The following is a 60,948-nucleotide window of genomic DNA, read 5'->3' as shown; positions in this document are numbered from 1 at the left end:
GACTCAATTCATAGTATTGCACAAAATTATACATACGGAAAAGGTATATGAATGAATAGGAAAGTTTATTGATCTTAGTCGTAGAAAAAAAACTGAACATCTAAATGTGATTGCCAAAAAGAATTGTTTTAACGATTTTGATCTATTTGCTAATATTATTTTATTTTTTTCAGGTGAGTGGCACAAACGAGTACCAAAGAGTTTCATCCTCCTCAGACTACCAAAGTGGCCCAGTTGAGTACCAGAGTACTCCTTCATCTGAGTATCAGCATCCAACCCAAGAGTATCACACAGGTCAACAAGAGTACCAAGAATATCAGAGTGCTACAGAGTATCAAGCATCACATCAGGAGTATCAGTCAATACAACCTGAGTACCACCCTCTCCCTCTCCAACCCCCACCACCCCCTCGATCACCTGCTTATGGGTCCCCGACAAGAGGTGTACCTCTGAGGAGGTCTGAAAGTCGAACCTTTGTCCCCGCACCTCCTCAACAAAGACCAGGCTCGCCATTAAACTTTCAGCCTCAGAACTTTCAAAGGCCTCCTCCAAACAACTACAGACCCAGTGGTCCTCAGCCTCCAAATCAACCTCAACACTTCCGACCTCAACTACAAAGGAGAGCTGAGTCGCCCACACAAAATCAAGATTATCAAAGGGTCTACATAAATCAACCGGATAAGAAGCCTTTGAACTTCAACCCGGTCCCTAGAGATTCTCAAGCCCTCCCATCTCAGCCACAGTCTCCTAAAACCCCTCAGCCTCCTCCTATACCGAGACAAGCTCCTCCTCAAAATATCGTGAGGAGACCGAACCCTTGGGTCTTGCTCAAGCAGAAACTACCTGCTGACGTTAGACAGCAATTTGTACCAATAAGACGGCCTCAGTTTGAAGGCAGGCCGATGCAGCCCTCAGATCAAAATGTCATGCAAAGACCTCCAGGAGATGGGCAGACAGTCAACACAGGATTGGGTAGAGGGAGCCCTAATCCGGGTATGCAAAGTCCCAACCCAGGAATGCAAAGCCCTCCAAATATGATGTATAATGGAAGGCCACCCTCTGGAAACAATCCCCAAAAATTTGGGACACCTATGCAAAGACCGATGCCACAAGAAGGGAGGGAAAGCCCTTCACCTCTTCCTCCACAAGGAGTACAGAGAGTGATGAGTGGTGGCGATAGGAGACAGCCTTTTGACATGCAGAGAAATGATTCCGTAAGAAGTATGGAGCCCAGAGGTATGAATCCTCAGTCAGGTATGTTCTCCCCCAATCCTCCTCGTCCGATGGGAGAAAGAGGCAGAGAGACTCCACCGGGTCCTCCACGAACTCCTAAAGATGATGATGACGATGTAGTTTACAGTTCTGTAAATGATCCGCGAATGAACAGAGTTCATACACCTACGATGAGACCCCCCAGTGGTCCTAGGCCGGGTTTGCCTCCTGATTTGAATAGTTCTCCCAGACCACTTTCTCGAACAGAGAGTAGACAAAGCTTTGAGGTTAGGGCTCCCTCAGGACTAGACAACAGAGGAGAACCGAAACTTATTCCTAGAGAGAGTCCTCTCGCGAGGCCTTTGAGCTCAGACATGGTAAAAACACCATTTCAGTACAGGCCCGACAGCCAAAGTACTCCACCACTCTCTCCCAAGCCCGACTTTCAAAGTCCAAGGCCACAGAGTATTTCTCCACAGGACAGTTTGGATCGGCAAAGAATTGAAAGCAGAAGCATAACTCCAAATAACTCACCAATGACACCAAAGCCGACACCAGATTTAAGACAAACCTCTAGAAGTGATGATTCTAAATCAGATTCTGGTAAGTTAACTCCATCTAATGGGGAGGACAACAGAACATCTCCTGCGCCCCCAGCGGATCAGACAAACAAAACAGGACCCTCCGGTGTTGGCCCAGAGAAACCACCCTCTGTTCTGAGTGGTTCTGTTTCACCTATCCCTAAATCCAATGATCAGTCTCGCATAACAACTCCCCTTCCGGTTGGGAAAGATAATCAGCAAAGCGATCAATTGAATTCAAAAAGTCCAGATATTTCACAGAACAGTACTCCTATATCAGTAAAAGGGAATGAATCAACTGCAGGGACCCCATTACCTGAAAAAGACAGTGGGTCTCATTCACGTGAGGATACACCAAGCAAAACCCCTGATATTAGTGAGAATTTCGATCATTCAAATAAAACTGAGAGACCAAAATCATTAAAGAGATCCCCATCTTTGAAACAAGATCTTGGTAATAGCTCTGACAACGAAGGGAGGAAGACTCCTTTGGTAAGGACACCTTCACGGACGTCCTCTGCAGGAAAAGGAAATGACCCCAGGTCCCCTTTACAGAGGAAACCAAGTGGGAAAAGACCAAAAACTCCCAAAACTCCAGGTAAATTGTATCCAGGTAATGTAGATACAACTAGTCAATTCGCTACTAACTGCTCGGACAGTAGTCGAGTAACATTTAACCAGGTTTAAGCAAATGTATCGGCGTTTGTTTAAGGATATTTTTTTGAAAGTCTATTAAATTTCTAGCGGAAAGAGTTTCTCCAGACCCTTTTATCAACATCTGAAATATAGGTAAAATATCGGGAAACTTTTCGTGTTTTATTTTATTTGGAGATGCTTCTAATGGGAATAGCGTGTAAACATGTAAAATAAAAGAACATGGATTATATGATACATACCACTAAGTTAAAATCAGGTACATATTCGTTTAATTGATTGCCAATGTCTCCATTATTTTAAATCAGTTACTTTAAATACAAATGTCTTACATAACCTTACAAAAATGTCTTACTATTTCCAAAAGTTAAAAAATTAAATCCTCTTTGACCAAAATTTGAGTTTCTACTATCATAATGACATTTAAAAATAACTCGTCTAGGAGATCAATAATTGAGTAGGTCAGAGTAAGTATTTCAACACACTTCTACAATAAATATTTACTATCTCAAAAATCAATAACATTTTCTAATTATAATTTGATCGTTATAATTATAACAAAATGTGGTGGGACGCATCTAAGGTGAACATGTAAAGAAGGTAAAAGCTATATTTGAAAATAATATTAATATCGATTTGACACCTTTCATCGGGCTATTCAAACTAGTTTTTTTCAAGCCATTTTAGCTGGAGAGGTTATTAATAAACATGTTTGTTTTGCCTTTAAAATAAACAAACTATGAAATTAAAATCTGCGAATGGTGTGTGTAGTCTGGAAACAACTTTACCCTGCATTTTTGTATATTTCACCCGTGTCAAAACCGAGGCCCAAGAGTGTAAAAGATCCGGTAAGACATCTTCAAGTTTGGATATTTTAATGTAAACATTTTTATCAATAACAATCCTGGACGAATTGCAACTAGTTATACTGTATATCCAAACTTAAAAACAGTAAATAAAGTTCTTAAAACTATCATACAAATCAGTTATTTAAAAAATATAACTTTGTTGTGATATGTAGTTGAATTGAAATCCATCAATCCAATTTAACTATCGTTCCAAATACCCAACAATCGATAACTAAGACCGAAGTTGTATGAAATAACATTACAAAGGTTAAAAGACCCATAGTTTTTGTATGATACGGAAAAATCTACAGTAGTGAATGCATTTTTCCTTTCTAGATCGCTTAAAGAATTCAATATTGTTGTATAATGTGATACAATTACTAAATTAAAATTGTATATCAAATCTCTGACATACCTGTTACAAAACGGTGGGGGTAGTGCATATTGTTTACCTACGTACTCTTGCGATTTTAGGAATGAAATTTTATATTACCAAAATACGCTTTTATAACCTAGAACGTTATACTAAAAAAATATAAAAACTAGGACAGTGACGACTCAATTCAGTTGTAGACCAGTATATTCTAAAAACACTTCACACAACGATTTGTAGAGAAAACAAAACAGCTTATACATAACGTGAGATTTATAGTTCCTTATACATATGCATTGTTAATTATACATGTAAAGATTACCTACGTATACCTTTTAATTCCATACACTGTTTGAAATTACAAGTTTTACAAAATTACTTTTTACTTTAAAAGCACATAGGAGAAAAAAGCTATATTTTATTAATATTCTTGTTTACAAATACCATGAACCTTACAGTCTTTTTCCGAGTCCATAAAGTTTTAACTATACAATAAAAAATTTAAAATTCGTAATTTGATTTAGATAGTAAGATAATTTGATCAAACAGTTTTAAAATATTCAGTGCTTATTTACGTCAAACACGGCCTCATGAAAAGTCGTAATTTACGCGATGGTGCAGGAATAAAAATAAAATTCGTGTATCTAGACACATGAATTTGATAAGGTATTCTATAAAGAAAAAAATTTGTGTTGCGAATAAAGTCCTTAAGTATTGAAACAATTTATGAACACAGTGATATATTTTCGGTTTTTATGACTTACCGAATTCGAATATACCCTTTTACTCTACTTTTAGCGAATTTCCCATATAGGGAATAAGCTATTACCGTAGGTCTCATGGTAAGACCTAGACCAGGGACCGATTTACTTTTTCATTTAGAGGTCCCCATAGGCCAAAAACACCATCCGTTCAAATTCATATATGTGTCCGTTAGCGCGATAACTCAAGCAAAAATGATCCAATTTTGATGACATTTGGTACAAAAGTGTAAACCTACGTTTATTCGAACGAGTTCGCGAACCAGCATAATCGGACTATGGCAACAGAGGTTTATGGGGGTTTTGTGGGGTAAAAATGGGTTTTTCTAATTTTGACCCTAAAAACATAACATTTCTAAATTTCTCTCTAGACCATTTTGAAAAAACAAATAATTTAGTATATTGAAGTGTTTTTGAATATTCATTGACCACGGAGAAAATTTAAAAAAACTGTAAATTTAAAATTCCCATGTTATTCTTATGGAGAATAAATAAACTGTTGTAGTTTGCTTGTTTATAGATATATTTTAATCAAATTTGGCAATTTGGTTTATTTCATACTAAGCTATCAATATTTCAATAATAAAAAAACACAACTCAATATCTTCCCCGTAGCAGCAAACCTAACTAATCACTAAAATTAATGTTATTTAAATAGGAAAATAGGGTTATTAAACAGGAAATAGGGAAATAGGAGGTTATTAGGGATCTGAAATTTTTTTGGGAATATTTTAGTAGAAATCAAGCCGGGTAAACGGAAATTCGCTTAGTATGCAGGTTTGCTGTGACGGGGGTATTTATATCTACAATGAAATACATTCTGAATACCCTTTTAGAAAACAATGTATTCCAAGTACAATATCAACATCAGCAACTGTGCAATATGTTGAGAATCTATTTTTGTTCCGCATCATTTAAATGCAGTCAGATATTCCACCAGAGACTATGTGAAATATGGGTTAGTTGACCCAGAGTTTGGTTGGATCCACAACATTTAAGTATCTTTTATAGGAGAGGAATGTTCATTGCATGTCGGACTATTGATTTTCTATCAGAGACAAATGCTTCGCTATCTGGTACCTTGCTCCACAGATATATATCCTAAACGGAATAAAACAAATGAATCGAAAACACTTGATAAATGTGCATTTGATTGATAGATTACGTCTAATCAAACAACACCATCATACATTTGATCAAATCAAACTTTGCTTATTAGATTATAAGATATACTATAACGCATAAACTCAAGTTCTTGATAAGTGGCGGCTTTTTGTATCTTAGATTGAAGTAATACATTTTATAGAAATCAACATGAGTTACCTTAACTAAAATAAACAAGGTGAATCTCCTGAAAGTCGACTTCACTATTGATTTCAACCAACTGTTGGTCCCCCAATAATGAAATGGAATTTTTTCTCACAAACCCTGTCCCAAAAGATATTTTTTAGAATATTTCAATATTTTTCGAATACAGAATGTACCAAAACTAAAGGTTCACTATTTCAAATCTCACAACTAATTTTAATTGTCTAGTACAAACATATATCTTATTATACATAATTTTTAAAATATTGTAAAAAAATATATTTGTGGAGTCTGAACTTTTTATAAGTTTAAAAATACCGGCTCTTGATCAATATTCAATGTGCATTAACATATACTTACATTTAAGATTTTCTTCTGACTCCTACCGGGCCCCCCTTGGAATGTAGCACATCATTGACAATTATGTTTTTGATCAGTAACTTTGTACCAAATTTAGTAGGTCTATTTGTATTAGTTTTTGAACTGTTTAACTGTCACGGGACTTTTATCTAGAATATATAATTAATCTTACATTTTATTGCCTAACGCTACACGAGTACATGTATGCTTATTTACTATTGGGTGTTTAGTGTCAAATTTTCTAGCCAATCGTATTGTATTTATAATTTTACTTCTAAATCTTCTATCCAAATAACATTCACTGCTGCTATGTTTTACAATAAATCTCTCTTTTTAAACCTAGATTGACAAACTATTTCATAAAATTTAACCAATGTATGGTTAAGTGACCGAATATTCAATTTGTGAATATTTTGGAAGTTATAGTAATAATTTATAACAGTCAACAACATCTTACAGTTTAGTATGTTTACAAAATAAAAATACATTTCCTACATTTTGTGGTTATCCAAAATCAGTTATATTGTTTACAGTTTTAAAAAGAGTACAGATTTGTTGACAATTTTCAAAATTTCAAGGAACACAACAACTATGTGTATCTAATTATAAATTCATATGTTTTAAACACCAATGAGTGCCAACATTTGGAACAGAAAGTTATATACTCAACAGCAGTTTTATCTGAAAATGGTATAACATAATCATCTTATGTTTTCATAGGGAAGTTGTCTCCAAAAGATAGTTCAGTAATATCTTTCACTGTGGTAGCATGTTAACTTCTGCTACAGTTTTGAAACTTTAAATGTTATGTATCTCTAGCATGACATGTCATGATTCTGTCACATATATATCAAGTAGCAGCTGGGTTATATATCTAATATATGTTGACGGTTTGGACTTTCCAGAGTACAGTGCTATCGTGATTTGTTGTTAATATTTTTAGTATAATAGTCTGGATTAATAGGGTAAGTGTTCGACTGTTGACTTTATGCCTTTGAGTATCAGGCCATAAATCTGTAAAGAAATAAAAATAAATCAAGTGGGGCAGAAACAAATTGTAAATGTTGTTACAATTCGTTTACCCTTTTATAACAAGAGTTCAGAATAAGTACACTTTTATTGTTTATGAATGTTTTTATTCACAAACTATGAATACATTATGATTAAACCATAAGGTAGAATGAACCCTACCTTAAGCACTTAAGAACTTTCAGCTTACGTTTTTTCATTATTCATATTCTTGAAAATTATTCAATCACGAAAAAAAGATACAAGGAACTAATAACTTTATTAGTCAGGGTTTTTTAACAACACCCAAGTAGCATTTCAACTATATCAAAGCAATTTCAAAACAGTTTTTTTAAACTTGTTTTAAAATTGAATACAAGTAATATTTGGAATTTTTTCAGTATCGAAACAGTTTTAAACTTGAAAACAGTTTATACTTCTTCTAAAACAATTTGTAACTTGTTTCAAAACATTGAATTATATAAACTATGTATTAAAAAACAATAAAAATTAAAAAGTGAAATATTTAATAAAATTAACATAATTCCGGTCGGAATTTGAACCCACTTACCCACTACACCACGGCCGCTTCATATTTATTGGTGTAACGAAAGCCATAACGAATACGATAAGCTGTATTAGGTGTCGTAATTAAACTTGGACAAGATTTTTCTTACATTGTGTCATTTGAAGAATGTAATTAATAACGCCCAATTACGTGACATTGATATTTGTGGCTGTTTGATAGCAAAGGTACAGTTAATTAATAATTAGTTTAATATTCTCCTTATTTACACTTGGTACCATTTGAAAATTAGCCACCACTTTGAAGATTTTGTTGTATTTAAAATTGTACAAAATATGTGTATGAGTAGTAATATTTGATTGTTTAGTCACCTGGGTCCAGATCTGGGTACTTGATTTTAAAGAACCTACATTTTTTGGTTCAATAGAAGAGTTCCAAGTTTATGTTAAAATTAAGGAAAAAATTTTTATTAACTACACATTTTTAAAACCAATATTTTTTAATATATATATAAATTTGCTATATATATATATATATACACGCAAATTAATCAAATTGTATTTATTGTAATATAAGTATAAAATGGTGTACATTTTCAAACATTTTTCACTCAAAAGTGGTATAATGACAATTTTTATAAGTAAGGAATTAAATAGCAACCTAACCTTTTGTTTTCGGTTGCACTGTTTTTTTTTTTTTTTTTTTTTTATTTCAATATTTAAATGTTCTCCATAGCATTAATTGTTTGTCACTTTAAATTGGAATGCATTTTCATTCACAAATAACTTGTAAAAATAAATTAAAAATCAGAAGTGTTGCAGTTACCAGTAATGGTTTGGGGCTATATATTTAAAAGGTAGTTCTCAGATCTGGCCATATATGGACTACTGGAATGAGTCCAGATCAGGCATCCCAGATTGAAAAACTAGTCAATCAACTTTTGACTAATTGTAATTAATTGACTGTATAAAAATTTATAAAAAAATAATATATTGTATACAAATTTTTTCAAACTTGTATCAAAACAATTTAATATAAGTTTTTTGACTGGTTTAAAAATTGTTTTAAACTACTTGTATCAACATTTTTTCAAACTCATATCAAAACTGTTTTAATACAAGTTTTGTGACCGGTTTTAAAATTGTTTTAAACTTGTATCAAAATTGTTCCAAACAAATATCAAATCAGTTTTAATACAAGTTTCGTGACTGGTTTTAAAATTGGTTTAAACCAGTATCAAAATTGTTTAAAACTTGTATCAAAACAATTTTAAACTTGTTTACAGCTTATATCAAAACAGTTTCAATACCAAACTTATATTAAACGTGTTTTAAAATTGATTGATTACCAGTTCAAACAGTTTTCATGCTACTTGGTATACAAGAAACATTAGTGGGGTGCGAGCTTGTGATCTTTGATCAAGCCAAGATTTTGTTAATGTTTTTGCTCAGCTAAAGTTTAGCACTTCTAATAAAGACTAAAATAATTTTCTGGTGAGGAAATAAATGTCCAGAAACTCATAAAACTTTGATCTTAACAATTGTTTTTGGAAACTTTTCTACTTGTTAACTACACTATGTATTTCCTTGTATTGATTTGTTGTCTGAAACTATGTTATTATGTTTACGTTATTATTTTTTTCAGATGGTGATCATGACAGTGGTGTTGATGAGAGTACGCAGAGAAAAGTAAGTAACTTTATGAATCAGCAACTGCAACGGATTAAAATAAAAACTAACATTTTACGTCATTTGAAACAAAGATAAGATTGAATCATTTTTTACAAAAAAATATTCTTTAAAGGATAAATATCCTAAACGATTCTAATGTAGAACTGTTGTGATAATAAGTGTACTGTGTGATATTGAAAATAATCTTACCGTACATTCATAGGCTAGGCTTATAATAAAATGTATTTGATCAATTTATAAACATGTTACAACATGGTTTATTACATTCTCGTATTTCTAAATTTCAGGTTTTATGAGGGGGTGGACAAAATTGGAAAACTTATTAGATACTAGTGGGTTTCAATTTTGAAATTTTATTTTTGTCAGTGTCAATGATTTACACTCTTACTAATATTTTTTTATATAACTAAATTGACAAATTGTAAGAAAATTGAAAAATAATAGTCTAAGTAACGCTTTTAATTATAGTTATATCTTATTTAAATTTTTTAATTTTTAGGATGGACCAACAACTAATGGGCTCTCATCCCCATCAAAGTCACCATCAAAAATCCCTGCCCCAAAGAAACTTTCTACATTGCCCTCACCGACGAAATCATCTAAGAATTCTCCAAAAACCCCAGAAGCTCCACCAACAGCTGAGAAAAAGAGTAAGTAGATAAGTAATATATAGCAAATTTGAAGTATATTAAGAAGTAGAGAAATATTAATAAAGGTCTTAACTTTATTTAAAAAGAAAAACGATAGATTCGGTCAGGGGATGTTTTCCTTGAATTTGAAAAAATCACGCTTAAAAAATTACCTTAAACAACTTACGGTTAGTTAAATCTGTTATAACCTCAAAATATTAATAGGCCGCTACAAATAAAACAAATAGAAATGATCTTATTCTGAGATTTATAAATCCAAGCGTTGTAAATCTACCAGTTGTTAGCAACTCTAAAACACCCGACAAGGCTCTATAGTTTAGAGAAGATTAATATGGAGTAAACACTAGACCTTCATTAAAATCAACTTTTTAAACAAAGTTTCACTTCTTCATGGCATTAGTTCTGCATATATAGAACATCTTAAATATTAGAATTTTTAAAATTATATATATATATCACTAAAAATTAAATTACTCACAGTTATACATTTTGTATAGTATAAAGGCTCATTACCTTATGTTCATAACCTAACTTTTTCTTGTACAATCATCATATCGGATAACAGTTGGTTACAACTAGTCAATTATTCTAGAGGAGAGGAGGGGTGGTATGTTTAACATAATTGTTCTTTAAACAGTAACAGCATTGTTACATTTAACTTGTTGAAATTTTTCTGTTATATTACGAATGCATAGCTTACACTATAAAATATTTTATACATTCAGTTAAAAATAAAAAAATAAAAATATTTCATATGTGTTAAATAAAATCCTAATTATAGATGCAGCGCCTTTAAGCCTCCCAAAGGATTTTTTTTTAATTTCCTAGTCAGATGTTAATGAAATAGATAATGAAAAAAATACTTTTTATTTGTTTGGAAAATAACTAAACATATTATCTTGAATTATTCTTTACATAAAACAGATAAAACATGATTCAAGTGTTGAATTATTTTTCTCTAAATTTGCTAGCATTTGTTATGCTTGAACATAATCTGATGACAATTAATTACTGTATTATCTCATTGGTGTAGTTTAGTTTAAATTGAGATCAAGACTCTGGAATGGGATATGTTTGCTTAGGTAAAGTTTATTTTGCTAGCCTATTTGTATTTATTTTATTTAATGTAATTTTTTAAATAGGACTAAGGTTTAGGACGTACTAAGTTAGTTAGTTAGGAATATTGCTTAGGCACAACTACTTTGGGGATCATGGAGGGATTCAGCCCCGCATATTTGGCATTACCCCCCAAAAGTCGCATACCTTTGAAAAATTCTACCCAAACTCAGACAGCCATTGGTGAGTCCAAAATAGACCCCTAGCATCGACCTTTGGCTTCATGTTTTCACTACTGAGTAATAACAATCGTTTAACAAATGTATTTTCACAGATTTGTGTTTGTAAAATGTATTTAAAACTAAATAAATTCTAAAGAAAAATAGGCAACGGTACTTAAAATCTGCTTAAGTATCAGTTAGGAGAGGTTATTATCAAGACTTTCAGAGGATTATCTTAGACTCAGTTATTATTTCCAGAGTATCCCTAAACTAAAAATAATAACTTGTAATAAATTATTTTCAAATGTATCACAGGAAATAGTTCAAATTCACCTTAACATAATATTTGTTTTTTTTCTATTTCGGATTTAGCTATTATATCTACATTGTATGGTTCAAGTAAATGAAGATGAATCCTTATTGTTTTAATATGTAATGGCTTCTTAACGTAATTAGAAATTTGTGTTGTATTTTCTTGTATTTATTTATACTTCACTCTTCACAATACTCTCTTTCCTCACTCTTCAGTTTTTTTTTAAATATATAATTTTGATATACCAAAAAGGAATCATCCATATTTTAAGAGGCAATTTACTATCGTGGCTATCAATTGTAGAAGGTCTACGCTTTCCAAACATGATACAGGCCTACACACATGTGGTTTGATCTAATTCTTGTTTTTGTGTGTTGTTGTAAATTACATGAAATTGTCTGCATGTTTTATATGATTTGATTTAGAGTGTTTTCTTTGGCCTAGTAAATTCTCCTTTAGCTGGGGCGGTTTGTAAAATAAACTATTTTAATTGTTATCTACTGAAAGTTTTAATTGTCGATGTTAGTTAAAAGTTATTATGGGGCCCAAACAGTTAAACCAATAAACTATTTACATTCTATTGTACTTATTTTTCCTCATGGGGAAATTTGTAATAAGAAGAACAAGTGGTTAATGGTTTTCTGATCTTGTAGCCAAAATGATAAACGTTGTTAAGTTTTTGTATTTTAATAAATTATTATTGGGATGGGGTGCATTTGTTGCACTAGTTGCTAAAGAGCAGGGTTCTATGCCTATGATAAAATCCCACCAAATCAATCTAATGAAATAAGATAATCCTTTATTCGTTCTGTACTCAATATACATGAATAGTGAATAATCACAATTATCACACTAACAGTTACAGAAAAAAAAAATAATACTGCAAAATAATTAGCGGAAACATTATTTATCTAATAATAGCATTTGTTCCATAAACACTTGAATACCTACTTTTTAAATGACTAGAGAGAAACTGCAGATTTAATTGAATAAAGAGAAAATAACAACGGTTTATTTGTGATAAGCAGGGATCCAGTGGATGGGAACTTACTTACAACTGTAAGTTAGAGTTAGCTTCACCTATGGTGTTGAGAGGATTCACGTTGATGAAAAGAAATTTAATCTGTTATCGGACATAAAATCTGTTATGTGGATCTACATTGATAACGCTTGGAGCATTTTTAGCTATGTAAGGGGTAGGGTTGTTAATACATACTTCCCAAACCCCATCAGTTCTATTATATCACTAAGGGGAGCAAGCTGGTCTAGTGGCAGAGTGTGGGGCTTCGCTCCATGAGATCCCGAGATTAAATCGCAACAATTACAAATAGTTTTAGCTATGTCACAATTCTGCAACTCTCTAGGCCTATAAGCTTGAAGTATTGTGTAAACTGGTTCTCGGCTAGAGCCTGAAGCAAGGACATTAAATAAGTAAAACGTTATCACTAAAAAGATTTTAGTGTCTCACAAACATTTTAAACTTAGTATTGCATTTAACTTAAAACCATAATATTTCTAAAACAATTTTTGTTTCAGAAGTTCCTATGAATAAAATTCAAGTGGGTGCAGCTCCATCACCAAACCTTAAAACAGTCAAGTCGAAAATCGGTTCCCTGCAAAATGCAACTCATAAACCTGGTGGTGGAAATGTAAAAATTGAGCATCGGAAGCTGGACTGGAAAGCTGAGCCCAGGATAGCAGCAAAGAACGACGCATATCAGCCTGGTGGTGGGGATAAGAAGGTAACAATGCTTAGCAACCAATTGGTAGTGGATAGTAAGGTATTGGCACAGTATATTTCACTATATAGGCCAGCTATTTTATCAGCTGGCCAGCTTTAAAGTTTGCCCAAAGTTCTCCTGACTCAGGCTCTCGAAGTATCAGAACCTTTTTAGGTAGAGGAGGGAAAATGCTTTTACCCACACATGTGGCCAGCCTTTAGGGTAAAACTCCTGAATTGATCAGACTACTCACTCAAAAAACCCTCTACTCTGTTGGAAACAAACATGTGATTGATTGTCATATTGCTTTAGGGCATCTCATCATTGACCTAAGCTCTCAGGGCTCACACAGTTTCTGGTATACAATTTGTTTATGACTTAGCCTTAATCCTGGTCCAGGTCGAGTATCTTGGCACAGAGAATACATTGACTAAATGTAGCATAGTGGTTCAATTATCCTTATGCTTCATCATCGGGATGACTTAGTCCACCGACAGCAGGCCTTCATGGTAATGAGCCCCCAGGTGGGGATTTATTTAACGTGGGAAGTGGACGAAAGTGTGTTCTGCATCGTCAGGAGTACCCGGGAAGTAAATTCAATCGGGTGACACGGCTTTACCCATCCTGAACAGGTACAACGGGGAAAAGCCATAACCTGTCAGAAACTGGGTCAGGTAATAATCCACCTCTTTGCACTACCGATCAACCCAAGGTTGGACTTGCTTAATTAGTCTTCCTCTGAATATTTGGAGATAACATAGTTTAGGGGTTCTCTAACTAAGTAAAACTTTAGTTTTTGAAAGTATTCCAGATAATTCAAATCCCTTAAAAATTTTAACTGATTCTACTTACTAATTAATGAAGAGAATACAATCAGCATCCTCTTTGTCTTGAATTTGTCCGTTTCTGTCTTTCTTGGGTTTATTTATGGTTAATACATAATAAAGCTCACTACTTCTAGGGTACATCATATTACTTCTCTGTGGGTACATATTATATTTTAACGTTCTCCCTCACAGTGTTAGCATCATGTCGGGAATAGCTTGGAGGTAAAAAAAACCTCCAACCACCTTCTTCTTGCTTCATAAAGAAGGTTGTATCCACTTACTTATGCCTTTCCAAGCTTGTTGATTAAGTGGTTCAGAATCCATGCCAGCAATGTTGTGGGACCCGCCCTAAAGGATATCAGTACATTTTACTCTTGTACTGTACCCGCTCTTGTTTTGATGGCCACGTTTTGCACGCAGTCTCGAGGCCAATATAAATTCAAGGTTAAAGAGGAATTTCTTAAAAATATGATTAAAACAATCTATTCTTTGTTTATCAAAGTAATCTGAGTGAATTACCACTGCAGCTTCTGTAGATTAATAATAACAACTGAATTAATTCCCAATGATGATCCAAAAATACACCTACCGGGGGATTCCATTGTAACTATCACAGTGTTAAGGTAGCCTACTTACAAGGCTAAGAGCCATTGACGTTCATTCATCAACTTGAAAGCTTGTTGATTCCCATTCATAAGAGATTTACGAGTAATCAACTCTTATCTCTGAGCTTGGTTTAAAAGATTGTAAACCTTTAATCTTTGGTTGTAGCGCTTAACATGACGACTGGCTGGACAGATAATTCAATTGAAGTGTACTTTCGATTTGATGAATATTTTATCTTTACTGCAGATACCTCAAGTAAAACTGAAGTGGGAGGCTAAACCTAAAGTGGGTTCTCTGGACAATGCAACACACAAGCCTGGCGGTGGCGAGAAGAAGATTGAAAGTGTCAAACTGGACTTCAAAGATAAAGCAAAACCAAAAGTAGGATCTAAGGATAACCTCAAACATACTCCAGGAGGAGGAAATGTCAAGGTATGTGGGAAACGGTGATTTTACCAAATTACGACTACAACGTTAACGAATCTCTTATTTTGATTCTTCCTAATCCGTTTTACACTAATTAAAAATTTATGATTATCTAATAAAGTGTTAAAGAATTATGCATGAATACCTTCACCATAAGGTACAATTTTCTTTTTAATTAGACTAACTGGGAGTTTTATTCGGTTGAAATTCAATAAAAATTTTTAGTATATCTTGATTATTCTTTTATTTGAATACTTACAGTAAACATGCTTTTATGTTTCATATAAAATTGATCAACATTGGTTAACATTTTAAATTCTATCTTGAAAGTGCTTTAAATATTCGAATGCATAGTTTGTATTGAAAGTAGTTGATCATAATGGAATTTTGAATCATATAGGTAACTAAAGTGTCACAGCCAACTACATTGAATGGTTCATAGTTGGTTTTTAAAACAAAGTAGAGAGAATCGTACTTTCCATGTTTCATCTCAGTGCAGGACAATAATTTTAACATTTAAAAATATTACATACTACCAAACTAATTTCGAAGACATTTATTACTCTCCATCTTTCTCCTTCTGACAAATTCTAAGAATGGGCCAGGGCTGAAGGGTCTTTTCGAAATTCATAACAGTATTGAATGAAATCACATTATATTCTTGTTAAACAATTACCTAAGTTTTAAGTTTATTTTACTGTTTTTATTTCGAGCACTGTAACAATCTGAGAACGATTTAATATTTTACCGTGGTTGGCTGTCGCACAGATTGCATTTGAAGCATGAGTTGTCCGTCTTGTAGACAAGTGCTTGCCTGTTGTTCAATAATCTCTTAATTTTTTAGATGCAGTTTTATATGTTTTGTACGTTACAACCATTGAACCTATGCAACCTTCGTCTTAATCCTCTGAAACCACTGATGTTTTCAATAATGATCTTTGTAAGATTTTGATGACCTTTTATAACCATACTTTACTAATCGAATATAAAGTGTTTTAAGTTGTTGGGCTTATTAATATTCTTGGCCATTAAAAAAAAGACAGGCTTAACGGATTTTTTCCTATTTTTAAAAGTTAAACCATAAATTGTATTTTTTTTAAATTCGGTATAATAAAATACAAGGAGAGATAACACAAAAACTATAATTTCCTACCCTTGGTGTTTATAAAATATAATGGTTTCATCTTTTTTATAGTTTTTGTCAGTTAACAAAAATTTGAATAACTTTTTTGTTTTTTAACTATTTTGCCTAAAATTTAAAGACTAATTCAACATATATTAATACAGTTTTTCAACTATGGAAAATATTCTAGCCATTATGTAACTAAAATTATAGTTCTTTAAATCTTTTAAAAGTTATAATTTTAAGATTTTGTTTTAAAAACTTTTATAAAATGAGTAATATAGCATGTAAAATTATTCCCATAAGCTGCTAAATCTTATAAAAATAAAGTGGCAACAATTTCAACACTCTATCTTATATGGGTCAAAAGTCATTCAAAATCTTGTGCTCAAAAACGGGGAAAACATTATAAGCGGCAAAAGGCGTTTAAAGCAATCAGCTGGTGAAGTGCTACATCATACACCAGCATACTAAAACAACCAAAAAAATAGGTAATAATTTTTAAAACTGTTTGAAATTTCACCCAAACATTTTTAAGGTCATGTACATTAATTTTAAATTCAAAAAGAAAATTATTATGAAAACAATTCATATCCATTCATCATTGAACATTGAAACCCATTAATCTTTTAGGGTAGTTGCCAAACTATTACACATAAAGCCTCGTTGTTTTTTTTTATGTTTTTTTTTTATATTGTAACCTTGCCTCCTTTCATTTCATCAGACACGATGTCTGTGACCCCAGTATTATACTGGAATACATTTGAAAAGATGAAACTGCCCCGCTCATTAAAAAGGATTAGGAAGGGTCGCCTCGACTAGAAATGCTGAAATTGCCCTGAGCGCCAGGTAGTCGCTACGGGACTGGAAAAAAAGAGTATTATATTTGTCCCTGTGTCCTGCCAGTGACTGCAGTCACAGAAAACATACTACTACTGCAGTCTTCTAAAACTGCCGTCGACTACTTTTCCTGCCAAGTCACAATTGTTTCTGTACCAATACCAATACCTAACATAACCTAACCTAACTTAACAACACCTAACCTAATCTAACCTAACTTAACATAACCTAAAATAAGCTAGTAATTCCTGATATTTGTGGTAGTTATTAGAAGACTGCAGTCATTGACAGAACGCAGGGACAACAATAATTCCCTTTTTCCCAGACCCGTAGCGGCTACCTGGCCGGGCATTCGGGGCAATTTCAGCATTTCTGGTATGGCGAGGCGACCCTTATTGATGCTCTGTAATGAGCGGGGTAGTTTCATCATTAAAAACGTTCCTAAAATATCGGGTCAGTTTCATCGTCCCCCTAAAATATTCAGTGGGTCAGAGATTGGACAGTGGGTTGATGGTGACAATGGGTTGGAATGCTGAGTTTGAGATTTACCGTTGTTGTCTAGACCCCTTCGCAGGACGGGTCCCAGGATGGCAACCCAGCTGACGTAAGTATTATTTAAGCTCTCAGCCCTTGGAACATCTGTACGACCCTACGTGGCTTACTTCTCCTTGACTTAAGAACAATTGTAAACTGTAATAGTCAGTATAGATGTTAAATTTTGTAAAGTCACTGTTAGTTGTTGGATCTAGTGTCTCCTCTCCCGGTAACAGTGATTGTTTTAGTGACAAAAGGTATTTTGTGCCTTACTCATCAATTGACAAATTTGATTAGTATAGTACCGAGTCAGTCGAATTTTTAAATCAAATCAAACTTTATAGTTACAAAAACATCCTTGCTATAAAAATAAGTGACATCGTCAAAGAATTATGACAAATATATTGTTCATCAATCTTGCATTTTAAAATTAAAAATAAAATCGTACCTAAATTAAAAGTAGTTACCAATAAAATATTCATTAATTCGGTTGTGGGTTTTTTAAAAATATGTTAAGAACTTCTTTTTCATCTCATTGTATTGGTCAATTGCATTCAGTCATAGATAACCTTTCACTGATACATTTCAGTGAATGGTACATTGATCAATACCATGTATGATTTCTTGGGGGATTACACAATTTTAAGCCGGGGTTTCCTAGGCACGGAAAGGGAGCGCGGAGCGCGGAACGCGGAGAGCGGACTCCTCTTGTCTTTCCTAGAAACGGAGCAGACTGCCATGTAAATCACTTTTCCGCACTCCACTCTCCGCGTTCTGTGCCTAGGAAACCCCGGCTTTACAGCTGCTGTTAACAGCTGGTCGACATAAAATGCAATATTGATTAAAATATTGATGACTTAGAGTGCAAGATACCTTTTTTCCTTACTTTTGAGTAATAAGCCGAAATTAAACAAACCCCTTTTGTATTGTATTTATTTTAAAGTAGAAGTATTCAACACCTAACAAATTTCTACAGATAGATGATGAAATTGTAGAACAAATAATTTATTACAAGCTATTGACAACAATAACTATCATTGTTCACATAATAATTATTTTTATGAAATATATATTTTTATATAACTCTAATGTTATATATTTGAACTATTATCCGCATTAAACGTTTATAATACATAACGATACATAGATAGATTCGAGGTATGTGTTTTAAGGAAGGGCCGTTCGTGCATATAGCTCCGTAGTTCGAACGGCTCACTGCTTCTTTGCATTATTTTTTGTGAACGCGAATTGCAAAGCTATGTGCACGCACGGCACCGTTACTTAAAAAAATACCCTCTTAGAATATTTTTACTAAGATACTTGTTAAGATTTTATTGAACATTCCAATTTCTCCTTTTGATCTCAAATGAATCTCAAAAGTTTCATTTCCCGCAGTTTTTACTAATTAATTCAAGTATATTTCTACTATTTTTGTCGAAAAAAAAACTGTGCAACTTTTTTAACAATCAGTTTATATTAGTAGGAGTAGTAGCATTTTACCGTGTTTTAGATGTTATAATCTACTAATAATTGTGTAATATTGAAAAGTAATTCAAACATGCAATACGTTTGTTGTTTAGTCGATTTTTAATTAGTGAAACATCATTATTATGGTTTGATAATTTTTAAATACCTTTGTAAAATGTTTTAATCTTAGAATACACTCACATACACAATATGAGAAAATACAGAAAGCACCAGTGGCATTTTGTTACTTTCTTCTATTCTAGCTTATAAGTAACAGCTCTACAACAAAATCATGGAACTAGATTTCTGTAGTTGACTGTATAGTGACATTTTTAAAGGCAAATTTGAAACGGTTGCATTAAACAATTATTTCATAAGACCTTCTATTTTATTGGTTGTATGATGGTAGAGCTTTTCTCATTAAACCTTTCCTGGAGCAAAAATCAACAGCAATTATTGTACAAAGAATTTAAGTAGCACTATCATCTGAAAAGTAATATAACTAATGAGACTAACTAATGGTAACAAATGAGATATAAAATCAATAAAAACTGTTCAAATTAGCAATGACAACAAAGGCTTGTAAATATTAGGGTCTAGTAATGACACTAAAACGTTCCAAAAAGTAAATCTAATGAAGTCCCAATAGGAACATGCAAAACTCTTTATTTTTATCAATTACAAGATTGTTCTTAGTTGAATGACGAAATGCCACTAATAGCACACATCACACATTCATAAAACATTTACTAGTGAGTCCAATTTTGTGATAAAAACTCAACGATACCTTTTTAATAGGGATGCACAGTAATTTATGTTAAATAAAAGGTTTTGTAAACATTTAGTTACTTCTTTTATAGTTTTTATATTGTAAAAGTCACATACGGAATATACCAGAATTAACTTTTATTTGACGTTGCTTTAGAAGATTAGTGGAAATCACTAATTAATAGATTTTTTAAATGGACATTTATGAACTACCATGCACCGAACTACCAAAAATAGCAATAAAATGTTTTGTTATTAATATCACAATGAGGACAAGAAAATTATTAAGCAATCATTCTTATGAACCTTAGTTATAGTTTCATGTACCTACTTTTATTGTTTTGTGCCAGCACATTTTGTAAAGCACGATTACCTGTAAATAATAAATGTATGAGTAATTTTGATTTTGAATTTTGATTCTCATTTCCTATTGCTTAGCAGTTTTAAAACCTAATGTTTTGCATTAAAATATTTTTATACTAGTTTTTGAATAAATTTTAAATTAGTTATTGTATTTTAAGGTTATTTATTATAATTGCCTAAATATATCAGAAACCAGTACTAACACGTTTTTGGAAAAATTACATTTTACTCTGGTTCAATTTATATGTGGATATACTCGTGTTTTAATGTGTCGTTTATTACTAATATTTATAACAAAAAGTAAAATATAAATTATGAACATATTTAATTTGAAAAATTATAACTTCAGTTAGATTGACAATCTCATGTGTCATGTTATAGTAGCCAAGAGAGATATTAAGAAGGATTTAATTAATGACACAAGTGAGAATGAAGTGAATCAAAGATAAGTAAATTTTTCAAAAAATTGTTTGTGAAACTCTATGGTGGTTATAATAATATATTACTATTTATTAGCACTAATTACGTCTTTCATACTGATAAGAGAACAGAATAGAAAATTTATAATATCAAATTTTAATAACAATCAACAAGAAATTGGTGTATAACTGTGCATTAAAAAAAGGTAATACTCATTTAAGTTCTACAATTCTAAACAAGAATTGTGACGAAGAGTTAAAGTTTAAATTGAATACTGCACGAGTGCACATGAAGCTGCCCATACTAAGTGATGTGATAACACTATTAGTAGTCTTAAATTGTCTCATTAATTTATAAATTAAATTTTAAGTACCTAGGCCTAATGAAAATGAAGCAGCATATTATAGTAAAACATGTAAATCATCAACTTAAGGGATCAAATGGTGAAGAAACGTATATAAGTAAAGACTAAAGTCCATGAGAACAACCAAAAATAAGGTTTAAACAATAATACTCTTAAAACCATTAAAAAGAAGTATAACATTCATAACGATGTGAGTTTATCACGTTTGATCTCAAAGCGTCTAACTATTCTGTCCAGGCTCTTTTTTAATAGGGGGTTTTTTAGGGGGTTCGGTACGGCCTATCTATATAATGCTATTTTGCCAAACTTTGTGCACCTTTTTCTCTGGAACCACTTGGCTATCATGAAAAAAATGTAGGACATTATTATATGGACCTTTCTCAACAAATGGAGCGAAACAAATTACTTTTAAGTTGGAAAATTTTATTTTTTTTACATTAATCACAAAAAGGTCAATTTTTGGAAAAATCATTTTTTATTTTTTTTTCAGACAATTTTATATATATTTTTAAAACGTCTTCCGCTTAAAATGTGTGTACTGGTCTAAAGTACAACTGTATTTTTTCCCATCCTAATCCGATCAGTGGTTCTTCAGAAAAAGGTACATCAGCGAAAAAAGTAACATTTCGGGAAATCGCAATTAAACACCATGTATGCATTGAGTGAGTGAGTTCACTGACCTGTGACCTACGTTTAGTGTAGTTCTGCTCCATAACTGGGATTATCAGGATCTTCCAAGTCTTCTCACTGATCACTAATCCCCTTAAAATTTTATATCATGCCACTATAAGGAAAGTGGTCAAAAGTTTAAATTTATCTTGTAACAGTTACATTGTAACAAGACAGCCACTGTATCAGTTACAGTGACTTTAGTTGAGATGCGTTCCTACAGTTACTGTGAAAACCGAAAGAAAGTATACTAGGGCTACAGCTCAATCTATTATTATTGAAAGGATTAAACCGATAATGCAAAACAATAATGTTCACTTTGTGTTAAAATCAATCTTTGAGCATATTTTTGTAGCAATAAGAAATATTGATAACTGATAGAAATTCAAATAAATAAAAAAATAAGTTATTAGGTTCATTTATTCTTTGAAAGGCATTGATATCAAACGAATTATTAAATAAAAATCATCCATAAAAGAACTCGACTGAGGTGGATTCTTCTTTCAGAAATGGAGTTTAGTAAGTCATGAATTATCTTTTACCGAAGCACATATTTCATTAGTTGTAGAAAATGCATGTGTTTGCTATGGAGAATGGTAGCACTTTGCACAATATTATTTTATGAATACAATCATTGATTGATATTGCAACACGTTTTTAATTATTGTAGGTAAAGAAATTGCTTATGTTTAGTTCGTGTGCTTGAGGACATCATTTAGTTCAAAATGATCAGCATACTTTTTACTGTCAATTTTTATTGTATCTACAAGGATGAATTTTTAAATATTTTATGAGTACAGTATATTAACGTCACTACATTGAATACTAATTTAAATTGTTGTAAAATTGAGTACCTCCAAATTATGAATTTTAGAAATATCTTGATGCTCTTGGTTGAATGATTAAATGATTATAAGCCTATCATCATTGTAGGAACAAATAATGTTTACTGAGGAAAGGTTTTGCAGATGTTTCAGGTTCCATTTATGTTAAATATTTTATGTATACACTTAGAAATAGTGTAACCAACTGTTTCTAAGAAAATCGTGTATTTATGGGAAGTTACCACTATAAGTGTATCAACAGTTCTTATAGGGATTTCAATATGCGAGCTTCTAATAAACAGCTTTAATTTGTTAATTAACCACTATCCAATCCATATTAGTCAATCATATTTTGAAAACAGGATCTATCAATAAAATAACTAGATTCAAAACACATATTCGTGAATGAAAAGTGAATCTCACCTTACCCATAAACTTTCCTTGATTATGAAACTTTTTCTATAGTTCAATATTATAGTAGGTATATTTTTAAGCTCGGCTCATATTTTTTCACATCAGTGTTGTCTAACTTTTTTACCAAAACATTGTCTGCACTTAGTTAAAATTTATACAAGGAACAAAAAAGAAGACACTATACTTTTTCAAGAGGAGAACCATGTGCCATAAAGCCTAACAGATGAGTGCTGTCTTTCAATCGTTCTAAACGAGTCACTGGAAGACTACCTCCCGGACAACTACCCCCAAGCAGGTCCCTACGTCATGTTGACGTCAGAGATCGGGGGGAGGGCAGTTTTCCAGTCACGGACACTCAAGTTTCGTTGCGAAACTGTTCTAATCTAACCTAACCTTACTAACCAATCTTGCTGTAACATTTCAAAATTCTGTTTGACCACACATGCCTTTTCTGTTACTAAACGGAATTACTCGAATTAAAATTACAATGACAATTATTATGAATGAAATTAACTTGAATACATAGCATAACATTTTGCTACGGGGGGTAGTATTCCAGTTACGGAAACGGCTCCCATATTGGTTAGTTATCAGATTTTCGTTACTTACGTTTCACCTGGGGGTGGTTTTCCAGGGGGGGGGTAGTATTCCGCATCCCCTTCTGAATGATGATCCATAACTCTCCTGAAATTCTGTGATGTTGACTCTTGCCTGGAGGCATAAGGCACACGATTATTGAATGCAATCAAACACAAAAAAACTACATTTAGTAGGAAAATTATGTAAGGCTATCTTGTAAAATATCAAGTGTTTCTGCTATAGCAAAATACATGATGTACACGGTTAAGCATTTCAACTTTTTTTGACAAAGAGGTGATTACGTTAGTTTTGTATGTAAAACTACTTCATGTCTAACTTAAATATGAGCTTAGACACATAAAATATACAAGCACTATATATACAGCACACACACAGCACTACTTATGAATGCTTTAATTTTTGCTCATGAATTGCTAATATTCTTTTGGGTAAAGAGTTAATTTAATTTTAATTCCTGGGCTAACTTCATTCAATATAAACACTGACCATATTTTCTATACAAGGAAACAGAGGTAATGAAACAGGGATAAACAAAACATAATGTAGCCAAAAATTACGAGGAAAATACATGCATTATATCAAAGTATCAACCAATTTACACCATATCAAAGCCAAGTAATTGAAATTAATATAACTAAAACAAATAAAAGATTACAAAATTAATCATATTGCTCAGTCTATTTTGCATAGATGTAATCTATAATTGATTCCAGTGAGTTTTAGGGGTTGTTGTCTCTGGTGTTTAAAGTCAACAGTAAAGATTTTAGTAAAAACCTTTAAAAGTCAGATCAGTACGATGATGATTAGTAGGTGTCAAACTGCTACGGGAAAACTAAAACAAACTCACAAACAAAAACAAAAGCTCGTCTATTTTTTACCAAACAAACTTCTACAAACTGCAGAATTATAATTCATTAACTAAACTCAACCTTATAGAATTTGTATAGTGTTTTTCATGTCAGTGTATGAATAACTATATTACAAATAAATAATTAATACTGTATAAATAGCAGATTTGTTATTCATAGCATACACGAAACCTATACCCTAACTTACACCACTTTTACTGCACACATTTTAGCTTAGATTAAGAGATTTTTTTGACAGTAAATAGATTATTACAATAATCTAGGTTATACAATTTTATCAGGTAACTTACTAGCATTTCTGAAATTAGTAGTGACTGTGCTAAATTATTCTCATGACAGACTCACCGCTCTTTTAAAAAGCCTTTCTGAACACCTACATAAGCCATCATTACCATAATTATTTTTAACTCAAAAATTACCCTTACAGCCACTTATTTGTTTTCACACAAAACTATTTTCTATTGAATAACGGAATTTAGTAATGAATTGACATTTCGTACATGTATTATTAATGCAAAGACCTGTTTCAAGAATAAATATTATTTTTTTATAATTCTTTGTTTTAAAATGGCGGGCGTTTAAAATCTTAAAGCTTAAATAACATGAAAGTAACAGAGGTAAACAAAACTACTTATGCTATGTTTTATTTAGACAATCTTATAACAAAGCTAACTATACCAAATTTAAGAAAATTGGTTCACAAATATGGAAGAAAATTTACTTTTAAGATACTGAGTATAAACAAATATCTGCGATTATTAAGTCATAAATGCTAGTTAGCTAAAACAATCAGCTGTTATAATATTGTTAGTTATCTAATGAGGGAATAGTTATTTGTGTAACTAGTGGGTGAAGTGGCACTTTGCTGCACACAAAAGAAATGTTTACGCACTAGCCGTAGGGCGAGTGTGGAAAGCTTCTCGAATGCAGCAAAGGCAGTTTGCACTCGCGTTACACATTATATTTTTCCTACAGTTGCTATAAAGCAAATAAATAATTTTTCTTTCAAACACTGTACAACACGTTTTTATGTTAGGTTAAATCCAAACATTAAACAAAATGGAAAACGCTGCACCAGCTGATCGAAGTCGTAATATCTTTAAGTGTTGCCAACTTAATATCAAGCGTACACGTATTGCGTGCCTAATTAAAGCACGCTGTTTAGTGTTGTTTGGTTGGAATACTGGTGTGCGGCAAACAAAAAAACTGTGTGGCAAAAGTAAGTAGATGCAGCAATTCTCAACTTTCTGTGCCATAATCAGTGCAAGGAAGGCCACTTTGTTAGGTGACTGAAGAAAAAATATTGTTATACACAGTTACAATCAAATTGTCGAAATAAGACATTGCCACAACAGTTATGTTTGCATAATTAGTTTTTATGTTATTTGAGTTTAAAATATTAAATAGTAGACATTTTGAAACTAACCATTATAAAAAATCATTCTTTTTCTTAAAATAGTTCTTTATGTTTTTAATACATGTATATGTACCAAATTTTTATTCACTACAACAAGGCGTTAAAAATAAAAATAGTTATGTGAAACAAAATTGCGGCTGTACGGATGATAACCTTTTGGAGAGTTTTGGAAATTATTTTAATTTGCCTTTGGTGCAGAATTTTTTTCTTAAAACGTCAGTACAGTGTTCAGGGATACCCTGTGTATAGTAGTACTTGTGAACACCTGAAATAAAATAATAATTAGTAAAAATGAAAGGAAAGAGAGTAGTTCACAACGAATTACAGATCCCAAAATGCCATTATTTTTTTTCTATTCCTGATCGAAAATGTCCAAAATTATCCCTAAATAACGAATGTGATATTTTTGAAAAACTGACGATAGAATAATGGTTTTGGAATGTGTATACATAATAACTGAAATGTACATATAGAACTAAATACATTGGCAGAATGCAATCTAGATTATTTCACAAGCCTGATTTTTACGTTTAAAAAATACAAACAAAAACACTCTATAAAAACCCAGCAGAGAAGAGTCATCAATCAGGTCCAGACAAGGTATCATCAGAGAGCTTACACGATGTACTTCAAGAACTCAACTGATGGTATGGTTATCACCTTGTCTTACTTAACCATGATCTACACTATATACAGTTTACATATAACACTCATTCAATCAAATCGTGTGTTTTTCATTTTATTTTTCAGGCTTCAGTTAAATTGGTTTATGAGTTGAGAACATAAATTTATCATATCTGGTAACCTCTACATGTATATATTACATTGGGGTTACAATATGAAATAAAATCAAAATAACTTGGGCTTTTACAGCTCAGTTCTAGACATGCGTTTTAAATAACAAAACTTTCCCGAGTGTAAATTTACCTTCTAATTTTGTAAGATCCATATTTATTCTTTGAAAGCAGTGGGCAAAAGTTCAATTAACATGTAATTTTTCAGATTGAAGATCAAAAACTTGAGGTTAAAGCTCAGAGCAAGATTGGATCTCTTGATAACGTAAAGCACAAACCAGGAGGTGGGGATAGAAAGATCTTCGATGACAAGGAGTACCTTCGCCAGATGAGTGGATGCACCAGCAGGGCGGCCAGTGAGGGAATTCCATCAGGAACTCAGGTAAAGAAGCGTAATTGGGCTAGCTCGGGAAATCTCAATTATCTAGATCCTAATTTAAGTACTAGCATTACTATTCTAAAGGCCTCATCAGAGAATTCCATTGCTACTCCCAAAGAGGATTACTATTCTAAGTCATTTCTCTCAGGAAATAAATCCTCATCCTTAAATTCTATAAGAAATATGAGTCATCTTGACGATGATTCACTAATTGAAATTGGCAAAACTGATATTAGCAGTGGGAATAAATCTCAAAATAATGAATTTTCAGACGTTAAAACTCTTCACCATATAGATAGTGTTGATGGCAAAATCTCATTAAACTTAGTTGAGGTAAAGTCCCCTTCTTATATTGAAGAATCAAAAGACACTTCATCTGAAATGGAGTTTAATCTTGAGCGAGTAAAAGAACCTTCTTTTGAAAATTTGAGTGACTATTCTGCTTCCAGTCCTCCTACTAATAACGAATTCTACCAACCCCTTTCTAGTAAAGAATGGGAACTGTCTAATACCTTTCAAAGTGAAGTTAAGTACAATGATGAGCCTGAACTAAATATGATGAATTACTCCAAAGTCATGACAGACACATCAGGAATTGTATTAGGCAATAACATCAGTTTAGACAAGTATGGACCATGTGACAGAGAAGTAGTAACAACAATTGATGATCTAAACAATTCTATTCTGCCGAGGAGAGATAGTGCAACCAATGAAACATTTCAACAACAAAATTTAATTGCTGATAATACCCTTCAAAAATATCACGCATTAAGTAATGAAATTCTCTATGAAAGGGGTGAGGCGATTGATGAAATGTTGTCAAGGAAGAATATTTTAACTGATCCTACATCTGACAGTGACCATGAAGTATATGATATGAAGTTGGAATCAGATCCTTCGTCAAAGACTACAATGCAAGAAAGAGACATGAAAGAGAGAGTGTTTATTGATACTAATAAAATAATGCCAAGAAGTGGTTTTGAAACCTCAACCATGGAGTTGGTAAATGACTACACTGTAAATAACCATGAAATACGTGATGAAAAGATACCAAATGATCATCCAACAAAAACAGTAACAGAAGAAAATGATCACGAATACTACAATGAGCTTTCAGAAAAAGATTTTCCTAAAGGCTTTGTAACCTCAGGTAGCGATCATGATACTTACGTTGTCGAGTCAGATAAAGATTCTCGTGGGTATTTTTTAATGTTAAGTAGCGAAAATGAAACATATACTGAAGATTCTAGAAATAATCTGCCTCCAAATGCGATAACATCAGAGAGTGACCATGAAACTCACACTATAAAATTAAGAAATAATGTTCCTCCAAACTCAACAGCACCAAGTAATGATCATGAAAAGTTTACCCTAAAAGCAGTAAGGGATTCCGAACCAATGGCTGAGACATCAGGCAGTTATCATACAACAAACACTGTAAGGTCACCAAAGGTATTTACTGCAGATTCCATACAGTCTGCAAATGGATATGTCACTGATGTAGGCCTACAGTCACAAAACAGTTCTCCTGAAAATGCCATATCATTAAAATATGATCGTGGAACTTATACTGCAAGGTCAAAATACAATTTTCATGAAAATGCTGCATCACAAAGTGATAATAAACATGACAATGTTGAGTTAGTACAAGGTTTTCCTAAAAACAACATTAAGACTAGTCATTACAATGATATGAAGTTACAAAACTATTCTCCAGAAAATTCCATTGTATCAGAAAGTGATCATGACACTTACACAATAGAGTCAAGAAATGCCTTCTCAAAAGATTCTATGTCATCAGAAAGTAATCATAGAACATTCAGCGGAATGTCTGCCAATAACATTGTGGCAAGGAACGCAATTTCTGGAATCAACCATGTAATCAGTATTGCAGATTCTTTTGACTCTTTAAACTACAATGGTGGTTTAAACAAAAACAATGTTAGTACAAATGTAACCAACCCTAAAAACAAAGCAAAACATCACAATAATCATACAAAAATCGATGAACGTAGATCTCGAAAGTCCTTAGCTAAAAGTGATATAAGCTTAAATGGTACCAAAGAAGATCCTGATAAAAATCTTGTTGATAATGACAAAAAAATAAATCAGCTAAACAAATTTGGTGCTAAACGTGTCAGCAAGAGGAAATTGCACCGTAAAATATGTAAAGGTAATCAGTTAAATGGTAAACACTTCAGCGATGGTTTGGATTCTTTTGAATCCAATACATCTGAACCTCACGCACAGTTAACAGATGAAGATATGTTAAGTTCTGAGGAACTAACAAAAATAAATGTTTCTAAATCAAATATTCCCAAAAACCTTGTGAAAAGTGAGGGTTTTGAGGAAATTAAAAGTGATATCACGACAAAAGGCGTTGCAGATGATTTTAGCAGCACACAAAATGAAAAATCATCAAAGTTAAGCGAAATAGTAACACCTCATAATGAAACTGAAGAGAAGAAAAGAAAATGCTTAACAAATGATAACACTATCAATCCTCACAGCAATATTATATTGGGAATCGGTAATAATCGGATTGACAAAAACCACCCAGGCTGGCAAGAAATAGAGAGAGATTCTAATAGTAATTCTTCCACTGCTTTTTTGGACCAAGCAGTAAAAGCCGTAGAAAATAGTAAACAAGCTCAAAATGTTTCAAATCACTCAGGTCAATTCAAAAATACTCCTCAAAATTCCAAAAAATATAACAATGAACAAAAAATGTTTGGAAGCGAAATAAGTGTTAAAGGGCTGTTACAGGGAAACCGTTCCTCAACTAATCACTCACAAACTGCGTCTGAGAAACCTGAAGGGGCAGTTAACCAATATTCAATAGAGGGTAAAAAAAAGTATTATGAGGATGAAATAAATGGAAGACCTACTAACCACTCTTCTATGGAAGCCCAGGAAAGGATAATCTTCAATGGGAGACAATTTTTTGACAAATTTGATTTGTGTAAAACCCCAATCATAGTTCCTCTTGGGTCATCATCCTTAGTTCTGTATCAGGATCAACATGGTAAAGAGGTCCTACAGATCTTAAAAAAGGGAAATAAATAGACACATTAAACTAAACAAAAATACAAGACAGGTCCCCTCGTTTTTAGTTTTTGAACTAAGAAACATAGGTAACAAGTTCATTAGACCCTTAAAAATATAGATTCAAACCTTTACAAACATACCTCGTAAATCTAAAATAAAATCTACACTTCTGTACATAAATCAAATAACATATGCACACTATCAACTGTATTGAACAGTTGGATACAGCACACTTTATCAAATGATATGTGATCGATTGAATAACTTATATAATTTACAAGCCTAAGTATACAGTAATCGGTAATAAATTAAAATATTCCTATTAAGGGAGATTCTAGAGGTAGAAACAAACGTTTGAATTGTTGAGAGGAGACTAAATTAATTAGACCAGTTAAAACTGAATGCAATTTACATTTTTGAGGCTTAAATATTAGGCTAAATCCTAACTTATTTTCAGTTAAGTTTAATACATTTCTAAACACTGGAAACTCTTATCAGAAAGTAAAATTAAGGTATTTTTTCTTATTATACACTAACAATAATATTCAATAAGAAATGTTTTCATTATTTAATTAAATCCTTTGGTGTCAATCACTTGTCACCAAAGTGAGCACTGGGAAAAATATTAAAAACATGTTTTGCACCATCTTATCTTCATCATGTTTCACAATTGGTTTGAAGATCAAATTTAAAATTTTAATTATAAATTAAACAGTTCGGGTATTCAGTAGTATAGGTAGGTGAGTATTTTAATGGTACCACAATCTGTAGAAACCCATGCAATTGTACCCCTGTTGAAAGTATTTTGATGTGTTTTGTCTTGGTTGTACTTTGAACCAGTTCCTGCCCTGATGTAAGGTCAGTTTCAGAGTAGTTTTGTAAAAGTGATAGTTACACAATTTGGAGTGTTTCACTTAATAGCAAGCACTGAGTAAAAGAATGGTTTTATAAATGTGCATCAAATTAAGCAAATAGTTGTCACCAATGCAACTTCAAATCACTTAGACTTTGGCTATGGGCATAGGCTTGGGAAATAGTATTTAAATTACAATTATTTGACAAAAACAAAACACAAGCAGAACTCATTTTAGGTACAATAACTAAACATACTTATCACATTAACTGACCCAAAAGACTAAAGTCAACTTTTGGAAGGTTAGACGAAGGAATGGAAAGGAAAGGAAGGTTTAAGTTCTCTACATATATTTTTTCAACTCAAACTATAGCCAATAATTAAAAGAAAACAACTTACCATTAAAATTACAAAATACTGTTTAGTTTCTTCTAATTGTAACCACCCGGTACCAGAAAAATGTTTTAGTTCAGCACAAATTTTGGGTTTTATTTGTTTAATTCACGTATCCTGCTGCATGCGTAGATTCACATACACACAATCTATTGTTTTTACACAGTGGCGGTTTAGAATCGATTTAATTACCTGTAAGATTACATTTCAAATCTTTTGTTCTAAGTGATCCTATCACATATCTTAGAATAACTGAGGAAAGTATTTAACATTACCTAATGCATAAATTTGGAAAAAAATCATATCTAGTGTTTCTTATACCAGATGAAAAGTATTGTTTATCATACATTTCAATATTCTATATAATTTACTTTGCTCCACATTAACTTTGAATTTTAATTTTCTAAGATTGATACTGGTTTAATTTGTTAATGTTAATTATTTCAGCTAAAATATAAAGCATTCATCAATAACATGTATCACCTTAAAAATAATATGGTAACTGATTAGTTTCCAATATCAAAAGTTGTAAGATGACATAAAAGGGGTAAATAGTGGATCTACCCTTTGTGAAACCCATGTTTCTTATTGATGATCTATAAAAAAAAAACCAAGAATAATTTCTATTAACAAAAAAAAGGGAACCACCAATTTAAATAACTTTTCAACATTATATTAGATTATCTTTTTTGTTTTTGTTGGCTGTGTTCTTGATTAGGATGTTTGAGTGACATTATATAGCATATATGCATTTTGTTAGCTTGTAGGGAATCTTCAGGGTGTCTTCTTAAGCAATCTTCTTATCACTAAGTACAACTGTAAATAAATTAACATTGAAAAAAACCTGTGTTCTGTTTATGCTGAATATTTACACACATTGAAATATATGGAGTATAGTATTAGTGATAAGAAGATAGTTTATGAAGACCCCACGAAGATGCCACACAAGCTGATGAAATGCATAGGGTGACTCAAACATCCTACTCAAGAACACAGGTAACAACAAAAATAGGTAATTTAATATAATTCAATTTTTTAAACGTGGGATAGCATGAAATGAATTTAAAATTCACAAGTAAGCCAAATAGGCTTATGGATGATGACAATTTATTACAACCATTACTCATAGTTATTTAGGATCATGTAGACACAGGGTTTGCTATCTCCCATTCTTGATTTGCACCCTAGAGTAGAGTAGCATAGTATATGCTTGATTGCTATCATGCTTGCTTACAGAGTCCTATGCACATGAGCCAATCTCAGACCTCGGTCAACTCCAATTCTCAGTCGCAAGAAGCCAGCTAAACACCTCGTCTCTACATGTTACTCGTCCGTTCGTTTAGTCCTCCTCTACCACTAGTGATGTGACAATTCTAGCCTTGTAACACTTAAACTTGAGTCCTAAACGGACCTGATTTGCATTTTAAAATCAAGTAATTGACTTGGCCGTTTATGGTTCTTGAAGCTTATATCCAAGTGAAGCAAGAATTCGGTACTCTATAAAGCAATTTCTTCTTCTACGTCCTTACATTACTGCTAGATGTACTGTAAAACAACATATGAATTCCATGATTTTTTAATTTGAGTTCATGGTATTATAGCCCTTTGATAACTAATATAAATATAAAAATGAACTGTATTTAAACTGCTTTCAATTAGAGTTTGATTTTTCAGGTTAAACTGAGTTTAAATCTGAAGCGCTTTGTACTCTTGTGTCCACATACCCTTGACTTGCCACATCACTAGTTTACCATCACTGTTGTGCCTTGTTCACTTTGGTGTCACATTTCAATTAAATTCAATTCACAGTATTGTACAGTATTGTCATTTTGTGTAGCAAGGCCTAAAGGAGGAGGAGAAGTTGACCTTTGAAATTTATGTTCTGGCGTATTAGTGGGGTTAAATTCATTCTAAATGTTTCTACTGACCAGCTTAAACTAGCAATCCACGTACAAGTTCTTCCAGTAGAGACATGCACAGAGAAAAGGAGTTCATCTGAACAAGCTATTTTTCATCACAATGAGTGATGATCAAGTTTTTTTTTTGCATTTGACATAGTAAAATTATAAGTTTTTTCACAGGAGTTTGTACCCAATAAGTAAACCTAAAGCACAACTAGTAAATAAAATTATTTGTTATCCTCTATTTTTGATAATTTTTTCAAATGTATGTAAATAGTCTGATCACAATTATGCAACAACATGAAGTAGTGAAGGCCAACCAATATGCCAATTCCTCGTCTCTAAACTGGATTTGCTCACTGCTCTGTATAAAAACAAGTGCAAGTTTTTTGCCTCACTCTACACTTATATCTTGATTTCCATTTAACAAGATCATTAATATAAAAAAAACTGTAATATGCAGGAAGGCTCATAAAGATTGTCGGATTTGGACCATTAGTGGGTGTAAGGGAATTATAAATATCGTATAGCAAACTGCATATCGGTCACAATGTTCAGTTCTACTAGGTAAGTTGTAGAAGATTGGACACAGTAATATAGCCATGAAGCAGTTTTTAGAAGTAAATCTTGAACTATAGGCTGCATTTTAGAGGGATACAGGCTCTGAAACATTGACACTAATATTGTCAAAGTTTTCTTGAGCTACAGGTACGCATTTGAGGTTTGATATTTTCTTTGCTGAACCCTTTGTTGGAGAAGGAATTACTCAGCAAAGGACTGATTTGCGATCAGAAATCAGTCTATAACCCCCAACAATCATTAGATCATAAATTGTCTATGTATGATAATGTAGGATTCCCGTTTCTAGGGATACATCTCCACAATTTAAACATAATGCTCCATCTTCCATTTTCTTATCTACAGAGAAGCTGTTAATAGAAGTTAGGGACAACCGTTCATTCTACTTCATTCGTTAGTGGGTGTTCAAATCCAACTATTCTTTTGCACCATCCTGTACTATTCATTTTAGGTACTCATTGTTCCCCTATGGCCATGTACTTCTGATTATGATATGTATATAGATACTCACATACCACTTGATTACCACTCTGATCAAAATATCACAGTTACTTGTATAGACACAAAGTCTTGCTGATAAATTGGTAGTTTTGTTGCAGTCCATCCAGTAAAAAATGTTGTCACAGTCGATGAACCATTTTGGAAATATAAAGCAAGGCAGTATAAGTCTTACACACAAATTCCTTAACTATACTACTTTAGAGTTTACTTTTATTTATTTTTAACCAACACCATGCCCTACAGCTAACATGGGAAACACTAATGAGAAAAAAAACAAGTTTAGTAAACTAAGCTCAACAAAAACACAATTATAATAGAATGTCTTTATAGTGAATTTCAAACTAAGAAATGTTCTTACACCATAGTAACTACCAATTAGCCTAAAAAATAGGAGGGCTTAAAATCATTTACCTGGTCAAGGTAAAATAAGACAATGCATTTGCAGCCTCACTTCTTTGGTTTTAAGGGGTAGGGTAATACAGTGCACAATATTACCTTAAGAATACTTTAACCAAAAAACAAAAATAACACAGGGCACAACAATGGGTAAGGTAGAGATGGGTCCAAGACCACAACATAGCAAATAAGACTTCATATAAATAAGAAGGTTGTTAGTTTAATCTCTATTAACTTTACTTTTGTTAAGCTGTACGTTATTATGCATTGAGTTACCTTGGATGAATCCATATTTAAAACAGTTCAGATTAATTATGTTTAATTAATTAGATTTATTAAATTTGGAAAACCAATGTATCAGCAAATTTTGATAAGCAGAAGTGTTCTCCCAGTAGTGATCAGTTTAGTGCACGGAGGATTTTGAAAATTTGGGCAAATATTTTTAATTATAAAGTATTTTATTTCTCTTTTAATCATATTTTAGATATGAATAGCAAAGAGAAACTCAGATGAGAGTGTAAATAATTGCTGAGTAGTGGAGTTGTTTAGCACTCCTTTTGTGATGCCAAAGTCGCCAGTTCAATCCTGAAATAACACCTTGATGATTTAATAAAACAGGACTAAGCTGTCCTTGATAATTGGGCTTTTGATAAATGATTCTTGCTAAAGAAACATCTAATCTAAGTCAGTAATAGAGCTGTATGGATCGTGTCAATTAGATTGGCAAGCTTACCACCAAGCTTTCGTTATTTTGTGCAGTGATCTCAAAGTTAATTGTCGTTAGATTATTTTAATACCACTGGTAGCGGGACTCTCAGTGTTAACGGGAGCCATTCCCTCATCATTCTCACATGCCATCCTAATTGACATGATCTTTGCCTCATTGATTCAATGCTCAACATTCACTCATATTCACCTTAAACTTGAGTGATTTAGTCATGATTTTTTCAGAAAAGGCTAAGGCTGGACAAAATAAAACACCAAATAGTTGTCATGTATTAAATAGAGTGGAAATTTGTTATTAGAATAAATATAATTAGTTTAGTTTTTTGGCTTCATTGATTGAAGAACTATAAAAAACTAAACCAGCACATATCAAGGTAAGCACAAACCATCTTATGCATCAACTACTATATTGTTTTTAAGGTCACAATTGCTTACAACGATAACTTAAATAAATATAATTCGTTAACAGTATAGTTTCAGTCTTATTCTTCTTTTGCCGGTGATGGAATAAAAAACCATGCTGTTGTTATTGTTGTTTGTTGTTGTAGCTATTAAGAAAGCACCTGTTACAATTTATAACTTTTAAATATCTGTTGAATTAAATTTATATGGAAGAAAAAAATTATAAAAACACAATCTTAAACTGATTAGTTCACATTACTTATACAGGGTGGATGAAAAGTAACTCACACCCCCCTTAACTTTTGAACCTTTTGAGATATTCGAAAAATTTTCAAAATTAACCATCATTATTGTAGCCCCTCATATCTAAGAAGGCTGCAAATGGATTTCAAATATCTCAAATGTTTGAAAAGTTAAGGGGGGGGGGGGGCAAGTTATACTTTTCAGCCACCCTGTATATGTAACTATACCTATGTTACTGTGTACTATACACTTAACTATGTAACTATGTTATATGTAACTACAAATTTCCTTTATACTCACTTTACACTCTGGTATCAAAAATGTGTGATGAGTTTTCTCATAAACTTTCTTATTTAGATATTTTGCCCAAATTTTCAGACATGGCTTGCCTTATGCCCAAGAGGGTTTGTACTGACTAGGATAAGAGTAGAGTTAGAAAATAAAATGTATTCTTTTACTGTAGGAGCACTCTTTTTACATAAATTGTGTAGTCTCTCACAACACAGGTTTTAAACAGCAAATATTCTAATGCATTGTTAAACTTCTCTTAGTTATATTGTATTGGTAATGAGTTACAATATGTAATGTTATAATTCAGTTTTATTGTAGCAGTAGATTCATTACCCTTGATAGATTTTTCCGAGGATAAAAATGTAGAAAACGTTGGCATTAAAATTTAAAAAGATTACCAGAGAGTCAGTGGCAATAATTCAATAATTTTGTTTGGTCCAAAAGCAAGGAATACAACACATAACGGTTTAATAAGAGCTGTATTTACTTTAGTTTTTTTCATAGATTTTTTATTCTCGTTTGTTAAACCTTTTAAATTAAAATATTTATGTTGAATGCAATTGAATTAGGTTCTTGATTTTGTTTATTTGAAAGATAAAGTAAAAGTTGCAAAACGTGCAACTGACTTTAGAGATTTTTTTGTAACTAAATTTTAAAATATCTAGTTGAGTGGTATAGTCTTGTTAAAAATAAAAATCACTATTTCTGTGGGGTGGATTTCACTTTATATAGCATACTGGTTGATTTCAGGACTAGAATTTTGCAATGTCAAACATAATATATTTGTAACCCTCATGTTTTGTCATATGCTGAAAAGAGTAGCCTATATTTTTGCTGAATTAGGTACCTACTTCATCCTGAATTATTATTTCACATTTATTTTGTTAATTATGAAAATAGCTCATTGTAGGTTAGATATAGTGTACCCAAGTTCATAAGTCATTCACAGTTCTGTTAATAAGTTGTAATTTAAATACTAAACTGGTGAACACACATACTTTTTTATGATTGGTAATATATTACTGTAGTATTAAGGTTTCATTTTTAACATTTACTAAAAAAAGGTTATCAATAACAGAATAAAGGTTGGTAAAAATCTTTTTTATCCTATAAGACAACATACATTGCAGTTTTTCTATAATATATAAAGCATATAGAATAAAACTTACATAGCTGGCTAAGGAGAACCAGTTTATGTATGCACTTTTAAGTCTGTTTGAGAGATTAGTAGTGAATATATTTTTTAATTTTATGTAAACTCTTGCAACTTTTATATCAACTCATTTTATTTGTATTATACTGCTCTAGCAGAAACACCACAAATTCTAAATAGGAACTTGGTTGTGAGACTTAAATGTTAAATATGCAAAAACATTTCCTCCATTTCTTTGTTTACAACGCATTTGTCTTATTTTCTTATATTTCTTTGTAAATATGTCTTTAAAAGTTTTCCATGAAAATCCGTATTGTGAATTTCTATAGACATAAGAAGTAGTTATTACTTAAGTAATCATACAAAAAACCTCGGTCTGGGACTACAGTAATTTTTTGTCTTAGAATCCCTAGAAGCCAAAATTGTTTTATATATACATGTCTGGAGATACAATAATTTTGATGAAATTTGGATCTAACAATAAAATTATTTAAAATGGTTTTACAAAACAACCTGATCCGATACTCTTTGATTATTGAGCTTTTTACCTCAAATATATAACGTTAAATATTTAATTATTCCTTCATTTTTTTGCATGAAAAGAAAAACATATGCTGATTGGTTAACTATTTAGAGTGCTAAATGTCTCAATGAGAAAGCACACTAATCAGAGTAGATTCCTAGTTTATGGACAATGAACTTCAGCTAACTTTCTTAAATTTGGTAAATTTATTATTTATTTTATGTTCGGCTTTTAAAAGTTCTCCTCAAAAACACATTGTGTTCTCCTAGTAGCAAGAATCCAAAGTAATCGTTGTGCAAAGTGTTGTTTTTTATCTTTTGAACCTCTATAGTCTAACAACAATATTGTCAGTTTAACAATAACATATTATTAGACTACTATAGGTGGTAACATTTGGGGGACATTTTAACTACTACAACACTAATCTACCATAAACTAAACAATTCTCAAGAGTGCTCAAACAAATTAATGAGATTGAATTTTTATAAATATCCTAGTTTTTTCTTAGTATACAGTTTAAAAGGTGTGTATTTACAAATATGCTTCACTCCAAAGATGATTGGGAGTTTGAAAACCTATGTATTATTAATAAGAAGTTGCTGTAAAATACTATTATAATTAGTTGATACATTATTTTTTGTGTTTAAAAATTTATGAGAGAAAGCTGCTGCAATGTAAATGTTAAGCTTTTTATAGTTATTGTATAGCTTAGTATAATGAATTTGATTCTTTTTCGCTCAATACATTTTCACTGAGACATTGTAAGTATAGACCAGCTTCACCCTGTACTGTATATTTGTAAATCGTACCCCATTGTTTTATTGTATTGTATTTATTATCTAAATACAAGAATGCTCTTATATCATTATTGCTTTTGTTGTTGGCTTCATGGCCGTAAACCCTTTATGCTTGTGGCTTCCTATTTTATTTCCTTCTGTTATTTAGTTTTCAGCACAATATTTTCATTTTCAACTCAAAAACATACATTTACAGGCGATTGTGCTATATTCAATCCAGTTATTGGGTTATTGATTTTATTTGTAAATTTTAATTAAGGCGCTGACCCCTTAAGAGGTAAGGTAAAGTTTCGGGAAATTATGCAATGGCACCAGTCCAGCAAAACCACTGCAGGCTTGAAAACAAAGTAATATTTACTTTATAATTAAAGAAAATCAAGTTCGGGTGAATTTGACACTGAAATGTATTTTAGAATTTTGGGTGTTTGGTACTGTACCTGTGGGAGTGTTTCTGAATTTAAGTTTATCCTTTCAAAACTTTTTGGACTATAAAATAAGGTTTTAAAAAATAAAATAAAAACAAACAAATAAAAATACACATAAATCCACAGAAAGCCTCATTAACAATTACTTTAAAGCTTTTCAAATTAGGTAATGTATTGGGTGATTTTCATTCAGTTCTGCTTATTTTGTATGTTCAACATTTTATAAAGATTGCTGCATAAACTCTAACCCTTCTCATATTTTTAAACAGCCATTATTTTTTACAAATCATGAGATTTGTACTATAGGCAAGGGCAGCGAAGAAGAGTTAATTTGTGACTGTCACAACAAGACCATTAACTCAGAATCCATTGTTTTCTCACTGTTTACAAACAATAAAAAACACTACCATTTTTACACACATTATAACTCTCCACAATTTGATTATTGAAATCTATTATCTCACTACTGATAATGATTCCTTCAGACAGGTAACTACTGCAAAATAAGCTTCTACTTATATCCAGCCATCCTGTCATGAGTTAAAAGGATAAACTGACAAACTGTGAAAGAGAAATTCCCTATCAACATGCAATGCATTAGATCCCTTTAAGAGGCAAAAAAGATTTTTTTTTGTATTTGTTGAGAAAACTACATGTTAGTAAAGTAACTAGAAGTTAGTAAAGCATGTCTAGACAGTACCAACTCAACTAAAGCAAAGCAAAAGTGCACACAGTTTAACAACATATGTGGTCAATGGGTACACTGGCAACAGATGGTATGAAAGGCTTCAGCCGATTTTATAATGTGAGCGGTCTGAATTAAATTAACTTTATTTTATTTTATTTTGAGAATCTGGGATGAGGAAACCAGAGACAGACTGAATATGTGAGATTCAAATTCTCATATTGAATTAACATTATCTTGTGATAAATAATATCAAGTTCTCTCAGTCATTTATCAAACACAATTAAGCATTAGCCACAATTATTCCTCAACTAAACCTTACTAAACAACCCCTGTAAAGGTTAAAGAAGAGTACACACAGGTAAAACTTGGGCAACATGTCTTCAAGAACTTCTCTACATAAAATAGTCACAATCGTGCATAAATTACCAGAAGAAGATTTGAATGTTACTTCTTAGCCTAAACTGAAAAAGTTGATGTTGATACATTGAAATAATGAAAGTGTCAGTTACCAAATTGGTTTTAGAGTGATGTTCAACCTTAGGGTTGGATTACTTATACAGTTCATAGGCTCATAGGCATGATATTGAAATAGGTTGATATTGCAATCTGGTAGGTTTATGAAATTAGGTAGAATATCCAGACTCTACAAGTGTAAAATACTCTACGGTGATAGTTAAAGTGTATACACTCTATATTGTTGTATTCTCAGGCTTTAAGTGGCCAGTGAGAAAAAAACCTTACCAATTGTAAGTGGGTTTCAAAAAGAGAAATGCCATTTACATCATTAGAGCTTATAAAAGACTACACTACATGAGACTACCTTTTTACAGTATTTTTACACTACCTTTTTATGGATACAAACGTTTGGCACTTAATTAATTTTTAGTTTCAACCCATTTTCCTTGACTTCCAAAATAATTGTCTTTGAGTACCTACTCATTTAGTTCTACAGCTCATACAAAACGGAAATCTATACCTGAAATGTACCTATTTCTAGTCTGGTTTACATAGTTAACTATTCAATTAGTTCATTTTACCTTGGTAGTCAGATATTTTCATGCATCTTTGAGAATAAACAATAAAAATAAATCAATTCACATGTGCTCATTCATAACAACTCAGGTTTTTATGACATTTTTAGAACATGGCTAGACATGGGTTGGACTCTTCCTTTGTAAAAAACTTAAAAATGCCACAAACAAAACATAAACAAAATACCCCCGCCGGATGAACAGATGGTGTTTTTGGCCTCTAGGGACCTCAAAATGAAAAAAATATCTGTCCCGGGTCCAGGTCTTACCATGAGTACTACGGTAATAGCTTATTCCCTATATGGGAAATTCGCTAAAAATGTTCTCAGTAACAAAAATAACCAATGCAGAACAAGGGAATTGAGTATTTTAATTAAAATTTGTTATTGCATTTCATAACTGAGTCTGTCTAAAGGGACAATTCTTAGATTGTAATAAATGTATATTTAAAAACGTAAAACTCATATGGATTTATGACATTGTAATTCACTTTCAAAAGAAGAATATTTGAAGAATGTTTGAATCACTGTACAAAAATCAAACCCAATAGGTTTTGGGTTCACGTAAATCCCAGGAAAAGGACCAATCGTTGGATTTAATTAGCTTAAATCATATATATATATATATATATATGAAACCACTATGTGACAAATGGATATCGACCAATCAATAAGGGTACCTAGAAATAATAGTACGGCGGATTACTATAAGTATACTATAAGTAGATAGAGCGATAGAGGTTTTATGATTTTTATTTTATACCATTAAGTATTAACTTATTTGATTTTTTAAAGCTATAAGTTTGGTTAGATAAGCGTGATAATATCCAGAGAGGAAAGAGTGAGGTGTTTAAAAAATGGGATGGTTATATCTTGAGCGTTGACTTACTCTAGCTGACTTACACATAGTGTAACGTAGCTACATCAGCGTTACTTACGCGTTGCTTTGGTCTTACTAGCTATGGCCCTGATGGATGGGTTCATTAGTGAAAACTATAGTTTTTCCAAGTGCAGAAATTCAAAGATATAAAGTAGCGTCATTACTTGCATTATACAAAAACCAATATCTAGCTTACCATTGTAAGCTAACGAAAGTAATCTCACGAAGTAAGATTGTATACTTCGTGAGGTACACTAGATCAACAGTTAAGATTGCATTCTTAATCTAAGTACTCGACATATTTTATTGGTATTAAATCAATAACCAGCATTTCCTAACACGTGAAAGAATCTAACAGGCCAATATACGCTTCAATAAAACTGTAGTGGATATGAAAAAATAAAAAAAACATTGTGGTTTAGTTATTAAACAGTCAAATATAACACTGTTATTTATTACATTTATTTAATTGAAGTTTCCTAAACTTAGCTATGCACAGGAAAAGGTATTATTAAAATATAAACATAGGCCTACAAGCCTATAGTATTGTACTACAGTAACATTCCTTGGATATTCAAAACAAAATTTTTATCCAAGAACAAAATGCCATTTTATAGCTAACACGTCAATTTACTGACAACTCAAAATTTAAAGACTATACGGTATTAAACATTAAAGATTGGTGACTGGTATTTCTGTAAATTCACCACTTGTAAACAAAGTAGTTTCAGATTTTGATTTGATCTTTTTTTAATTTGTCCAGCCTTTAAATAACTTGTTGTAAATATAATGAAAGTCATCCATACCTTTTACTGCAAAGCGATTCTTGTAGTCGTACGGTTCCAGCTTGGACTCTCTGATTTGTGCTCATTTATAACAAGTCAGGTTTATATGACATTTTTATGAAAGTTTTTATACACAACAACACAACAACTGTTTCATAAAAACTTATGAGTTCATTTTCATAGATTATGAACTTATGTCTAAATAGAGAAAAAGTGACACCTTTTGCCCAAACCGGTAGCCTAGATAGGACTACAAGAATTGCTTGGCAGTAAAAGGTATATAAACCACTTATATTGAAAATTATTAAAGTTTAATTAAAATCATATCTTGTGTTAGGATGGTTGGAGGAGTGCTAGTGCTTCAAGACGTACATCCAGGGATCAGCAGACATGTGGAGACAGAAGATACCGGTCCGAGTCCCGCCTGGGCCTTCGTACACCAGAACCGAGGATGGGCATGAGTCCTAGAGAACACGAGCACTGCAGTTTGTGGGATAAGCACGACCAGGAAACCAAGGCTTTGGTCCAGGAAGAGGAAAGTCCTGAGATAAAAACTCCAGATCTTGTCACATCTGTGAAAGAGACAAGGGCACAGGAAAATACCATAGCAGAGCTCACCAGTGAAGGTAAAGACCTCAACTCTAACCAACCAATCGAAAATATCAACGCAATTGAAGCAAACTTCACTATTACACCCAAACCAGACAAAATCTCTACATGCGTAGATAAAGCCGCTAAACAAGAGGGAAAAGAAAATATCGTGATCACAGAACAGAAGAGACAGGACAATGGAGACACCAAAGATACACAAAATAAGCAACATGACAATGAAGGATTAACAGCAGCTACTGTAAGCAAACCTCTGGAAATGGAAAAAAACAAACAACAGGACAGTAAGTCACTAAAAACTGATAAGGAGGATAATTTTATTGAAATTGCAACAACTGATGTTAAACATACAAAAGAAATAGCAAATAAGAAAAATGACCAACAAGGATCAGCAACAAATGTAAATAAACCTCAGGAAGTTGAGGAAAAAAGCAAAGTAAAGAATAACACATCACTTGCAGAAAGAATCAAACTGCAGGATAGTACATCTCATGTGGATAAAAGCAAACTCCAGGATACTTCATCTCATGTGGATAAAAGCAAACTGCAGGATAGTACATCTCATGTGGATAAAAGCAAACTGCAGGATAGTACATCTCATGTGGATAAAAGCAAACTGCAGGATAGTACATCTCATGTGGATAAAAACAAACTGCCGGATAGTACATCTCATGTGGATAAAAGCAAACTGCAGGATAGTACATCTCATGTGGATAAAAGCAAACTGCAAGATAGTACATCGTCTAAAACTGAAAAGGGGGATAAGTTAAGTGAAACTGCAAAAACAGGAAGTGTGAAAAACACCACAGAAATAACAGAGCAAAACCAAAATGTTTACAAGAAACTAGAATCAAAAGAAGATACTGTAAAGGAAATCAAAGAGATTGATTGCAAAGAAGCCGTTGGTAACATCAATGTTTCAAACTCACCTGACAGTGGTGTTTCTATTTCATCTGGTAATGTAAATAATCAAAACCGCGCAGATGGCAACATGATGCAATCAGATGTAAACACTTTGTTTCCCAAACCAGGAACAAAACAAATGTAGTCTTGTAGTTTTATACAAGTAAACTAACTAACTATATTTTCATTTTGAAAGTTTTGCCTTTTGTCAAATAAACATTCCATCTACTAATTATGGAGCTTTTTTCAAAGTTTTGTCTATTTTCACAACAAGTTAATGATTTGCATTATCTTTTTTACTTATTAACGTTTTACACAAACTGTAAGTCTAGAACAGTAGTTACTGTTTGTGGTCAGGATAAACTCCAGGAAAACCAATACAGTATTGGTACTATGAAAATGTTTATCTGAATTGTATCTTGTCATGTTTCACTCCTTTTACTCTTATAAAATAATTATTTATACTTACAAAAAAATCATATCAAACGATAATGTGTATACAAATATAGATCATGGCTTTCTATCTTAAAAAACACTGATTTGCTTAAGGATATTTTAATTTATATATATTGACAGAAACAAAAATAAAACCGGAATTATTTAACCTTTACAGGTTTTGTTGTGTCACTTTCTTAATTGTACACCAACACATAAAAGTATTACACTCTTGCTTCCAATGTTTATATTTAAATAAATTGATATTTATAGGAAAACTGGTTCTATTATTTTATTTAATAAGTTTAATCTCAACAAATCATGGAAAAGTAAGGAATGGTATTGCAGATTGTACAAATTTTACAATTTTTTTCATTATTATGCGTGGTTCTTCATGTGGAATACTTTGTTTTTTTCAAATCCACCAATCTACATACATGATTTCATTTAAGGTTTAAAGATGGTCAGTTTAAGTAAGATATATTAGGTATATTAGGAACTATTACTGTACACCATTATTATTGTATGGTGGGTCATGGTGGTTATGAATGTAATATTTTGGTTACACATGCAGCTTTAGCAAAGATGTCCTCCGTGTATTTACCTTAATATTTCATCCCTGAAACGATTTCAACTAAACTTCGGACTACAGCTTAGTTAATCTGACATTTAATAGACATTCAAAGTTAATTCCATTAATTTTCTTAAGAATGTTACCACAGAAACATAAAAAGTCTAGTAATTCTTAAACTTTTTTCAAACATAGCCCATTCAATGAACATGCATCTATTAAGGCCACCTTTCGTCTTTATTTTTAACATATGACTGTTTTAAAGATACAACGAAGGCGGTTTTATAAGTAAGGGTCGGTTTCACATATAAATCTGTAGTTCGCTTATACGCCGCAACAAGCCTCATCATCAACATTTATTGGCATCATTTTTAAACAAAATGACACAAATTTCAGCTCTGCAGCTGTCATGTGCGCTTCGCTGTGTGTTTTTAAATTTTGTTTAACAATCAAATCTCTTCTGTGATGTTTTTTTTATTACAACTACAAGGAACATATCCGATGCCGACGTTCATCGCCAAATGACTGAAGAATATGTCCCTAATGCCATGAGTGAGAGTAAAGTGCGGGAATGGGTTATGGAGTGTAGAAATGCCTATGAAATAATTTTTCTTAACAGTCTTTTTTGAGAAGTCTGGGTACCCACAAAAACACAATTCCTTCTGAAATGAGCATTTTCAAGGTCATTTTAAAACTCCCTATAGCCTATTTCTGCACTTGCCACGCTATCTTTGCATCAGGGCACAGCCACCTCTAATACAAGGCCGCGGCGAGTGAAAAGCGGCAACGTCGCATCAGTGTCTTGGCGTTCGGTCGTTTTACCATTACAGTGAATGGTGGAGTCGCGTACTCTACGTACATAATCGCGTTTCTACTACCTTTAATCATTAGTAATGACATTAAACTTCTTACTACAGCATGCCAGATAGATGTGATGTGCCTGGATGCAAGAATAATTACGATAGCTCAATTAAAAATGAATAATATATACAGTGTTCTAAGATTCTACTTGATCCGTCGCGTAAGCAACAATTGCTTTCTGCTATTCTTTGATCAAATTAGACATTTTAAAAATATTCTCGTTTTTGTGTAAAACATTTTTCACAAATATGAGCTTAAATTAAATTTGTAAAAAAATGTAAGAATAAGAAAATTTTTCGTGTAAATATAGACGCGAGAAGCAAGTTTAAGGTAGTAATACCGTACTATTTCCTTATTTATTTGTCTATCTTATTGATAAATGCTGTTGTTAAGTGATTAAAATAACTTAAATAAATACCACTTCAAAGAAATAAGCCGGTGTTTCTGTTAAGTAGGCCTAGTAAAAAAATATGTACTACACCATCTAACAATAAAAGCATCATAGTCTCCGAATCCAGTCTGAATGTTGATGTGATAAAAAAATTCTATTAATATTATGGAAAGCCATATGGAGGCATAGCTTCTGAAATCGTTTACAAAATGGCAAACGTTTTCTTAGTAATTATTCAAAGAAAATTATTTAGTCATTATGCCTTCAAAATGAAAACTTCAAATTTTGTTGTCGCTAACTTATGGTTTCCTCAGGTAGACTAAAACATAATATTCCTATTAAAAATTTAAAATTAATTTTATTTGAACAAATTGTTAGATGTTAGTCTCTACAAATCCCAAAGTCTCTACAAATATTGAAGTGGCAATAAGTTAGTCATACTGTATAACCGTTATTGGTATAGTAGCTTTATTTTGTAAAATTTAAGCACAGTCTGTCTAGTAGTTTTTACTATGTTCAATAACACGGATATACGGATTACGGACACCATGAGATTGTTATATAATAGTGTAGATTATCAAATTAACAAAGGAAATATTTAAAGTCCATCTATTTCCACATTCATCGTACTTACAATACGATAAATGCAACCAAAAAAATTATTTTTGTATATTTTTAGTTTTAGACATATTGTGGTAAGTTGCAATTTTTCACTAAATAAACAACCTAGATTACAATTTTGTCTATTTTACCATACCTTAAAATCTACTAAAATATGTTATTACGTATTTAAATACTTTCATTCATTGATACAGAGCAGCAATACTCTCATTGATGATCATAGCCTAGCGTGTGTGAAGACGGACGCAGAGGGGGTGTGATTGCGGCGTTGCCAGTTCGAACGTCGCGGCCTTGTATTAGAGGTGGCTGTGATCAGGGTCATAAGGTGTATAGTCAATGGTCATAATCTCCAGTCATCTGGCAATAAATGTTGGTATTGAATGTTTCTTATAATAAAAAAAAAAGTATCACTGACCTTACCTCAGACGCGGCGGGAGATTTGATTGTTTAAAAAATTTTAAAAACACACAGCGAAGCATACATGACAGCTACAGAGCTGAATTTTGTTATTCATTGTGACACTTGGCTGTAATATATAATTGATAAAATAGAAGAATTACCTTATCCAACCACAGTTGCTGGTACGACAACTAGTAACGCTCCTTATAACTTCGGGTCATTGTATGCAACCACATCATCAATGTATTAATACATTGTGGTATGTCAAAAGATTCTTTAAAACACTGTCAGAATCACCATAGTAAAAACTAGTCATGTTGATCAAATTATTAAAATTGAATAAAAAGTGATAAAACTGGTTAAAACTGTAAAGGCTGGCCAGCAATGTCTTATCACTGTCACTGACTAAATAAAACTGACTGAATCATGATGTGTCTTCATCTTCATCTCTCCAGTGCCACCTGTATTTCAGTTTGTTTTGTTCTTCTTATTTAATACTTCTTTGATTTTTAGCTTGTCAATATATGTATCAAATATAATATTTGACTGGAAGGAAGTCTGATTTAAAATATGTTGAATGGGTCGAGTTTTTTAGCTTTGTAGATTGAAATTTGTGTCATATTAAAAAATATGACATTATTAAATATTGTCGCACATTATTAAAAAATAATTATTAAAAAACAATAATTATTTAAACACATTATTAAAAAATATTGTGTCATATTAATACCGTATTAATATGATTTGAAAATTGTTAAAATTCAGTTTTCAAACAGTTTAAACTTGTATTCAAACCATTTTATAGTTATTATAACACGAGTTTATAATAGTTTTAATACAAGTTTGTAACAATTTTATCACAGTTTTGAGTTTTGATACAAGTATTAAATTGTTTTTAAACAAGTTTCATCTGTTTCAAAACTTATTTACCATTAATTTTTAACTCCAATTAATACAAAACTGATGCCAAGTTTCGTCGTATTGATATTAGTTTTCATACAAGTTTAAAACTTGTGTTATAACAATTTTTGGCTCATTTTTCTGCTACTTGGGAAGGGTGGGAAGTAGATAGAAAGGGAGTGGATAACCTATAGAACATGTTTTTGGCCTCAGATTTCAATTAGCTCACTTGGACTGGGAACTCGATGAAAATGTAATTTACAGAAATGTAGCTTTATATGCCTATTGGATTGGTTCTGTTATCCTGTTTCTTCCAACTTAGCCTTTAGTTCTCATTTTAAATAAGCCCGATAAGAGGGTTGAAACTTCAGGAGGAGTACAATACTTTTTTGATAAATTTATGCACTAAAATCATATTTTCTCGATATTTGCATATTTATTTTCATTCATTATCTTTATTCAATTATTTGTATACCCAGTTTCAAAAACCAATACCAATTCAATATTTACCTTGTTGTTTGATTAGCTGAGTTCTTGATATTAGTTTTAGGCCTATGTGATTTTGCCGCGTGATGCAGCATCCTCTTACTCTTTTAACTGGACACCAAACTAACTCTAAAAATATACATAAACCCTGATTTAAGTATTTATAAAAGGGTGTTTTTTTAGTATGGACCGTTTGTGCGTATACGTCCCAACGAGGCTCCTTCCCGCAATGGCAACATTTGTGAACAGAATAGCGCCTTTTGCAGCTCTGTAGCTGACGGATATGCATTACAGTGTGTTAAGAAACTTTTTTACTCTTACTCCCATGGCCATCGATACCCAAGGTGGTATTTGGCCTCACCAACTAAATGCCTGCATTGGTTCCAATCTTCAGCATCTTCCTCCATGATTCTTATCTTCCTCATATCTTTGGACACTTCATCTTTCCACCTCATTTTAGGACGCCCAGGAGGTCTTCTTCCAACAGGGTTCTCTTTCCAAACTTTCTTTATCAATGCATCATCTTCTCTCCTTAACACATGCCCGAGCCATCTTATTCGTCAACTTTTTGCTTCCGCCACAGCATCTGGTGCTTTATAAGGCTACGGTTACTATGGATGCGAATTCTGACGAAATTTTGTTCTGACGAGTACGTCCGAAAACCTCGTCCGAACAATGTGGTTACACTGCGAGCGTATTCTGATCTTCTAGCAGTCAGTACGTGTCAAAGTTGCCCAGTGAAATGGATGAACTCGATGAAGAATATTTACTTGAAAGCCCGTTATTAAAGATATTGCTATTGAATAGTGGAAAAACAGAACATGTTAACAAGATATTTGTTAGTAGAGACGAGGTTGTTCGAGCAATATCTCTGTTGTGGTAATTCATGTCCCACAAACACCTGTTCTCGTACACAATACTAATTAATTTCTCAATATCCATGGTGAAATAAGCTATAACTTGCAATTCAACGCACCAAACAGTCGCTGGTCGCACGAAATAATCAAACTTGTTTGAACCCTCAGATCGTTCTGACGATATCGTGTCCATTCTGACGTCTAATCCGCTTCCACTGTAAACATACTCATTAGACAGGGGGCGTTTGTTCGTTTGGACGACTTCGTACGAACTGATCAGAAGTAGTCAGAACAAAATTTCGTCAGAATTCGCATCCATAGTAACCGTAGCCTAAAGGTCTCTAATTCTCTGTTATGTTTGATCCTCCATTCATCATTTTCTCCTGTTGGTCCAAAAACCTTTCTTAGTACTTTATTTTCAAAGGTGACGAGTTTTTTTTCAGTACTTTTGTCCAGAGTCCATGTTTCAGAACCATAAAGCAGAATTGGACGAATCACAGTTTTGTAAATTTTTAGTTTTGTGTTGACAGAAAACAGCTTTGATGATAATAGTTTATTCAAGGCAAACATACTTCTATTGGCTGCAGAAGTATGTTTGCCTCGGAACAGGATTGAATTTAAGAAACTTTTTAAAATGATTGAATCTCCTGCTGCATGCATGATAAGGTCAGTGATGAGTTTATTTGACCACAAGAAACATATCCGATGCCGACATTCACTAGTTGACTGAAACGTGTAAGTCCTAATGCAATGAGTGAGAGCAAAGTGTGGAAATGGGTTAGGAAGTGTATAAATGGTAGTGAAAACTCCTCTGTGGTCTATGTGAGAAGTCTGCGTACCTTCCAAAATGGTAATTTTAAGAGTCCTTGGAGGCTAGCAGCCATCTTGGATAGTTTCAAACAGCTGCTGAAGAGTTATTTATAGTCCAAAAATATTTTTTCAAAGACCAAAGTGATTATAATTTAAATATCTAGTATACTGTGAGATTAGAAATGTTCTTTGCAGTTTTGAATTGTATTATTGAAATGTATCTCTATAATTGCATTAAGACCATATACTTTTGTCATATGGCAATGAATGTTCTCCAGCTGATATGTTTCTTACAGTCAAAAAAGATATCACTGACCTTATCTGGTATGCAGTAGAAGATTTAATAATTTTAAACATTTTCTAGACACACAGCAAAGTGTATATGGTAGCTAAAGAGCTTCAAATGGTGCCGTTATGCTCACAAATGATGGTAGTGAGCAGCGAGGAGCCTCGTGGCAGCGTACAGGTGAGCTAAGAAACTATATGTATATATATATATGCACAAACAGCCCTTACTTAAAAAAGTACTCTCATATTAATATCTTTACAGAACATACATAAATTGATAATTTTTTTATCAGATTTATGGGAATGTTTTGCTTGCCAATATATTCCAAGATGTTTTCTAAATGATGAGTATGGAGTGGTAGTTCTAACTTTGAAAACACTCACACAAAATAAATACAAGTCCCTAACAAGGAAATAACTGTTATTTCTCTAATGGTAGAAGATTGGATCTAGACTCAGTATATGATTGTAAGGAATTCATTTAGTTGTGTTTTTATATTTATCTATTAATTTATAAATTTTCTTTTAATTTTAAATTCAATATAAATTAAGTAATTTTGTTTTTCTTGATTTAAACACTTTTAAAACACTTTAAAGACTTAAAAGATTACCTCAAAGGTAGATTAATGTTTTATAAAAAATGTAGACATAATTTTTTATATTGAATATTGTAATCTCTTACTGTATGTTGTATAATGTCAAGTAAATGTATGAAAATATAGTCAAATAGGGGGTATAGTGACGCATAATTCTAAAGCAATGATTAGGCTACTCTGAATTGTCCTGTAATTATTGTTTATGCAAGATAAACAGTTGTCAAAGTCTATTGCAATTTGGTGTTTACGGTAATAAATTATTATAATTTTTCCAATTTACCTTTGCTTTAACACATGCTTAGGAATGAACAAATCATCGATATCAAAACATGTCAATTTTATTGAGTAAAAAGTACATTTTGTACCACATTGGAATCTGACAGTAAATGCAATTCAGTTATTCACTAAGTATTAAATATTAAATGTACATTCCCTCGCTAGTCATAATCACTACAAATATTAGTAACAACAGAATAGTTTAGTATCACAAGCTAGTACATAATACTGACAAAAATCTTTCCTACCAAGCAAACAGATTGCAGAAAAGAAGTCAGGAATAACACTGCTACTGTAAGATATACAGGTATCTTATTCGCCAATAAATATAGTAAGTCATAGTGATATAACAGCATCAAATAAATACCTTCAATTGCAGTCCAACTAGTCGGAGATATATAAAACTATACTAAAACCTTAAATGCGATTGATTCTAAAAATAAGATTTTTATCCTAAAAAGGATATTAAGACATGATTTATGTCTTTTGCAGATTTCGATAAAAACTATTTTTAAAAAGGGATCGCCCTAACTCTAATTATTATACGACGCTCGGTGTTACAGTCTAATTGGCCTTTCATTGTATAAAATGGTATACTATTTACAAAAATATTCTCTTAAAAAAATAGTCAAGTAAAATTTGATTAAAATTACAGCCGTCTTAGATTATTATATTTCTGTGCCGAGCCAAGAGACGATTTCAAGTACCACTTTTGTACCCGTCTGTTTCAACATTGACACGGCCTTGGAGTGCTCTACCTTCTCTAATGACTGTCCATCAACTGAGAGAAGACGATCTCCACATCTGTGAACAGACATAACATTTGTATAAGATAAACCTGAACTAGGGTTCTACCAGCATGACTACAGTATAATGGTTTCTTCCTAGTTACCAATTTGTAAAAACTTAGATTCATACATAAATGTTCAATATCAATACAGTAGTCTGTCGATCATCTGATACACTCGGTAATCAGACATTTCGATGAATAAATCACCAATCAAACAATTGTACCAAAACAGAAAAATTGCACCGGCAGTCTAGACGCTACATCCATCCGGTCGTAACACAAACCTCACCGTTGTTGCCTTTCACTTGTTAAAAATAAATTGTACTTTTTCGTTTCCATGTTTGTGTTCGTGTTCGTGTCCGTGACCATGTTCATGTATAATGTGTGTATTGACGACCTTCTGATGAAGTGAATTGACATCCTCTGGACGCCCGAAGATGACTTCATGAGAAGTTCAAACTAGTTGCGTCATAGCAAAAACATTTTTGGATTACAAGAAGCAGGTATTTACACCAATTTTTATATTCAACGTAATCCGGAGGCTAACAACAACAATGACATTGTACCAAACTGGAATTCAATTCATTCTGTGACAGGACTCTCTTGTATCCTTTCAATCGCTGATCCAGTCAAATACAAGTTCCTCATAAGGAATACTGAAAAGTAAGGATTATTATGTAGAAAAGTATGTTAATTTTTTTTTTAAATATTTATCAATTTAACATAAGTAACTAAATTCCATACATTTAAACTTGGGCATTTTCAGCAATGCAGGTAGGCCAAATTTAATTTAGAAAATGGATTATACTTAAGGATTAGACATACAAGATACAGCTGTATGCAAGTTAAACTAAATCTAATAGTTTTTTGTTTTAATAAATATGGTTTTTTTACTTCAATTATGCTTTAACTTGATTAATGTGAACGTCTAATAATAGTCAAAGATTACAACACAAGGTTTAATGAGGATTATCTGTAAATCAAGGTCTTCATCAAGCTTCCCTCACAAACAAGAAAGCTAGTTGAAATCTAATACCAACGTTGTGTTCCTTATTTCATTTACTACTATTCGAGATTCTTTGATAAGTCTGGTTTTAGTAGGCATACCAATCAAGTCATAATATTAGTTCAAGTCGTTGTTAAAGAAAATTGACGCTCCTACCAAGTAAGAATCAGGTTTCTGTACAGTGGACTCCCTCTTATCCGGACACCTTTTAACCGGACATCGGTTTAATCGGACTACACTCGCTGGAAATTATATCTCTTTAACCGGACAATTTTTATCAGCACGTCGGATTAACCGGACTAGATCGGCAGGAAGTCGGCGGTACTGAAACGACTGTTCTCGTGGGAAAGATTTGAGACACTAAATACGTAATAATCATTATTGGCTTATGCAGTATGGATCCAAACAGTCTGTTTTAACGAGTTTTTGGGGAAGTCGGTTTAACCGGAAAACCCGTTATCCGGACTGGCCTCGGTCCCGAGGAGTCCGGATAAGAGGGAGTCTACTGTAGTTATGTTTCTGTAGGAAGAGGTCAAATCCCTGGTAATCACTGTTGCCAGATAATAGATGAGTATGCAAAATTGATTTGTCAAGGAAAATGTGTGTTTATGCTTGGGGAATGAATAAAAGCCTGTGCATATCGAGACAAAGGGGCCAGAAAAGGGTCTTCATCAGTTTCCATATCGTGACATTTATTGAATGTAAGCTAAATTTGCTTGCTGACCGGTATGTTTCAGACTTCCTGGGCTCGCTGTAGTCCTTGGTAGTAACTTATTACTACCAAATAATATCAAAATCACACAATGTGTAATGAAGGTACTTTATGCGTTTCGTTAAAAGTAAACCACTTTTATCATGGTTATTCAAAGTATCTCAGAGTAAAATAGGTAAATCCTTTATCTTAACTGTGATTTTTCTTGACACAATCCTCGAAGTAGTAAAAGGTTTTGTTTTAATAATGTGTGGTACAGTAATAGTGACTCCACTATTATTTCGATAGTCTTTCTCGCTCAGTCATACCAAGATCCACATGCAAAATTCTCCTGCTTTGTGCAAATGAGACTTGCCCCTGGACTGATTTAAAACACCATCCGTTCATACATATATACATTATATAAGTGTCCGCTAGCACGATAACTCAAGGAAAAATTATCCGATTTGGATGCAGTTTGGGACAAACAAGTAAACATACATTTATTCTAATTAGTTTGCAAACTAGCATGATCTGTCCATGGGAACTGGATTTAATAGAGGGTTATGGGGTTAGAACATCAACCTTTGCAATTTATTTCCAAACCATATTGAGCTTGAGAAAACAAATAATTTAGTACATTGAAGCATCGTTGTTGTGCGGAGTGTGTAATGGTCACAGATAAAATTCTAAAAAATTGTAAATTCAATATGCAATTGTTTTAATATTTCAATATGCAATCAGTGATACGTAATAAGATTGATAAATGATACAGGTCCAGTTAAAAATATCTCAATACATAATAAAAGAATGGGTTAAAAAGCTAATCCCTACTAAACTAATACAGGTGCACAAAGATAGTTAAGAGATTTTATACTACAGTTTTTGTTAAAATACTATATAAATCTTTGAAATAAATCAGTTTGCAAACTATTGGACGTATTAAATAAGATATTTATTGATATCTTACCAAGACATATTGAAACTTGCTGGTTATAGATTACATTTATGCCTTAAAGAAACACAAATACAAAAAAGAGGGAACAGAGTTTCATAGCTGAAATCATTGAGACTACACAAGTGGCGACAATTAAGGAGGATGAAAATGGGTCATTATAACGCTTCTTTCACAAAACATTTACTTCATAAAGAGGGAAGATAACCAACTGGGGCTTGAGTAAATTGAAGATCCTAGAACTGTATTGTTTCAGTACGTTTGTATTTTACTTTAAAGAATTAAATTTTATACAAATCTGAAGGAAAAACCTTGAGTTTTATAATTCAAATAAATTTCATTCAATCTGTATTTGTGTTGCAACTGGAAGAAGTGTTTATTTAAAAAGGATTTATTTGGGTTTGATTAAATCTAGCCTGTTTTGTGTATGTATTTTCATGTTTTAAGTACTTAAAAGTTATCTTTACTGAAAAATAGTTTAAATAGAAGAGTATGAGTGCAGTAAATTATACAGATGAATTAAAATTTGCCTTCTTTAGTATTAAAATACTAAAATATTTCTCTTTAAAATACGTGAATTAAAATGTGTCCTCTAAAAATACGTTTAAAATATATATTTTTATATAATGTTTTAAATGTATTTCCATGATTATTCTGGCTAAACGTATATTTCTTTACTAATAAATATGTCCAAATAAAAAGTATACTCGAAATTTAATTTATATTGATTATGTGTTTAACTCTAAACTGTAGAAAAGTTACCTCAGTTTCCCATCCTTAGCAGCAGGAGAGTCCTGGACTACAAAGAGGATGTGAATATGCTGTGCCCCCCGGGTAGGGTCCTCTCCCCCCACGATGCTGAACCCCAAACTGGCCCCCGGGCTACGAAACAGGGTCACTGTCTTGGGGAATTGAAGGCACCTGTAACCAAAAGGGGCTATGAAATAGTATATTACGCTACAAGGCCAGGAAGTATTTGTTTACAATAGGAGCGTGATAGTTCCGAAGCACATAGTTTCATGCGAGTACTGTAAACACCCTCCCTGAATAAACTTAGACTGAAGAAATCACCCCATTTATAACCACCGGTCAATTTTTATTAAAAAAGAAAATAGTGAATAAGCCAGTCACAGAGTATGGTAGTGTCTAAAGTCTTTTTCTACCTTATTTTTTTGTTACAGAGATAATGTATGTGGCACAGAAGATGCTTTAGTTTACAATAAATCGTTCAGTTCAGTTTGAATTGGTTAAAAAGTCTGTATATTTAACAGAAATTAGAAATTTACATTAGCAAAATCTGTAAGAATGCTTGGTGAATTCACTATGTATCAGAAAACTTTTACTGAGCCCTTTTTGAAAAAGGATTTCTAGTTTAGAAAGATACCAAAAACCAGGTGCTTACTGTGGGGTGTGGCAAAATAGAGTTGTTAAGCAAAACATAACTTTTTTGTGTCCTGTTTTTTTAGATTAATGACCTAATATCAACACTAAAAAAACAATTGGAGCAGAATTCTATAATCATTTAACACCCAGTATTGGGACGACTTGTGTCACCTTGGTAGCTTCTGCCAGTAGAGCCAGGAAGGGATGAAGTTGAATGCTCCAAGGGAGGTTTCTGGACCCTCTACCACAGTCATCTCAACACGTGTAGTTTCCACTGTAGCCTTGAGAGTAGCAACAGCCTGTCCATGGGTTAGTCCAACCAAGCTATTGCCGTTCACACCTATTAGGATGTCTCCTTTCTGCAACACAAGTCCAAAGTTACATTGTTATTAATTGATTGAGAGACAGCTAAGGCAGTGGCGTGAATAACATCCCTGCAGCCAGAGGTCCAGGGGGCACCAAGGTCGGACTGTCACCGCTCACCGCAATCACGGCTAAAGGTGACGTTGTTTCCACAACCGCGGGAGACGATGATGATATCCTCAAGAGCGAAGAAGACATTCAAGATTTTACCGCAATTACAGAAAAAAATGTCACCGTTTACGTGACCTCAGGAGACGATGTTAATCTCTTCAAGACTAAATATCATATTTATTGTTTTGCCACAATTGCGGAAAAAGATATTGTTGTTTCCGCGACCGTGGGAGACGATAATGATGTCTACAAGACCAAAGAAGATATCCAAGATTTTGGCACTATGGTGGAAAAAAGTGACACTGTTCCCGTGGGAGACGTTGATCATGTCTACCTACATATTAAAAATTTGGCTGCGATCACGGAAAGTTATGACAATGTGTATTTTATATTTTGAATACTTCATATACTTTTTTTGTGACGGACACAAAATATATACCAAATGGTTTCAGCATAGTACTAATTCCAGTCATGGTTTCACTTAGTATTATCACTTAGCTTAAGACCATTTGTGATTGGTTGGCATTGAACCCAGACCTTCAGCACAGTAAGTATAACCACAAGACCTGTTATGCCCCTATTGCCAGGTATTTTTTTTTAGTACAGTTACTAACTATGCCATAGTTATTATTGTTTTTCAATGGAGAATATACCATTTCTATACAGGTTCTGTCTTATAACTAGGGTGAAACGAGGTTGGTATTGTTAAACAATGTTATGTGTTTAATTTCTAAGTATTGGTGACAAAATGACACCAATTTAGGTTTCCATACCCTCACAGATAGTGGATAAGAGACAAATTAAGATTTTTTTCAAAATACAATTGGATCCCTAATATACAACCTCGGAATTTCTTTCCTCGGTGTATCTGGTCACTTACTGAGATCCATACCAAAAATATTTCCCACGGCTGTACACGTAGACTCCATGATTTGAGCGTTCTCATGGTTTATCTGTTTCCTATTCATATAAATTTTTTAACGGGGTCAATAAATCAGTCGAGCTAGTGGATTTCAAAAAGAGACAACCACTAATTATAACCAATCACAAGTTGTTATTAGATAGAAATTATCGTCTGTACATATTATGTAGGCAAATACATCTTTTTTACAGGATATTGAATTTTAGCTATTCTGTAGAAACTCTTATATTTAAGAATAAAACACCAAAGAAACAGTAGGTTTTTATACATCATTTTAAAGGTTAATTACTAAAGAAGCTTATAGTAATATTTGACACTCTCTACAGTCCAGTTAATATTGAAAATAGTTGGCAAAGGTTATTGTGTTTTTCTCAAAAATTACAAATTCAAACTTCCATTGTAGAATAAGGGCTTATAAAGAGGTTTTATCTCAATGACTATGTACTATTGTTGTTGGAAACTGAACGCAGATTCTAGAAATGACAAACAATCCTAAATAAAAACAATGTTTAGTGTACTTTCGGCCATTTTATCAAAGCAAGGCTAACGTTTTTTTGAGATAGAACACAACAATAACAAAATAAAAGCGTGTTTTTTAAGTATTAACAGTTTTTACCGGGGACAATAATGTATGAGACAATTCATGTTTACTCATACTCTCATTGACAAGCTGGCTATTATTGACTTTCACTTTGGCTGTGCTATTATTAGTACCAAGGGTTAGTTTACAATACAAAAACTATAAAAAAAAAAATTTGTAAAAAAAAGTTTCAGCCAATCAATTAAAAAGATAAATGATGAATTAACATGATTAATGTACAATTATATACTATTAACTGTAGAAAAAAAGAATATAATTAAAGATATGAACAGAAAGAATGATAATATCTACCCAAATCTGCTGAGTTTTTCCTACACAGCCGTGGGGATGAATATTGGCGATGTAGATGGGAATGTCACCTTCATTGCTGCCGAGTCCCCCACCAATTCTCATTCCGAGACTTTCATTGGGCTCCTGCGAATGTATGAATATAAATATATATGATGTCAGATATCATTGGAAGGCGTATCAGATTATACACTTATTAATCACAGATGACAGATGTGCTTACATTCTGAACAAAATGATGTCCTGAGTAAGAGACTCAGGATTTAATTATTAATTAAAATTATATGATTTGAATTGAATCATGTTACTATACTTTTTTCTTACCTCATGAACAAAGAAATCATCAATAATTTAGGAAGGCCTCTTCCACCAAGCTCTGCCACAGATGTACTCCTTATGAGTTGCTCCACAGAGAAGAAAGATACAAAGGAATCACGCTTATTAGAAAAATGAGCACTTTCAGCTCTGGTATGTTGTGCTGGAGTTATACTTGTGACAAGCACGGAAGATCCCGAACGGCGAGCACTGTGAGAAAATTCGTATCAGGGTCTTCTTTCACTGTAAGCGTTGTAGTACATGAAGGCGAGAGGTGTGGTGTTGGACTTTTGCCCTAGACACCACTTAAGTGTACCATGGACGGTATCCTCTGTTCCTTGCTTCTCTGTGGTTGCTCACATTTTGAACATAAGTATTGTTAAAAAACGAGAGACAACATCTTTTTTTTATTCGTAGCGTAGGCCTACTGTAAATAATGTATTCTTGTTTAAATGTTTTGTGAGTTTTTTAAAACTGTGACGTGATATCATGAGTACAAAAACTTCAAGTTTTGTAAAAAGGATCTGATGATGGTATAACAATATACCGAAACGTTTAATCCTGTTGGAGGACCACTATAGGCAGTCTGCAGGTATTGTAACATTCTTATTATGATTTGATTTGAATGAGTGGCCTTGAAAAACAACTACAACATGAAATAAGTACTGTTATTAAATTTGGTCAGCTATAATCAAATTCTTCTCATTTGGTTGTGTTTTTACACAAAGTTATTAAAATGATAATAACAAAATTACTGAGGGTTATTTTCTTATTATGAGTATCTTACACATATTTATAAACATTGATAACTCATGTAATTAGGATTTTGTTTATCATAACTTAACCAGATAATAAGTGAAGCTTCATGGATAACAAACATTACCTTGACGATTGTGATGAACTTGTGTTGTAGTTCCTGTGAGGAGAAGTCTCTATTGAGGTTGATGGTGGCAGCATGGTGAGGGGGCATTGGGGCTGGAGGAGTGAGGGAATCACACGAGACAGACTTATGACTCAAAGGAGGGTTGGAGGAGAGGGAGGGAGAGGAATCGGAATCATGGGACTCCGGAGCAGACTTGGTGCGAGAGTGAGAGACAGGGAGAGAACTGCGCTTACGAGCCACGACCAGAGTCACCTTCTCTGAGCTCTGAAACATGTAGAGGAATCAGAAACATTACAGGAACTACAATGAGGAATCAAAAACAAAGCTTAAATTTTAATGAGAAATCAGACACAATATGGAAAAAAAATTGAAGAATCAGAAACAATATAGATTGAAAAACGGTTAAGGATAATAGGAAATCAGAAACAAGTAATATGCACAAGTCAGGAGAAACTAGAGACAATACAGAAAAAAATAAGTCAGAAGCAATGCAAATCTAAATACAAGGCAAGAGGGGTACAAGCAGATACACAAATTGTGCATAGGAGTTAAGAGGAGCCACAAATAATGTACATCAAAAGGTTTGAGACAAGAAAAACTAGAAACCATGGCTACAGATACAAAAATAGTAAAAACTTGGGGTTAGGAGACAAAATATATTGTAAAAGAATTACAAACATTAAAATGAGGAGAAATCAGGAACAAACAGATACAAAAATTACAAAAAAATTGGAGTCAAGAAAAACCAAAAATAACATATAAATGGTAACAGTTAGTAGGTATAACAAATATTGTAAAATAAATATTAAAATGTGATAGGGCTAAACAAAAGTAGCCCTGTTCTAAAAATATGTACAGTACAAAGGTTGATTAGTAGAATACTAACTAATACGGATTCAAACAAAACCACAATAAAAAAGCAGAATCTTTTCCTCTGAACTGATGAATTATATTTAACAAACAAACGGATAACTTAATTTGTTTCTAACTTAAATTTGGTGTTGTAAAAACTCTACGAAGTCAAATTAAAATAGTT

At 32.6% G+C, this 60,948-nt stretch overlaps 2 protein-coding genes across 2 annotated transcripts in view; one reads left to right on the top strand and one right to left on the bottom strand.

The window, feature by feature from the left end:
* Positions 1–423: 423 nt before the first annotated feature.
* Positions 424–44,733, top strand: LOC128999085 (protein piccolo-like). Its single transcript, XM_054425441.1, has 10 exons — positions 424–441; positions 525–2,391; positions 9,276–9,319; positions 9,822–9,972; positions 11,164–11,271; positions 13,099–13,304; positions 14,963–15,148; positions 17,668–17,709; positions 26,817–26,990; positions 42,939–44,733. The coding sequence occupies exons 1-10, from the start codon at positions 424–426 to the stop codon at positions 44,256–44,258; spliced, it is 4,116 nt and encodes a 1,371-aa protein (XP_054281416.1). The 3' UTR covers positions 44,259–44,733.
* Positions 44,734–51,648: 6,915 nt separating this feature from the next.
* Positions 51,649–60,948, bottom strand: part of LOC128999084 (multiple PDZ domain protein-like) — a 44,115-nt gene continuing 34,815 nt past the window's right edge. Inside the window, exons 6-10 of the mRNA XM_054425440.1 lie at positions 59,913–60,176; positions 58,718–58,840; positions 56,601–56,788; positions 55,809–55,967; positions 51,649–52,408 (exon numbers count right to left, since the gene is read on the bottom strand). Coding sequence (XP_054281415.1) covers positions 52,273–52,408; positions 55,809–55,967; positions 56,601–56,788; positions 58,718–58,840; positions 59,913–60,176 — 870 coding nt within the window. The 3' untranslated portion in view covers positions 51,649–52,272. The remainder of the gene's footprint in view (positions 52,409–55,808; positions 55,968–56,600; positions 56,789–58,717; positions 58,841–59,912; positions 60,177–60,948) is intronic.

This window comes from Macrosteles quadrilineatus, unplaced genomic scaffold (assembly GCF_028750875.1).
Source record: "Macrosteles quadrilineatus isolate MER2022 unplaced genomic scaffold, UCM_ALF_1.0 Scaffold_7__1_contigs__length_78375512, whole genome shotgun sequence".
Classification (NCBI taxonomy): domain Eukaryota; kingdom Metazoa; phylum Arthropoda; class Insecta; order Hemiptera; family Cicadellidae; genus Macrosteles; species Macrosteles quadrilineatus.
Note: the sequence above shows the minus strand (reverse complement) of the source record. Positions and strands in the feature narration are given on the sequence as shown.

Coding starts and splice junctions, on each gene's coding strand:
- LOC128999085 (XM_054425441.1), top strand. Junction 13,305..14,962: donor CTGGTGGTGGGGATAAGAAG/GTAACAATGCTT, acceptor TCTTTACTGCAG/ATACCTCAAGTAAAACTGAA. Junction 17,710..26,816: donor AGGATGGCAACCCAGCTGAC/GTAAGTATTATT, acceptor GTAATTTTTCAG/ATTGAAGATCAAAAACTTGA.